This window comes from Triturus cristatus, chromosome 2_2, assembly GCF_964204655.1.
Source record: "Triturus cristatus chromosome 2_2, aTriCri1.1, whole genome shotgun sequence".
Classification (NCBI taxonomy): Eukaryota; Metazoa; Chordata; class Amphibia; order Caudata; family Salamandridae; genus Triturus; species Triturus cristatus.
The window spans coordinates 1,138,742,411-1,138,814,324 of record NC_140582.1 but is presented as its reverse complement, the minus strand read 5'-3'; the positions used below and the strand labels follow the sequence as shown (position 1 = coordinate 1,138,814,324).

The 71,914-nt window shown below is 46.5% G+C and overlaps 1 protein-coding gene across 1 annotated transcript; it reads left to right on the top strand.

Annotated features, from left to right (window-relative positions):
• The first annotated feature begins 11,800 nt into the window (after positions 1-11,800).
• Positions 11,801-70,454, top strand: LOC146863249 (pantothenate kinase 3-like). The gene is made up of 7 exons (XM_085642673.1): positions 11,801-12,052; positions 52,382-52,734; positions 53,840-54,093; positions 54,222-54,398; positions 65,309-65,432; positions 67,872-67,997; positions 69,594-70,454. The coding sequence occupies exons 1-7, from the start codon at positions 11,908-11,910 to the stop codon at positions 69,639-69,641; spliced, it is 1,227 nt and encodes a 408-aa protein (XP_085498799.1). The 5' UTR covers positions 11,801-11,907; the 3' UTR covers positions 69,642-70,454.
• The last annotated feature ends 1,460 nt before the right edge of the window (positions 70,455-71,914 follow it).

Sequence of the window (71,914 nt, the reverse complement as noted above, 5' to 3'; positions counted from 1 at the left end):
TCTAGTCTTAAAGGTAATAATGGTGTGCTAGACGGTAGGGCTGTAAGCTGCCTCAAGAAATTATTCTCAGTGATCTGTAATTTCTGATTGGATGTGTGTCCCCAGATTTCACCCCCATATAGCCCAGCCGCCCTAGCCTGTGTTTTATAAATGTGGAGACGAGGGCCTAGTGGTTTGTAATTCAGCCCAATCATCATCCTAGAGATGGCGCCCGTCACCTGCGTTGGCTTCAAATTTACTTTTGTCTGGTGTGAGTCCCACTTCATTGATTGGTTAAAAATGACCCCCAAGTATTCGAAGGTTTATACCCTCTCAAGGCTGAAAGCCCCTATCCGAGGGCTCGGTCAGGTTAAAGCGGGCGGGTTGAAGATCATATATTTAGTTTTTGTAGTATTGATCTCCAAGCCGTGCGACTTACAGAAGTCGACAAATCCATCGAGAACCCTTTGTATGACCATAGGAGATTTGGAGAGCAGCAGGGTGTCATCTGCAAACATAATTGCTGGTACCCTGCTGCCCGCCAACCTAGGGGCATCAATATTATTTAGCTCGTTTAGATGGCCAAAAACCCCGTTGACAAAGAGGCAGAAAAGGGTCGGTGCAAGCACACAACCCTGTCTGACCCCCCTGTCAACGGGAAAGCCCTCCGAGAGGGTTCCTCCTCTGCCACACCTTACCCTAGCAAAGTTGCCCTGGTGCAATTTTTTCAAGATTATGAGAAGATCAGCGGGGGCCCCTAAGGCCGCCAAGACGGCCCATAATTTGTCCCTAGGGACTAAATCAAATGCCGCTCGGAGGTCTACGAATATCGTGTATAGGCTACCCCCCTCGATTGTTACTGACTTCCAATATAGAAGGTTCAGGCGAAAAATTTGATCCACCGTTGAGACACCCCTCCTGAAGCCCGCTTGAAAGGGGCTCAGTATGTTGTAGTCATCAATCCAGACCTGGAGTCGGTTCAGAATCAGTCTACCAAAGATTTTTTGTGGGACGTCTATAAGACTGATAGGTCTGTAGTTGGCTGGGAGCAGAGGTGAGCCCTTTTTATAGATAGGGACGATCTCTGCGCCCAGCCAAGTATCAGGGACCTCCATACCGCCCAAGATGGAATTAAATAATAGGGCTAGGTAAGGTGTCCAGACGTCCGGCTCCTGCTTGAAAAGATCACCCGGGAGACCATCCAGGCCAGGGGCCTTACCTGATGCCAATCCAACGATAGCCGCTCTAACCTCCTTAATTGTAAACAAGGGCATTTCTATGGTGTCATCAACCAGTGGTAAGGGAGGAGCGGCCAATTCCCCATCCGGTAGTTGGTATAACGATTGGAAATGGTCTAACCATGCCCTAGCTGAAATGTTCGGCTCCAATGCTGTGGCCAATTCCATCGAGCCGGTATTCACAGTTCGCCAGAATTTACGTGAGTCGCCCCTGGCAAGTGATGCAGAGAGTGTTTCCCATTTTAGGTGTTCCCATTCTTTTTTTGCATTGCTGGTTAGAATTTTGTAGGCAGATCTCTTGGCCCTAATTACCTCGCTTCCCAAACCCGCCTTGATGGAGATCAATAGGCTTGTTTTAGCGTTGCGGCAGGTCTTATTATACCAAATTGGTCCAGCAGCGCGATCATTGGCCATCTTTGGTACGCGGGTGAGGATTACGGATACTGACTTAGAGAGAACTCTATGAAGCTGCCCTAATTGTTCTTGTTCACTCTGGGTTGTGTCACGGGCTGTGAGTGCCTGAACCTTTTCAAATATGGGAACTACCCTCGCGTAAAGCATGGGTATCTTCTCTGGGTTAGAGATTAATCTCTCCCACCTTACTCTGCGTCTATTTTGTGTGAGGCCAAGCCCATCCTCCAAGGGCGCCCACTGTCTCAACTTAGGGTCTAGGCCAGGATGGTCGTATTCCAATTCCAGCGCATTGTGGTCACTGTCTTCCCTAGGTGACACCCGGAAGTCAATGACGCGCGGCCACAATGCTAAGGGAACAAGTATGTAATCCAATCTTGACTCCCTGCCCTTACTATTAAAGGTATGGCTAGCTGGTTTATCCGAGATTGCCCTGCCATTGCATGCCCGCAGACCATATTTCATGGTTAAAGCGGTGATTTGTGTGGCAAGAGGGGTCCAAGCTCTAGGAGCCGATGCATGCAAGGGAGGTATAGACCACTCCGTGTCCTCCTCCTTGGCCAGGTCCACCAATAGGCCCGGGAGGGGCTCATAGTGGGAATTGAGGTCTCCCCCGATCAAGGTGGGAATACCCTGAGGGATGTCATCTAGAACAACTGCCAACTCCTCTATTGTGTGCGATATCTGCGAGATCTTAGTTGGTCTGGAATATACATTGATCAGCAGGAAATTGTTTGCGTTCGGCCATTCGAGCCGAACCACAAGAATGTCCCCCGACTTTTGTGGGTGGACAACAGCCCTGCATCCCAGGTCGCTAGATACCCAAGTAGCCAAGCCTCCCGAGGGGCGTCCTTTGCCAGCCCATTTTGCTTGGACATCAAATGTGGCAAACCCCGCGTGAGGAAGATGTTCTCTCGCCCAGGTTTCTTGAAAAAGGCAGATGTCTTGGGCCTGAATGTATGCGCACCAGTCCGGACAATTTACTTTATTAGCCAGACCCGCCACGTTCCAGGATAAGATCTTAAGACGGGGGCAGTTGGGTCTCTCTCTAGCTAAAGTTGCAGGTACAGCCTCCCCCAAATCCTGCCCTGTGGATACGACATCCCGCATACTAGCCACTTGGGGTGCAAATTCCTCGCATGAACTAAGCATTGGGAGGGGGTCCGGGATCTATCTCCGAGACTTGTTGTTCCCCGCTGATTTTAATCTTTTCGAGTGGAGCAACTAGCCTAGCTTGTGTGTTATTAGGCCGTTTAGGCTCTAGAGTTTCCTCCCCCACTATCTTTGTTGGTCAATCCACCATGTCAAGACTACTGTATCTATTATAAGTAGAAAAATAGTCGAGGCATGGTTGCCTGGAGTGGGGGATTGCACCTAGGACTCCGGGAACCTGGTTTCTTACCCTTCTGGGCACTAGTTCCCATCGATCCTCTCCAGATTCATAATTAGCAGTTGGATAAAAAAAAGACAGAGGAAGAGGGTGTATTGATGACCCTTGTACCTGATGTGGCCAGCTACATATGTGAGAGACGGTGAGGGGATCTCTGAAGTTGATCAAGGCACAGTCACCTTGGATTGACTTCCTAGTATTTCCTATCCAAGGGATTCGCCTCACCATCAACACCTCACTGTGGATTCCTTCTGGTAGTGGCCTATTTGTAGAGAGCCAGTGAATTACCTTGTTCTTCAAGGCCCCCGATGATTCTCTGGTGGAAGGATTTAATTCTGGGATACCAGCTAAGATTACAGTGTATGGTATTGCTTCTGGCGGCAAGTCAATGGTTCTATAGTTTAAATCTTTGCCATTGATGGCCATAGGGGGTGCTACTATCTTCTCTTGGTGGCTTGAGCCATTAGCCTTTTTTGTAAAATTGGTATTTAAAAAATTAGTATTTGAAGGCTCTGGGAGGGTGGTGGATGGCTGTTGTGATTGTGTAGCTTGTAAGATCGGGCGGCCAGCCTCAACTAAGATCTCAGGTATGAGGGTGTTGATAGTACCAAGTGATTTATTACATGGTATCTGATTGGCTGTGTTGTGGCCCTCAGCTATTTGTGTAATATCCTTCTGGCGATACACTAAAGCTTTTTCTATCTTTACTAAACAACTTATAATGGGGTTAAGTAAATCCCTCAGCAGTGCACCAATATTTAGTAGTGTGAGGCCCTCCTCTCTAGGTGCGACATTTGAGCTCGGGTATTCTTGAGACGGGATGTTAGAGGGTAAGAACCCTTGCTTTTGGGGTCTACTCTTGGCTTTTTTAGCCGTGCCAGCTGGCTTGATCTCCCGGATGGGAGTACGTTTAGTAATCTTAGCTTTAGACCCTCCTGTAGATTGTGCCCCTCTTTTTGTTTTTGGAATTGCTCAATCCCTAGCATGTACAGATGTTGAATCATACTGAGCGGTAAGAGTAGTAATTGACTCTCTATTAGGTATACTAGGTTCAGCATTAGTGGCTTGTATAGATGCAGTGGGTGCAGTGGATGGAGGGAGGGGTAATAAGCTAAAATCAGTGCGAGCAGAGAAATCACATTCGGTTGATAAAACACTAGAATTACCAAGTACCAAATGCTCAGAAGTTCTACGCAATGTTGCCTCTGCCCCCTCCCCTTCCATCGATATACCATTAGATGGAGGGGTAGGGGATGTGACATATTGAATGGGGCCCAAGGATGATCTTCTAACCCATTCCAGCTCTTGGGGAATGCGCCTTTCTAGTATGGAAATTTCGTCTATAAGAAGGGACCCTGCTTTGACAAAGTATGTGTCCAATGTGCCTTTAGGGGCCCCCAGGGCCGACGTTGTTTTACTCCTAGTTGTCCTTGCAGACATCTTGCCTGGTCAGACTCACGGTTAATGCTGGTGGTCCTGAATGGGTGGTAATCCTCCTCCTTCCTCGTCCGCCCTCGAACGGCCTCAAACGGCCCGCTCTTTGCCCCGGGCTACGACCCGCGCGCGTCCCGCTGGCGCGTAAGGGCGGGGCCTTGTTATGAGGGGGAGGGGGCAAGAGTAGGGGAGGAGTCGGGAAGAGGTCCAGGTGCAGCTGGTAAGTGATGCACACAGCACCCTGGTCCTCGCAGTCCCGAATGCGGAGCAATCCGGCTTCCAACAGCTGCCTTCCCCCAAAGCAGAGCGTGGCGTCCTTCACAGCGAGGAGGCAGATCCAAGAGGAAACCCCAACCAATTTACAGCAAAGTCTGAGCCTACGAGCGGCACCGGAAGAATCAACAAACAGTACAGTACAGTACAGAACAAAGCGCTAACTTCTCATAATGGCGCTTTTCCAGAAGGGGTGCAAAGAAAACAAAGAGAGAAGCCAAACTCGTGCTTGCGTTGGAGGCGGTGCTGCCGGCACTTGCCTACGATAGAAGAGAGGTCAGGCGACTGCCATCGCAGTCAGCGTTGGTTATTGGTCCCTCGCGGCTCCTGCCGCCGTAGAAAAAACTTCACGGCCCTTGCTCTTCAAAGCTCTGGTCCTAGCTTTCAAAGCTCTGCATGGCATGGGGGCGCGTTACATCAATCAATCAATCAATCATAGGCATTTGTATAGCGCACTGCTCACCCGGAGGGTCTCAAGGCGCGGGGGGGGGGGGGAACGCTACTGCTCGAACAGCCAGGTCTTGAGTTGCTTCCTGAAGGCGAGATGGTCTTGCGTTGTCCGGAGGTGGATGGGGAGGGGGTTCCATGTCTTGGCTGCCAGGTAGGAGAAGGAACTTCCTCCGGCGGTGGCTCTGTGGATGCGGGGGACGGTGGCGAGAGCAAGGCTGGCGGAGCAGAGCTGGCGGGTGGGCTTGTGGAAGGTCAGGCGGCTGTTGAGGAACTTGGGGCCCAGGTCGTGGAGGGCCTTGTGTGCGTGGGTGAGGAGTCGGAACGTGATTCTTTTGTTGACCGGGAGCCAGTGCAGGTCTCTCAGGTGTCCGGAGATGTGGCTGTGTCGGGGGATGTCCAGGATGAGTCGTGCTGAGGCGTTCTGGATCCGTTGGAGTTTCTTCTGGAGTTTGGCGGCGGTGCCGGCGTAGAGGGCGTTCCCGTAGTCCAGCCGACTGGTGACGAGGGCCTGGGTGACCGTCTTCCTGGTCTCGGTGGGGATCCACCGGAAGATCTTTCGAAGCATGCGCAGGGTGTTGAAGCATGAAGACGAGACGGCGTTGACTTGTCTGGTCATCGAGAGGGAGGAGTCCAGGATGAAGCCTAGGTTGCGTGCGTGGTCCGTTGGCTTGGGGGTGGCTCCCAGGGCGGGGGGCCACCAGGAGTCATCCCAGGCGGAGGGTGATGATCCCAGGATGAGGACCTCCGTCTTGTCTGAGTTCAGTTTCAGGCGGCTGTTCTTCATCCATTCGGCGACGTCTTTCGTCCCTTCGTGTAGGCTGGCTCTGGCGGCGTCCGGGTCACTGGTGAGGGAGAGGATCAACTGGGTGTCGTCGGCGTAGGTGATGATCTTGAGGTTGTGTTGACGTGCGATGGTTGCGAGGGAGCTCATGTAGACGTTGAAGAGGGTGGGGCTGAGCGATGACCCTTGTGGAACGCCGCAGATGACTTCGGTGGCCGCTGACCGGAACGGGGGGAGGCGGACTCTCTGGGTTCTTCCGGCGAGGAATGAGGTGATCCACTCCAGGGCCTTCTCCTGGATGCCGGTGTTGTTCAGGCGCTGTACCAGGGTGCGTTGGCAGACAGTGTTGAACGCTGCGGAGAGGTCCAGGAGGATGAGGGCCGCAGTTTCCCCGTTGTCCTTTAGGGATCTGATGTCGTCTGTGGCTGCGATGAGGGCGGTCTCCGTGCTGTGGTTGGCTCGGAAGCCGTATTGCGAGTGGTCGAGGGATCCGTTGGTCTCGAGGAAGGCGGCTAGCTGTCTGTTGACGGTCTTCTCGATGACTTTGGCAGGAAACGGGAGGAGCGAGATGGGGCGGTAGTTCTTGAGGTCGGAGGGGTCTGCAGTTGGTTTCTTCAGCAGGGCACTGATCTCGGCGTGTTTCCAGCACTCCGGGAAGGTGGCGGTGTTGAAGGAGGCGTTGATGATGTCGCGGAGGTGGGGTGGGATGTATGACGTTACAACGCACACTTTTACAACGCATGCACTTACAACGCATTTTTTACAACGCATAATCCATTACAACGCACTACACTTACAACGCATGACACTACAACGCATTTTTAAAAACTACCTTTACAACGCATACCATTACAACGCATAATATTACATTGCATTTAAGGTAAGTATTAGATAGTATAGGGGTAAAAATTACTTTTCTAACTCCAGGGGGTGCAACAGTAGGGTAAATGTTGGATAGTATAGGGGTAAAAGTTACTATTCTAACTCCAGGGGGTGCAACAGCAGGGTAAGTGTTGGATAGTATAGGGGTAAAAATTACTAATCTAACTCCAGGGGGTGCAACAGTAGGGTAAGTGTTGGATAGTATAGGGGTAAAAATTGCTATTCTAACTCCAGGGGGTGCAACAGTAGGGTAAGTGTTGGATAGTATAGGGGTAAAAATTACTATTCTAACTCCAGGGGGTGCAACAGTAGGGTAAGTGTTGGATAGTATAGGGGTAAAAATTACTATTCTAACTCCAGGGGGTGCAACAGTAGGGTAAGTGTTGGATAGTATAGGGGTAAAAATTACTATTCTAACTCCAGGGGGTGCAACAGTAGGGTAAGTGTTGGATAGTATAGGGGTAAAAATTACGAATCTAACTCCAGGGGGTGCAACAGTAGGGTAAGTGTTGGATAGTATAGGGGTAAAAATTGCTATTCTAACTCCAGGGGGTGCAACAGTAGGGTAAGTGTTGGATAGGATAGGGGTAAAAATTGCTATTCTAACTCCAGGGGGTGCAACAGTAGGGTAAGTGTTGGATAGTATAGGGGTAAAAATTACTATTCTAACTCCAGGGGGTGCAACAGTAGAGTAAGTGTTGGAAAGTGTAGTGTAATATTATGCGTTGTAATGGTAGGCGTTGGAATGGAATGCGTTGTAAAGGTAGTTTTTAAAAATGCGTTGTAGTGTCATGCGTTGTAAGTGTAGTGCGTTGTAATGGATTATGCGTTGTAAAAAATGCGTTGTAAGTGTAGTGCGTTGTAACAGTTGCGTTGTAAAGGTTGTTCCCCGGTGGGGTGCGATGATGTGGTCGGCCGTGTTGAAGATGTGGTTTGGGCAGGGTTCCGTAGGGGATCCGGAGTGGATGGTGTTCATTGTGCTTGTTGTGTCTTCGGTGCTGACTGGGGTCCAGGTGCGGAGGGTGGCGGTGGGGGGCATCGGTTCGGTGGTGGGGTTCGTGGTTGGTGGGCCGAAGCTGTTGTGAATGTTGGCGATCTTGTCGTGGAAGAAGGCTGCGAGGGAGTCGCAGAGGTCTTTCGAGGGAGTGATGTCATTGTTTCCGGTGTCGGGGTTGGAGAGCTCTTTGACGATGCTGAAGAGTTCCTTGCTGTTGTGGGTGTTGTTGTCCAGTCGTTCCTTGAAGGCTGTCTTCTTTGTGGCGCGGATCAGTTGGTGGTGTTTGCGGGTGGCGTGTTTGAGGGCCGTCATGTTGTCTGTGGTCTGGTTGGTGCGCCAGGTGTTCTCCAGGGAGCGGCAGTTCTTCTTGGAGGTGATGAGCTCGTCGGTGAACCAGGAGGCTTTCTTGCTGCCGCGTCTGCTGGGGGGGTTCTTCTTCAGTGGTGCGAGGGTGTCTGCGCAGTTGGGGATCCACTGTGTGAGGTTGTTGGCGGCTTCGTTGGGGTCCGTTGAGCTGGTGGGGGGGTTCTGGCTGAGGAAGGTGGTGAGCTGGTCGCCGGTGATCTTGTTCCAGCTCCTGCGGGGGGCTTGTTGAGGGTGGTGGTGGAAAGGAAAAATTGGTTCTGTTGGGAGTGAACTTGATTTAAGGGACACTGAGTGTCCCTTAAATCAAGTTCACTCCCAACAGAACCAATTTTTCCTTTTCATATACGTACCCAGGTTCTGAGGGTTACTGGGTTACCCCATTAAATCTGAGGGTGGTGGTGGGTCGTCGTTTTACTGAAGCTGAAGTGGACGCAGCTGTGGTCAGTCCACTGGAGATTGGTGGAGTGGCTGAAGGTGACGTATTTGCTGGATGAGAAGACTGGGTCAAGCGTGTGGCCAGCGTAGTGGGTGGGGGTGGTTACCAGTTGCTTGAGTCCGAGGTTGGCCAGGTTGTCCAGCAGAGCAGTGGTGTTGCGGTCCTTGTTGTTCTCCAGGTGGAAGTTGAGGTCCCCCAGGAGGATGTAGTCGGTGGAATTGATGGCGTGCGGGCTGCCGAAGTCTGTGATGTCTTCGCTGAACTGTGTGCGTGGTCCCGGTGGTCTGTAGACGAGGGTGCCTCTGAGCGTGGTCTTGGGGTCGGTGTGTATCTGGAAGTGGAGGTGTTCGGCGGAGGTGAAGGTGTCATCGGAGTTGGTCGTGATGCGGATGGTGTTCTTGTGGATGATGGCGATGCCTCCTCCTGTCTGGTTGACGCGGTCCTTCCTGGTGATTTTGTAGCCTTCCGGGACGGCATATATAAGAGTCTCATACTATGTACCTGGTAGATCCCTTAGGTCGGCACACCAACATCTAATGATTATTCCTAGATGTTTTAAAGCCCGCTGTGGCAGTCGTTCATTTCAGATGTTAGTGGCTAGTTTCTGGAACAAGCTCCCACTCCCGCTTAGGCAGGCCACAAATATACTGGTTTTCAGGAAACAACTAAAAACCTGGTTGTTCCAACAAGCGGGATAATGACCCCGCACCCTGGGTTTGATGTCCCCCCTTTCTTCCTTTTGGCCTCTGTATCTTTTTTGTCTCAGTGCCGGGATACTCTGCAGAGTAGCTGTGCGCTTTACAAGCCCTTGCTAACATAACCTAACATGCTGGTAGAGGTCTGTGAGGTGGGGGACTAGTAAATCCCGGCAAGCAGCATAGTATTCCTGCGGGAAGCCATCGGGCCCTGGCGTTTTCCTGGCCTTCAGCAAAGAGATTGCGTTGTGTATCTCTTCTGGGGTAAAGTGGAGGTCTAAGCCTGCCACCTCATCCCTGGTGAGGTGAGGAAGTTGGATCGTCGATTGGCTCAGCTTATCCGGGAGGGTAGCTTCCGGCTCAGAAGCGGAGTACAACTGGGTGTAGTAGTCAGCAAACACCTGTGCAATTGCGGGTGATGTGTGTTGGGAGGTCCCTGAGGAGTCTTGGACTTCAGGAATAATTCTGTTGGCCAGGGGATAAGAGACCAGACTGTGAAGCAGCCTCCCGTTCTTATTGCCCCATCCGTACACTCGGGCCACGGAGGAGCGCCACAGCATCTTGGCCGCCTCCAGGGAGATCTGTGTGATCTCCTAACGAATGGCCGCAGGTTGCCTGTCTCGCTGAACGTCTGGGGTCCCAGTCGGGGCTGTTTCCAGCCGTGTTGGTTGTGCCTCAAGAAGGGTCAGGCGGCCGTTCTGCGCCAGTCTCCTCGCATAAACCCAGCCTCTGTATTTCTTTATTAACTGTCGCTTTTGCTAAATTTCTGTTGGTTATGAGCATGAACCATGTACTAATGAATGAAGCTTTTGGCTAAAGCCTTATACAAGTATGAGATTTCTCTATGTTGGAAGAAGACCCTTCCCCACTCTTTCAAGGCAATCTATGCTGGATATTGACTAGAACTCTATGTTTTGCTGTATTTTTTTTATTGAATCTAAGACTTAATAATTTAACCTGATGGCCCAGCTTGCGTATTTCTGTATTTTAATTTAAGTAAATCTTAAAGGAAGATTCTTGTCCGTCATTCTTTATCAAAAATACTTTGTTCTTGCCTCTTGTACTTTTGCCATCTAACTAATCTAAGAGGGACAGGTTAAGCGGGGAACACTAAAGTCCGGTAAGTACTACAACGCTCCCAGTCCAGTGCCAGTGCACAAGAAAGGAAATTTATGAATAGGTTTACGCGCTGACGCGCTCTGTGGCAAAGAGGTGTCACACAAATAAGAAATATAACTGGTGGTTTGAATATTTCAAATGGTAGATCCAACTGATTAAAGCAATCCCTTCTATGGGGTTATATTGTCTCATCTCGTTGGCAGAAGGGAAACCAGACTGCTTCTACCTCTGGGTCTAAGCCAAGTGTGCTGTCCTTCCAAATGGAATCTTCACTTGGCAGATGAGGTGGATCTGTCATCCAATTGGTTGTAAAACAGGAGTGAGGTCGGATGTTTTAGAGGCTGAAGAGAAAAAAACATTTTGGAGGTAGGTGCAGATTTGAATAGAGGGTGACGTAATGGGCATCTATGAAGAGGTATATTTTATTGAAAAGAAGGCAACACCCGCAACAGGTACGTTATTGAAAGATGTTAAATGTCCGTAATGTTCGTAAAAAATGGGTGATGTCCTTGCTGTTTGTGGGGCTCTGGGTTCTGTTTATTGCGCAGTGGTGTATAAAGATTAGACTATTCGTGAAACAACGTGTTCAGCGCTGTGCTACTGGTCTTGGTCATTATTTTTTTTCCTCTTGTAACTCCGTGACTGCCTCATCACTGGAACCAAAATAGAACCCCCTCCTTCCTCCTTCCAACCACAAAAGGGCCTTTCTCTTCCATTCTTTATCCGCCCCTCCGCTGTTGCCTAGGAGACTAGCAGGTCCAGCACAGTTAGATTTCACCATGGACATAGAAAACGGACAGATAGATAATCTAGCCCGTCCACAAATGATATTTGTCAAACGAACGGCAGTTTACAAAAAAGGAATTTTTAGGTGAGAAATGTTAATCTGGAACACAACTCTAAAAAAAATGTCAAAATATCTTATTATTTCTAAAACTACATACACAGACTGCGTAAAAAACAAAACGTGTGGGAAACGTTCATGTCATAGAAAACGTCTTAAAATTTTAACATGTGAAAGTGTGAGCTTAAAAAAGCAAACGAATAATTTATTTTGAAAATGGTTTGTTATATTTAGCAAATAACTCCCTTTTCTTCTCGCTTACAACTATTATCAAGACTGGGTATGCTCTTTTCACAATGGGCAGCATATATCCTTGTAGTGTAAAGATTGGCGCCTGAGCTTCCGCTAACTGTCCTTCTTTCATCTTTAGTCCCCATACGTAAATCACACAGGAATACTTGTATTGGCCTACATCTGAGATCAATCTTCGGTATCCCGCACAGGGATTGGATGAAAGGCGCAGAGGAGATTAGTTATGGTCCCGCCCCTCGCCTGCGCCTGCGCAGAGCGCTGTGGTAGGACGGGGGCGGAGGCAGGCATCTGCAGAGGGATCCAGACAGCGGATGGGCGGTAGCGCGCCTCAGGGAAGGAGGGAGGGGGTGGTAGAGCTCCATGGCGCCTGAGGAGGATGAGCAACGGCCGAAGCTGCCACGGTGCCCCGACAGCCCCCCCATGGAGCATGGGGGGCGAATTTCTCCTTCAGCTACTATGCGGGCCCGCCAGCAGCGGCTGGACTCGCTCAAGAAGAACCGTCCGCGTGAGTAGCGATCACTGTGGCCAATATTCATCGCAGTTCCACACCACTGCCCTGTCATCCGCCTCTCTTTACACCATCACCCCACCCCCCTTTTTACCCCTTTTAAAACCCACCATTATCTCCACAACAGATCGTATTAACAACCTCCACGCCAGTACCCCACAAAATACCTGTTTTCTAACATACAAGGACGCCCCTAACGCATATTACCACGCGCTTATCTACTCATCTTGGTAAAATATCAGTGTATTATATTTATAGTGTATGCAGTGTCACAAGATTGCACGTTTAACGAATTAAGCGCCATCAGAGTTCAGTTAGACGCTAATGTCACGGGCGAGGGTGGACGGAATGGGCAGCACTGACAGGTGACAGGGATGGAATGGGTGTGGCTAGTGCCTTTTCTGTAGCGCTTCCTGCCCCCTCGCTTGCTGCGGACATTGACAGTCGTGCATTTGCACACTTGATGTATAATACTGTGTTATCTTGTTGCTGTAAGAGGACAAACGCTCCTTCATGGTCAAGAGGCCTATACATGTACTGGTGGAGTCCTAATGTATAGGCTGCATGCGAGCTTCAGGTAACTGTTTACCGCCCCGCCCCCCCCCCGCTAGAGCGGTTTTAACTCGTTCTAAATTCCAATGTAACATTACAGTACTGATGTACCTTCAAGTGCACGGTCTGTACCCTCTTATCAGGTCTGTACCCTTTTATCTAGCTTCTGTGCAACGCCGCCTTTTTAGGCTTGGGTGTAGCGCAATCTGTTGGAAGAACTCATGTTATCAGCATTTTTAAACAGGCTATAATATAAGATGTAGTATAGAGAGAGTGGAATGTATTGCCCTTGCCTCCAACGTCCCGTTTGTTTCTTCCTTTCCCTCTTCATGCTTCAGCATTGTATTTGATGTTACTTCAATTTAGTGCCTTATGCGAGCGCGCGCGAAACACCGTGTCTGCTCCCATGTTCGAATTAAAACCCATAAGGCTGGCACACCGCTTTTTCGCAGCAGCGAGGGTTAAGCAGGCCAAGCCGTTTAGCTGTCTTATGATTGACTATTGTTATAAATAGAAAAGAAAAAAATGTTGCTTCAGACAGTGACTACATGACAGCATGTCTGTGCTTCACTGCCCAAGATAACATTTTGCATTTTTTTAAACCATGTCGCCCCATAGTATATGGTGGTAGAAGGGTAGTTTACTTTCGCATTCTATTTTTTTTTTTTTTTTTTGCATTCAAGTTGCCAATTTATTAATCGAACACAGCAACGAGGTTATATGAACCCCCGGGTCGGAGTGGTTTGTTATTGACCGAGGAGCACGGGTGCCAGGCCTCTTCTACTTTTATGGATTATACACAGTGTTTGTGAGCTCTGTATGCCCAGATAGGACGACACTGCCTTGGCAGGTATGTAACTTAAGGGTTTAAAAAAAGAATGCAACTTATATTTCGTCCACATGGAACCTGTAATCCTGATTCACACTGTCTGGACATTACTTCTAGCCAGGGCAAAACTTTTTAATAAAATGCATAAGCAGTTTGCCATGTCACCACACAAAGTGACGTCAGCAGTAGTGGTGTAACAGCCTTAAGAATCCTTACCTTTAAAGAAAATGGCCTTTCCTTGCGTTCCACATCTTCCTCACGTGACAGCTACCCAAGTGTCATAAAGGTGAAACCCGCAATATTAATTGTCACTCAACTGTTTGTACAGGTGCAACACCAAAGCTGGGAACATATGGTGCCTGTGTATTCAACCTCTTTACAGAGAAGTTGACGGGTGTGTTCCTCCCAGAATCCCAACAGTTTCTAAATGCCCCAATCCCGTGTTTTTCTTTTACAATTAAACAGCTAGGTTTAATCTTGATTTCATCATACCATTAATTTAAATGGAAATACCTGGATAGGATTAGCTCCACTGGCATTCAGCAAGCCCTCTAGGTCATTACTGACTGGTTGTGAAGCACAGATTTGTTTTCACCAGTGCATGTAAATATATATTTTTTTTAAATCAACACGTGCCCTAGTGATATGCTGCGTAAGAGAAACAGCCGTCCTTGAAATGTGATACAGTGGAGGGGCGTGGTTTGGACGCCGAAGGAGATGGCGGCTCGGTGATTCTCTCTGCTAGTGATATGCTGCGTAAGAGAAACAGCAGTCCTTGAAATGTGATACAGTGGAGGGGCGTGGTTTGGACGCCGAAGGAGATGGCGGCTCGGTGATTCTCTCTGCCCGTGCGATACACGAATGAGGGCAGAGGAACGGGCCTCACCGCTCTTCTCCAGCAACGGAGGGCGGAAGATGTGAGCGGAAGGTGAGGAGGCCTGAGAGGAGAAATTTGGAGCCGTTTTGCTGCTGGGAAGCGGCCCGGCCACGACCTTAAGCGATCCGATCGATGCCTGTGAGGACTTCGGCAGACTACGGGACCGCGTGGCCGGAGAGGTGTCGGCGGCTGGGCGGTCGCCGAAGTGGAGCGAGATCAAGTGTGAAGGCTATTGGATCTCAGCCGTTGTAGGTGCTGGAGCGCACTTATGGTGATATGGAGGAGCTGCGCAGCGCGATAAACAGTCGTTGATGTATGTCGCATTGACAAAATGGCGGATACCGCGACATGAAAGGAGAACCCTCGTGCTTCTGTTGTAGAGTCTATGGGGCGCTTGAGTATTTCGAGTTATCTGCGTTCTGCGAGGGATGTGTGCCTACCCTGAGGATGTGGGCTGTGGAGTTGTGAGACCGATTCTACTACCTTCAGTACGGCCTGTGTACAAATGATTACGGCGTGTATGTCATTGTGGCGGAGCGCATGGAATAAACGGCTCCCTCCAGGGTGGAGCTAGGCCTACTGGGTGAATCCGGAGCTCTACTTCTTGTCCGCGACTGGGTTGCTCTGAGCCTGCATGACTTCCTGGCCACTGGGTGATCTCGCCTGCGATCTTTTGCCTGGCACCATGGTTTCGATACGTGGTGGTGCGGCCATTTCCTGTCCATCTACACTGGTCTCCATGTCGTGATCAGCGCCATGTTCTGAGTTCCTCCAATCACATTGCTAGAAGAAGGGAAGACGCCATTTCGGACGGCAGAGTGAACGCCTATCAAGAGTCACTCCACTGGAGCAGGTTGATGTAATTTGAAACTTTCTATCTGGCAGAGGTGTCTTTTCGGTGGTCTACCATGGCGGATAGCAAAGAATCGATGAAGAGCACGAAGAGGCTCAAATCTGACCAATCAAATCCTAGTTCACCCAGCAAAGGGGCGAAAGGTAATCCCGATTCGACGGATCTGATTCTCAATAAGCTGGAGGAAGTTAGGGAACTGGCTAAGGCTACTAAAGATGAGGTGGCGGCTATCAGGCAGGATAATCGTGAAACCAATGCAAAATTGGTGGAGGCAGAGTCGAGGATCAGCAGGCTTGAGGATCTCGAAGTAAAGTCGTGTGCAGCCATCACCCGCTTGTGCATTTCATCGGATCTCACTATGCGGAAACTGGCGGAGTTGGAGGACAGGAACAGACGGGGGAACCTACGCATTTTTGGCCTTCCGGAGGGGTCGGAGGATCAGCATGCTAGTTGCGGAGCTTTCCTGGAGTCTTGGTTCTCCCAGGCTACTAATCTGTCCTTCCACCATCCATTGGAGTTCGATAGGGCTCATAGAGTACCAGGCCAGATAAATAAAAACCAGAAAGGGCCCAGAGCAATTGTGTGCAAGCCATTACGTTATCAACACGTGGAACAGATTCTTGATTTCATGAGGAAAAACAATCATATCTTATGGAAATCAGCCAAGGTGTACATTTCGCAGGACTACAGTAAAGAGACGGTGGAGCTTAGGAAGGCGTTCTTGGCGCTGCGACCAATGCTAAAGAAAAGGGGCTTTCAATATGGGTTCGCTGGCCCTGCAAAGTACCGTGTTTTGATCCAAGGGTCCCCTCATTTCTTCTCTGATCCTTTGAAACTGAAACGCATGCTGGAGGGCCCGGATGATCAGGACATGGACACAAGTGCCTCATTGGGGACGGCGGCACAGGCCTCAGCCTCAGGTTATGGGTGAACATAGCTTTGTACGTTCTAATGCTGTCTGGGGGGCAGGCTGCCTAGGGCATATTTTCTGTCTCCGGGCTTTCTCCAAAACAGTGTTTTTGGCAGTACGCAGTGGTTGATGCACAGGGTATCTAGCCATGTGTGATGTCTTAGATTTATAACCTTCTGTATAGAGGAGTTTCAGTTTACTGGGCCAACATAGTTAACGGTCATGCGTAGTGTTTTACAGGTTTATTACGGGGGTTGGTAGGGATTGTTGGGGACTTTAAACTATTGGTCCGGATTGATTGATGAGGTACAAGTGGGTTATGCTGGTGGGGGGGTGTTGTTGCCTAATGGGTTGTATCAGGCCTTAATCTAAGAGGGATAGTTCCTCAAGTCCATGGTGCTTTCTCTCAGTTTACAGGTATGCACGGGGGAGTTCCGACGCATTCTCCTTCCAGTCACCATGTCTATCTTGTTCAGTTTGGGTGGGAAGGGTGGGGGGCAGGGGGTTTGTTGGGTAGGGGTATGTGTTCTTTGTTTTTTGCTTTTATTGTTGTTTACTCCGGCTTGCATGGTCCTCATCTTTTTGCTTCTTGTGGGTGTGAGGGGTACTGGGCTTTACTGCGGATTTAAATACGATTTCACCGTGAAATAGGTGTTTGTTGTGATGTTGTTGCAACCTCCTGATGATAAATAGCTCATTTGTCTCGCCGGTGGGAGCATGTAATTTAGACAGACTAAAGGTACTGTCGCTTAACGTTAAGGGGCTGAACCAGCCTGTGAAGAGACAGAAGATATTAGATTATGTTAAAAGACTGAAGGGTGATATCGTCTTGCTCCAGGAGACGAAGCTTGAGGCAAAGCAGTTTTACCACATGAGAAATAAATTCTATAATGAGGTGGTGGGTGCAGAGGCTGTAAATAAAAAGAATGGTGTCCTGATACTTGTTGCAAAGAAATCGAAGGTGGAGGTTTTATCGTCCGAAGTTAGTGCAGATGGTAGATGGGTCACGGCCAAGATGAGTAAGGATAATACAGAGTTCTATGTCACCAGCGTGTACGCACCCAACACTAGCGATCTGGTCTTTTGGGACAAACTAAATAAACACCTTGAAACTATTCCGGATACTGCGTTGCACATAGTAGCTGGGGATTTCAATCTCCCTATAGATGCAATTTTGGATAGGGATTCACGCTGTGTCTTTAAATCTACGAAAGCCCATAAAGCTTTTCTTAGTATGTGTAAGCGTTTCCACTTGATAGACACATGGAGACTCCAGAACCCCACGGAGAGAGATTATACTTTCTATTCTCCACCACACGACTCATACTCACGGATTGACTTCCTCTTTATCACACAAAATGGCGTCCCTAGATTGGATTCCACAACCATTGAGCCCAGGGTTTTATCGGATCATTCATGCATTTCCTTAACACTCACTAATGTTAAACCATCCTCTCGTCAGACAGCTTGGAGGCTGAATGATGAAATCCTGGCTAGTGACAAACACCGGGCCACAGTACAGGAGGCTATAACATCATATCTTCAGATTAACAAGCAAGGGGACACGTCCGATCTCATTAGGTGGGAGGCTCTAAAAAGTACTATAAGGGGAGTGTGTATCAAACTTAGGTCAGAAATGAATAAATCTTACAATGAGAAGTTGGAGGCTTTGGAGATGGACATTAGGAACTTAGAGATCAAACATTTAAAAGATAGGGATGAGATGTCTCTTGCTGCATTGGCGAATAAAAAATATGAGTATAATAAAATAGTTAGTGAGAGGGCGGGAGTCTGGCTCGACAAGGGCAGGAGATTTAAGCTTTGTGAGTCTAATAAGGCGGGTAAGTCCCTCGCCTCATACTTGAAGTTCAAGGTCCAGAAGAACTCGATTAGTGTCATTAAGGATGCTTCTGGGCACTCGTACTCGGATCCTGATAAAATAACGGAGGTGTTTAGAGTTTTTTATGAGGACCTCTACGCCAAAAATGAGGCGGTAGAGGAACCTAAAATTAAGGAATACTTAGATGCGTGTGATCTCCCACAGCTTTCGGAGGAAGATCGGATCAATCTGAATGGTCCAATCAGCTCTGTAGAAATAGAGGCTGCGATTAAACGTTTAAAGGTTGGGAAAGCCCCTGGCCCTGACGGATTTACGGCAACATTTTATAAAACTTTCCCCTCCCTTTTGGTTGGCCCCCTCCTCCAACTATTCAAAGGTATTAATGACTCTGGTGAAGTGAGAGGTACTTTGGCTGAGGCCATAATAGCGGTACTTCCTAAAGATGGGAAAGACCCCTCGCTACCGAAAAATTATAGACCGATCTCACTGATTAATATTGATTGCAAACTCCTGGCCATGATACTTTCTGCTCGCCTGCAGGGGGTTCTTCCGAAGCTGATCCACCCATCTCAAGCCGGATTCCTTAAGAACCGTTTGTCCAGTGACAACACAAGAATTCTGGCGCATGTATTAGAAAAGGCGAAACTCTTAGACACGCCGACTGCAGCGATAACACTGGATGCTGAAAAAGCGTTCGATAAGGTGGATTGGTCCTTTCTGCGAGCTGTTCTCTGTAAGTTCAATCTAGGAGAGTCATTCACTAAACTGGTAATGTCCCTCTACTGTTGCCCGACTGCACGTGTTAGGGCTGGTGGATCCTTTTCCTCTCCCTTCCACTTAAAACAAGGTACGAGACAGGGTTGCCCCCTGTCTCCTTCACTCTTTCTGTTGGCGATTGAACCGTTCTTATACCATATACGGCATGATCCGAATATAGCCGGTATACCATTTGGTGATTGCACTATAAAACTAACGGCCTATGCGGATGATGTCCTGATAATGTCGGAAAGAGCGGACGAAGCAATTCCGGCTCTCATGGCTGACATTGAAGATTTCTCCAGAGTATCTGGATACAAACTTAACAAAGATAAAACGGAGGTCAAACTTTTGAACAGTGTTGGGGATAAGGGGATTATTGGAGATTCCGGGCTTACGTGGCAACCTCGGTGCTTTAAGTATCTTGGGCTGGATTTTGACAAGGACCTGATTTCCACGCTGAAAGTAAATGAAGACTTGACCTTGAAAAAGATTTCTACACTGCTTGATGGTTGGTCACCAAAGTTTCTCTCTTGGTGGGGTAGAGCAGAGACGCTTAAAATGATGTCGACTCCGTTGGTCAATTATTTGGCAAGCATGCTCCCTATGACGTTCTCTAATGCTTTTCTTACTAAGGTAGATCAGGTGTTTGGGAATTTTCTGTGGCAGGGTAAGAAGGCCAGAGTCTCTCTGAAGAAGTTACAATTAGCAAAGGATAAAGGCGGACTCGGTCTCCCCTCCTTCAGGAGCTATCAGACGGCGTTTCTGTGCAAACAGGGCGCACAGTGGCTGTTGAAATCCCCTACTTACACACCATTATGGATAAATATAGAGGAGTCTTTGGTAGATCACGCGCCTTTGGAGGCCCTCCTTACGATGAACCTGTCACACCTTCCTCACTCCAAGTACATCATGCTTAATACTAGAAGGGCCTTACTTAGATTCGATCAAACACATAAAACAAACCTGACAGTCGCCAGGTCCTCGTATATGTCCTTGTGGAGGAATGCACATCTTAAGATTAAGGGTAAGACTATATTTTGGGAGTCATGGTCCAAGAAGGGCATTAACTTAGTGAAGGACTTGTATGAGGATGGGGCACCTCTGCCATTCTCGACCTTACAGAGCAGGCATGATCTTAGTCCGATGGACTTTTATGATTTTCTTAAACTTAAATCGATTCTGACAGCAAACAGCTTCTCTCCGTATGTCCCTTGGCTTATACAGCAGATCCCACGACTAATGCACGAGGGTCACTTTGTATCGAAAGTATATAAATTGTTGTTGCCCCTACCCATGAAAAAACACAAAAGAGTGGAAAGCGTATGGGAAGCGGAGCCAAATCTATCAGGCATATCCTTTGACTGGGAGGTGATTCATAAGTTAGCCCTTACACATAAAGTCTCACCCATTCTATTTCAGACGAAGTATATGCTTCTCAACAGGGCCTATTGGACTCCCGACAGGCTGTTCAGATGTAAATTAAGAGATTCGCCTGTGTGCTGGAACTGTCAGCTAAGCACCGGGGATCTTGCGCATATGCTTTTCTCCTGTTCTTCATTAAAGGATTATTGGGGGAGAGTATTTGATTGCATTTCCCATGTCTTTAAGATAAAACCTGTACAGGAATTTATTTACGTCATTCTGGGGGCACTGGACCCACAAATAACAACTGACCAAGATCGCCAATTGATGGACTTAATGTTAACAATGGCATGTAAAGTGATTCTTTGCAAATGGAAAAATGCGTCTGAAGTGAGCTTTAAAATCTGGCAGGAGTGGTTGTCTTTCCTGAGGGGGTCAAGTAATCCGGCGCTTCAAGCTTCTACCTGGAGCCCCTCAAACAAAAAGCTCTGGAGGGCATTGGATGCATCCTCCTTTCATTATGACCCACCCTGAGAGGTATATTTTGCTTGTTTCCTCGGAGTGGGGTTGTGGTTGGGTGCAGCGTGTTTGATCCAACGAGTCCCGGGGCGCTGCGCGCCACACATGAAGCAATGTAATAGACTGTATTGGTATTTGATGATGCGAGCTGGATTGGGGTTTTATTCTTTATTTATCGTTTTGTCATTCATTTTCATTTTTTGTATTTGTATATATGACATGACTGTACTGATCTTGGTGCACGGAAGAGTTATTGTATTGTTTTTGGTTCTTCAATAAAAAATATTTGAAATTAAAAAAAAAGATGTGATACAGTGAAAAGAATAAAAGTGAATGTGAGAAACAGCAAATAAGACAAAGGGGCATAAAAGAAGGAAGGCAGTTTGACTGAGGTGAAGGCCTATTAGGGAGGACGAGTGCATATGATAAGGAGTTTACAAGGAAGGAGTGGATTTTAGAAAAAGTATGGTGTGGATGTTTAAGGGGGAGTGGAAAAGAAAGCTTTGAGAAATGTATGAGGGCAGTGAATAGAGTGAGGAAGCAGAAGGGAGGTGTGTGTGAGGTGATCTGGATGAAAAAGTGAAAAGCTAGCAGGGTATCAGAAAATGGACAGAGTGGGTATATGGAAAAAACATTCGCAGAGTGGGCTGAGAGTAAGTGGGGTAGAGAAAGGGGGTGAAAATGTTGAGAAAGGGTAGGATATGGGCAGTCTGTAACGAGTAGTAGGAGGAGCTGTGGGAAAGAGGATTATGTGTAAGACCGAGGAGATGGAAAATGTTGATTTTTAAAGAAGGTTAAAATAAGCAAATGCTCTGAGGCCATCTAGCAGGGAATGGCATATCGCCAGCAAAACTGGGATGCCGTGGTCGGAAAGAGAACGATGGATTTGACCCAGATTTCTTGACTGGGGGTGAGTGAAAAGTTTCAGCACCCTGTTCTTCATCTTATGTTTGCTATAGTTGCCCCGAGTGGACAAGGGTATGCTCAGACATGGGTACCATGCTCGCTGTGCCATAGGATTCAACTAGCCTGGCTGAGGAGGGCTTGTACCTCAAAACCGATCTTAGGATGCTTGTTTCTGGTCCAGGGAGGACGTGGCCGGGCAGTTCAGGCTGGACTGTTCCCATGGAGAGCTGGGTCAAGACTGATTTGCATATGGCTGGGTCCAAACTGGGATGGAATGGTGAGCAAGAAAAATGGGTTTAACCCAGATCTCTTGACTGGGGGTGAGTGTTTGAAAAGTTTCACGCTCCGTCCATTATCTTGTATTTACTATATCACCAACAACAGCAGCGTATATTGCTCCATTACTAGGTTGTAGTACAGAATAATATACCTTCACCTAGGCTGGCAAAAATACTTGCATTTGTCATAAGACGTTGAGAGGGAGATAGAAGTAAGGAATATAAGGAAGTAAGTGGAGGTAGTTGAGAAATACCAGAAGGTGGGAAAGGAGAGGGAAATAAAAGGAGTAAGGTGGGAAAATGAGGATGGGTGTAGTGTCGTCATAGGACTGGGTTGAGGAAAAATGAAAAAACTAAAATTTGGTACTTGAGTCACAGAATAATGGCACACTTTAGTCATCGTAACTATATTCTATTTTTACAATGTGCTCCTATCTCAGTATTTAGACATTTACATGCTTAATCTGCACTCTGAATTAGTATCCTAGAACAAAGGCTTGTATTGCTTTTGAGGTTCTATAATACGCAGACTAACACCTGAAGGCATCTTAGCACTATCGAAATATATATCCCAAAACAACCCTGCAGGTCAGTTACTAGCTTTTGCTACTCGCAGTGGCGTCTGGAATTTAGAAAAGATAAAGATAGGCTTTGAGGGTGTTCCTAAATTTTAACAGCTTGGGCTTCAGACTTAGTGACACTGAGAAGTTTCCATTGCTTTGCTACAGCTGTAGAGAACGTACTGCCTCCAGTTTTCCCTTGCAGTGCCCTCACCTCTTTGCTGTACTGCTCAGGTGGTGTGGAACTCATTCATCCCAATCCTGCGTGCATTACTTCTTCGCACAGCCGGAGAGACTCAAGGCTGTTTTCGAGATGGAATAAACAACCATCAGTCTAGACGTACCAAGCCTGTCACTGCTGGGGGCACCCAGAGTGAAGATTTGCTGCCAGGCCCATGTTCTAATGAATGTGCCACATGAGTAATCAGATGTGTTACAGGAAATGCCTGTTAACGTAGCCTTGAACTTGTGCTGTCCTCATGAATTCTTGGTAAACTACCCTCAGTATCAATCAGTCACAGCATTTGTAAAGCGCACTACTTACCTGTGAGGGTCTCAAGGTGCTAGGTAGTGGGGAGTGCTGCTACTGTTTGAAAAGCCAGGTTTTGAGGAGTCTTCTGAAGGTCAGTAGGTCTTCGGTCTGCCGTAGGCGGATGGGGAGGGTGTTCCATGTCTTGGCGGCGAGGTGGGAGAATGATCTGCCGCCGGCGGTCACTCTTCGAATGCGGTGGACAGAGGCCGGGCGCGGTCAGCAGAGCAGAGCAGAGCAGAGCTGGCGGGTGGGGGTGTAGAAGCTGAGTCGGCTGTTGAGGTAAGCTGGTCCAGTGTTGTGGAGTGCCTTGTGTGCATGGGTGAGGAGCTTGAAGGTTATCCTCTTGTTGACGGGGAGCCAGTGCAGGTCTCTCAGGTGGGGTGTGATGTGGCTGCGGCGAGGGATGTCGAGGATCAGGCGTGCGGATGCGTTCTAGATGCGTTAGAGCAGTTTCAGGAGTTTGGCCGATGCTCCTGCGTAGAGGGTGTTTCCATAGTCCATTGCTGCTGACGAGAGCCTGGGTGACCGTCCTTATCGTTTCAGTGGTGATCCACTTGTAGATCCTGCTGAGCATGCGGAGGGTGTTGAAGCAAGAGGAAGAGACGGCGTTGACCTGCTTCATCATGGGGAGGGTGGGGTCGAGGATGACCCCTAGGTTGCGTGCGTGGTCGGTGGGTGTTGGAGCTGTTCCCAGTGCGGTCGGCCACCAGGAGTCGTCCCAGGCCGAGCGGGTGGATCCGAGGAGGAGGACCTCCGTCTTGTCCGAGTTCAGCTTCAGTCGGCTATTCCTCATCCATTCGGCGACGGCCTTCATTCCTCCGTGGAGATTGCTTTTGGCGGTGTGGGGGTCCTTGGTGAGGGAGAGGATCAGCTGGGTGTCGTCGGCGTAAGAGATGATGTTGAGGTCATGCAGTCGGGTGACGTGGGCAAGCGGTGCAATGTAGATGCTGAACAGCGTAGGGATGAACCACAGATGATCTCAGTGGCTTCGGAGCGGAAGGGAGGGAGGCGGACGCTCAGTGTTCTGCCGGAGAGGAAGGAGGTGGTCCAGTCCATGGCCTTCTCTTGGATCCTGGCGTCTTGGAGGCGTGTTCGTAGTGTGCGGTGGGAGACCGTGTCGACGGCAGCTGACAGGTCCAGAAGGATGAGGGCCATGGTTTCTCCGTTGTCTAGCAGGGTCCTGATGTCATCGGTGGCAGCGATGAGGGCAGTTTTGGTGCTGTGGTTGCTTCGGAACCCAGACTGGGACTGGTCCAGGATGCTGTTCTCCTCGAGGTAGCTGGTCAGTTGTTCGTTGACTGCCTTCTCGATGACCTTCGCCGGGAACGGGAGCAGGAAGATGGGCCGGAAGTTCTTGGGGTCCGCCTTGGGTTTCTTGAGTAAGGCGTTGATCTCGACATGCTTCCAGCCCTCCGGTAAGGTTGCTGTCTCGAAGGAGATGTTGATGGTTTTCCGGAGATGGTGGTGCTGGCTTTGTTGAAGATGTGGTGTGGGCATGGGTCTGTCGGGGATCCGGAGTGGATGGTGTTCATGATCTTGATGGTGTCGTTGTTGTTAATGTTGGTCCAGGATAGCAGGCGGTTGGTGCGGGTGGTGGTCGTGGGGGCAGGGGTCTCAGTGGTTGCTTGGGTGATCATGGCGTTGAAGCTGTCGTGGATGTCTGCGATCTTGCGGTGGAAGAAGGTGGCAGTGAGTCACACAGGTCTTGCGAAGGTGGGATGTCGTTGGTGTTGGAGCTGGGGTTGGAGAGTTCCTTCACAATGTTGAAGAGCTCTTTGCTGTTGTGTGCGTTGTCTAGGCGGTTTTTGAAGGAGGCCCTTTTGGTGGCTCTGATGAGATGGTGGTGTTCTTGTGGGCTGTGTAGCTTTCCTGTGTTCGTTCACGGAGCCAGTTGTTCTCTAGCTTTCGGCAGGTTTGCTTGGAGGCCTGGAGGTCTTCAGTGAACCAGCTGGCTTTCTTGCTGGTGTGGCTGTTGGAGGGTTTCTTGAGCGGGGTGAGGGTGTTGGCGCTGTCGATCCACTGTCTGAGGTAGCGGCCGGCGTGCGGGTCGGTGGGGTCTGCGGGTGGGCTCTGGGCGAGGGTGGTGGATAGCTGGTCTTCTGTGACTTTGCTCCTGCGGCGGCAGGGCATCTGTTGGGTCATCTGTTGGGTGTGGTGGTGCGCGGCGGGTTTCCGGAAGGTGAAGTGGATGCACCGGTGGTCGGTCCAGTGGAGTTCGGTGGTGTGGTTTGAAGGAGAAGTGGGGGCTTGCGGAGAAGATGGGGTCAAGTGTGTGGCCGTCGGAGTGGGTGGGTGCTGTGACGAGTTGTCTGAGGTTGGCTAGGTAGTCGATCAGGGTGGTGGAGTTGGTGTCGTTGTTCTTGAAGTGGAAGTTCAGGTCTCTGAGGAGGATGTAGTCCGTGGAGGCGAGGGCGTGTGTGCTGACTAAGTCGGCGATGGAGTCGCTGAATTCTGGTCAGGGTCCGGGGGGGGTCTGTAGACGAGGGTTCCTCTGAAGATGGTGTTGGGGTCGGTGTGGATCTGGAAGTGCGAGTGTTCGGTGGTGCTGAGGGAGTCGTCGGTGTTTGTCGAGACTTTGAGTGTGTTCCTGTGGACGATGGCGATTCCTCCTCCCACTCCGTTGATGCGGTCCCTGCGGGTGATCTTGTAGCATTCCGGGATGGCTATGGTGATGTCGGGTGCCGAGGAGGGGTTCAGCCAGGTCTCTGTCAGGAAGGTGACATCTGGGGTGTTGGAGTCGAGGAGGTCCCAGAGTTCAACGGCTTGTTTGCGGGCAGAGCGGGTGTTGAGAAGAATGCATCTGGGGTAGTTGGGTTCTTTGGTAGGTGGGTTGGCGGGCTGGATGCTGGTGGTGATGCAGTTCCGGCAGGAGAAGGGTCCTTGGGTGCATTTCGGGGCGGCCTGGAAGCAGGAGTGTGCTCGTCCGGTGTTTAGTGCGCAGAGGGTGCTGGCATCGTAGCGGAGGCGGGTGCCGTGGCGTTCGCGGGGGCCAGTGGTTCTGGTGCTGGGCACGGTCCATCCAGAGGAGAGGTCTCCAGAGACCCGATAATATCTGATATAACTGTTTTGTTGTTATATTGTCCTGGAGACTATGTCAAACAACCAAATGATTAGTGTTATATTTTAATATGAGTATGACTGATGTATGAGTGAGAGTATGATTTGTATTTTTATATGACTAGCCACGGGATCATGTGTTAGGGTGTTTTTTGGATATCGTTCAATGAGAATATATATGAGAATAAGCAATGATAATAATAGTGAATTTTTTTTAATGAATATTCATAAAATTCAAAAAAATACAAATAAAAACTGTTAATAAATACATGTTTCTTTTTGTTTAAATTTTATCTTTTTGATGATGGCAGGTGAGAACTCTTTGTAGTCTCAAATAAAATTATATAGGTCCTGAAAGAGCTTTTCCCCTACTGTCTAGTTCTTCCCCCTTTCTCTTGGACCTCAAAGTACGTGTTTAAGGGGGGCCTTGTGCTTAGATTTATCACGGTCCAGGTGCAGACAGGCTTGCCTTAGGCGAGGTGGGAGGGAGGAGGCAGCTCGGAGCGGGGACGCAGCGGCGGGAAAGCGGGACCGGCGAAGGACACAGAAGGCAAAAACGGGCACAACTTTGGCATTTTCCAATTCCACTAAAGCCTGAAGGGGTGACAGAATTAGGAGCGACAGCTGGAATAACAGAAAATGACCCTTTTTTGCAATACAGGCATAGTCAGCAGCTGTAGTAACATGGTGTCACTTTAAACGTAAGAGTTAAAGCAGATCTGATAACAGCAAAAGTTGCATGCAGAGACAGTTGCCGGAGCAGCAGGGCATGATAGCTCACTCACTAAATCAATCAAATACTCGTTCTGTAAAGTTTGGAGGTGCTTAAGGAATTGTGAGGTGGTTCTGGCGTAGAGTGCTCTTCTGTAGTCGAGTCGTATGGAGATGAGGGCTTAGGTTACCGTTCTTCTGGTATTGACGAGAATCCATCTGAAAATCGTTTGTAGCATGTGGATTATGTGGAAACAGAAAGAGGACACTACGTTGATTTGTCGCTTGAGTGAGTTGGCTGTCGATGATCCAGAGTTTGTGGGCCTGGTCTGTCAGGGTAGGAGTTGGTCAGTGTGCCACCAGGTGTTTCATGGTAGGTGTTTCCAAAGATTAGCACTCCTTGTCTGTGTTCAGCTTCAGGCAGTTGGACCTCATCCAGTTGACGATGCTAGTCATGGTGTTCCTGAAATTGGATCTGGTGGTGGTGTGGTCATCGGTGAGGGAGAGGATGAGTTGAGTGTCGTCAGCATAGGAGATGTTTAGACCGTGGGTGCGGACTATGTCAGCCAGCAGCATCAAGTAGGTGTTGAAGAGGGTGTGGCTGAGGGAGGACACCGCAAATGATGATCTTCGGTTCGGAGGTAAAAGATGGTACGCAGCTTCGCTGGGTTCGTCCTGTGCGGATGAAGTTGACCCACTTGAGGGCGTTGCTCCGGATGCAAATGTGGTAGATTCTGCTGATGAGGGTGTAGTGGGAAACAGCGTCAAACCCCACTTAGAGGTCGAGCACACCCAGGGCTGCCTTCTCTCCATGGTCAAAGAGGAATCTGATGTCTGTTGCAGCAATCAAGGTTGTCTTGTGGCTGTGGGTGGTTTGGAAACCGTATCTGGTGGCGTCCAGCAGGTTATGTTTTTCCAGGTGTTCGGAGAGCTGTTGGTTGATAGTTTTTTCCAGAACTTTGGTGAGGAATGGTAGCAGTAAGATGGGGCAGTAATTTTTGAGTCAGCGGATGGTTTCCTGAGGAGCGGTGTGACCTCTGCATGCTCCTATGCTTCAAAGAGGGCCTCATGTTTTGCCTTTATATTGCTGTATCTGTTCTGTGTGTACCTATGCTGGAGTGAAGCTTGCACTGCTGCTGCCAAGCTATATATGTTCTTGCCTCTCTCAAGAGCTCACAGAAGCGGCCAGTGCATGCTTGTGCCCTTGGCTACTGCAGGCCCTTTCCCCCTTTGCTGCTGTACTTTGCTCTGTCTGCCTGCCACCTTGATCAGAGCTGCTGTAGTCTCAGAGTCCATTGCTGAGACCCCTGAGACCGTTACAGCCATTAAACGGTAAGTCAGTCATCCTGTCCCATGACCTGCCTCCCCTGACTGTGTTACCGACAGTGATTGATCTTTTAGTGACTTGTTATGTTGATGGGCACAGCGGGCAGGCTGTGGACCAAGTGGGCAGCGCTCGGTCGTGCAAATACAGACATGAGCCTTGCTAGTTTCGAGGGAGCCGAACCAATCAGCCGGACGGATGTGTCTGCTGCCGCCTGTGGCTTGGTGGGGTGAGGGGAGAGAAATAGGTGCGCAACTGTGCAGCACTGAACTGTGATGAAGTGTTATTCTACATTGTAGCAGAAAAGAGGAGACTATTCTTCGCTTCCTTCTGGCACTTATTAATTTAAATTAACTATTCAAGCGCTGCCACCGATTAATATGTACTGTGGAAACCAGTCATCAATATAACCGATGTCAGAGATAATTAAAAATGCGAACACACAGATTTTTGCTACTACAAGCTCATCCTCACTTTCATAAAAATGGTGGAAAGCAATGAATCTTTGAATAACTCCCTGAGTGCAATTGTGAGTGCAGTCTAGATTCACACATACAAGATGGACATTCAATTTAATTACTTGCAAACATTGGCATCCAAGCAATGGTAGTGTATGCCAAACTTCGAAGACAAGCTTAAGCTTTTGGCACAAGTTGAAGTTAAAAGAACAAGTGAGAAGTGCAGTTGTGAGTCACTGTTTGACAAGCTGTCAAACTTGGTAGATATGATGGTGTCGCTTATCCAGGACCTAAAGCTGGAGATTTTAAAAAGGTAGGATAATTTATAATTGAGTGGCACAGGCTAGCCATTATAACAAATATCCTCTAGAGGCATTGAGCAGCTGAAATTAGCTCAGTCAAAAATCGGTATAGGATGTGACACTTGTACACAATATAGAGAGAGAAACATTCCATAAAGACACTATTAGTGCCAGATAAACACGCAGCCAAGTAAAGCAGGTAACCATCAGTACACTGTCAAGTAAATTATCAAAGAAAAACAAAAAACGACAAAAAAACTATATAAAAAAAATTAAGTAAAGCATAATGAGGCAAGATGGAAACTATTCTCCTGATATGAAAAACCGTTCCACCTTATTGAAAAAAGAGCTGGGGGTTTGAAGACTACAAAATTGTAGCAGAAATAAACAGTTGATTCCTCCAGAAAAAGAGAAGGTGATGGCGGTCAGGAACCAATTTACCTGGTGGACTAAGAAATCCACCTCCATTTGCTCAGAGGATGATAACATGATGACCTCCAATAAAGACTTAAGAGATGATACTGAAGGTGAAACAGAAAGGCTCATCCTGATGTACAATAGAGTACTCTAAGAAACCAAGAAGATGATAGGGGTGTCTGTTTTATGGGTAGGCTCTGGAAAGAGCAAAAGCAGCAACACCAAAGGCCCCATGATGGCCTACCAAGACATGCCTCTGTACAGACAAGTAACCGCGATCAGAGTTCCTTCACTCAAGAGAATGATTTGTTACCTGCAAAGCACAACTAATCTAGATTTTCGATGACCGGATTCCCCAGTCTTGTGGATCAGGAAGCACCTCCAACCCTGATGATTCAATGCATGAAAAGAATGTATTCTGGTTTGCACTGTGGGTGCTAACGCTGAACAAATGATGGGAGGCATAAAACGTAAGTTCTATCGAATATCCGTCACAGGGGAATGGTGAATATTGAACAAAGGAAATATTACTCCAGTTTTGTAAAGCTTTCCAAAACTTGCACTATATAGAATCTAAGGAAATTGCTGCCATCAGCTTAAAACACTCAATGTGGGAGAAAGAACGAATCAAAGTAGTTTTTTCAAAGAAAGTCAAAATGTGATTCGGGAGAATTAAAGGCGTTTTCTGAACTAGTGAATTAGTTGTATCTCCGGCATTCTATAAATATCCCTATATCCTGGAATAAACTCTCTACAAAATAAGCAAAGCTCACAAATCTTAAAAAGGCAACAAAAAATATCAAAAGGAGTTAGAACAGATTTAAATGAGCCAGAGAGTAATAAATATCATGACATAAATGATATCTAACGATAAGAACGAATCAAGTAAGTACATAAAGAAAAGTGCAAAAATAAATGCGAAAATGGTGTGGGCTGTTTATGGTTATCTCCAGCCCTAAGCTGACATTTTTGAGGAGAACCCTTTTTCATGTAGCCGTTGCTTAGCAATTTGCTCCTGGAATATCAGGAATCTACTCCGATTCGAACCCTGAAATGATAAACCACATAGACGCATGCAACATAATGTGTCTTCAGGAACATGGTCCTTGACCCCAACACCACTGCTCTACTACTGTGAATTTGTTAGTCCCGCTCTAAAACGTAATATATCTTAATCAAATGGAGGAGGATAATGTAAAAATGTCTCATTGTGAAGAAAAGTTTGCTTTATTAAAGACTCTGAGGCGAGAAATATGATTTTATCTTTCTTTATCTTCAAATCAGCAGCCATTTATTTAACAAGTACTTAAAGAAAAATCAAAGGACTACTGCTCTAATGAGTCAAAGTATAAACCTTTCAGACAGCCAATCACGTCAGTCGGTTGCCATATAATAACATCCTTAAAAAACAACACTTCTTTCTTTGTGTGATGGCCGCAGCCATGATCATTCTATGCCTGGTGTCCTTTTTTCTGATCATCACTTGGAATGAAAAAATACTCCAGTAAGAGCCAGGCACCATGACAAAAAAACACAGCATTTGATAAAATGCAATCACAGATCTTGAGCGATTGAACTGTTCATAAATAACCAATCATAACATAGTACACATTACAACACAATATGTAAGCACCAGATAGGGAAGAAAATAGTAGGCATACTCATCCCAATAGACGAAATAGTATCAGATAAGACTCTGGGGGCAGGGAAAATGTTACACTGTCTCCTAGGGCGGGATAATCCTCTCCTTTGAGTCTTTAATAGAATTGAAATTTTCCTTCCCGATAGCTAAGAAATTTGACATTCTGTGTTTGAACTGGAGGCTCAGATTAGGTTTGTTCAAACCTTACTGATCGCCAATGATGCAGCCCCCACCACTGGTTTGAAATGGAACTTCTTAAAAGTTGAGTCTGAGGACCAGTCGGCTGCCAGTAGGATGTCCTTCAACCGGCCATCAAACGAGAGCCTTGGAGACCATGGCTCTACTTATCAAGTGAGCACAGAACACAGATATATCCGTGCTTTCTTCGGACAATATCCATTGAACCCACCTTGCAATAGTGGGAAAAGACACAGCCTTTAAAAGCTGCTTTAATAAGATCAATCATTCTCGTACTTGCCGGCCTAATATCTTCCGTAAAGTCTTCATATGCTTTAGTGCAATGGACGACACACAGTTTTGGATGATCCGGGATGGCTGGTAATGAGCCACACTAATGTTGGACTTGGTATTGCGCAACGCTGTGAAAGTGACTCCCCCAGGAGTAAAATTCATAGCTGCACAAAGCCCTGACCTCCAATACTCGTTGTTAGACCCACCAGTTTCTGGTGTACTGGGACTCATCAAAGCCAGACAGAATTCACCGTCATCGATAGGATGAGTATGATACATTTGCCGATGACCTGTGCTTACCCTTGGATAGCTTAGCACAGAGCAGTCAAGTTTATCCTCAGGGGCAAAGTGTAAATTATTGACACAACCCCACCCTGGCAACACACTGTGTACACTACAGAAATACTCCACACCATATGTATAAAACACTGGTCTTTGTATTACATGCATATTAAAATCAAAATGACACACATTTGCTTTATAGTTATATGCAATTGTCAAAACTCTCCCATTAGCAGCAGAATGGCATGAACATATATGCGTTACTCATAGGTATTTACTTGCCCCATTATCCCCTCAGCATCGTAAGCAACATAAAGCCATGTGCTTACTTCCCCAAGCTGTTTACGAGCCAAGCAATCCCTCCCACACCGAAAGCAACAGAAATGTATATGCAGGCTGTTCAGAGATATTTTACTTTCCCACTTACATATTAACGTAGAACACAACATTCCAAATATCACATACCGCGTACACTTGTTATGGTGAAGAATTCACAGGTTTTGACTATGCCTCGTGACCCAGCCCCTCAGCCACTCAAACTACACCAGCCACCGATGCACGTTGCACCCACTGGCGACACTGATTAGATTGTTGGGATCTTCCTGATCTAGAGGTCTGAGACAGTTTAGGCTTGCAGCTCGGGTCCCTCGGACTCCGCAAACTTCCCCCAACACCCCTCTGATACCATACTCCGGAGTGTGAGCTAGCACAGGTTTTCAGTTGAGAGCACGGGTCCCTCTAATTCGGCAGACTTCCCCAGCACTCCTCGAACTCCTGGCGTTTCGGCACCCCAGGTGGTCTGCTGATCTTTACAAGCACTCCTCTGCACAGTGTGATTACGGAATACGTCAGGACGGTCCGTGTCCCAAACAGGGATCACCTCCACCCGTTTCCAACTTGCCTTGAGCGGTTCTTATGATCTCATGGAAACAGGAAGATCCTTTCTGTACCAGGGATCTTGTGGGCAGGATGCCAGCCAACCAGCCTTTGGAGTTGGCAATTAGCTTAAGGCCAGCAACATTCAGGCAAAATCCACCAAGTGATATTCTCCTTCCTAGAACAAGACAAACCCCAGGCTATCACAGGTCTGTGGATAATTCAGTTGCAGTCTCTCCTGCCCCAATAGTTCCTCTTGTCGATGTCCCAGAGTTGAACCAGCGCAGTATGGTACCAATCCCAAAAGCGTCTGACTCCTGAGGGCAGGGCCCCAATAGTTATACACACAATGGCCTTTGACGATGATCAGTTCAAAAGGTCACATTTGAAATGCACAGGCCCTCTCTAAATGTTGTCCTGCCCCCCATCCTACCCTGGGAGTATTGATCAATATCTTTCATGGGGCCAAGACCCTGCCCTTGGAATGCAGTTGTCAATTCCATCTCCATCGTAACCGGCCCCTCAGAAGGAAGGCCCCTCGGAGTCAGAGGTCTGCAGTTTTCCCTGAGCCGCTAGTTCATGGCCTTCTATCAGGAATGCACAGATGTAGCTGTCCCCGTGGCACTCAGATGTGGATTGGAGACAGACTAGCGGGCACACCTAACCACGAGCACCGACATGTGGCATTTTCACAGTGGTAATGTTGAATCCACTCGCACGACCAGAGAGGATTTGCCATTACTAACTCTTCAATATCAAACACTATGCTGCTACTCTTCTGCACGTAGGATAGAGTGCTCAATAACCTTTCCACTGGCCACCGCAGACCCCCCCCCCCCCCTGTAAATCAATGCGAGAACCGAACACACCATCCGGTGCCATTCATTACCAGTACACCGTGGCCTGCCTCTTCCTGACACCGTGGCCTGCCTCTTCCTGACACCGTGGCCTGCCCCCAGGGAGCGCTCCGATGTAGCGAGACACATGCAGAACCGTGGCAAGTAGCTTTGCAAATGCTGGGTAACAGTAACCAGCACACACAGGCCCATTAGGGAAAACTAATGGCATGGTTGAAGAGCTACCTCCGTGGGTGGCACAACCAGTGCTGCAGACAGAGGAGCATTTGAGTTATATGCCCATGGTATATGTTTTACCCCTAGCAAAGAGACTTACAGCTAACTCAAATCAGCCAATCGTGTACACCAATCATCAGTATGTATATGACAAGCACAGCACTTTGAGTGCTTTGACCCTGCTATTCAGTGCCAAAGTCCTAAGGCTAGCACATAGATCAGTGGAAAACTAGGAGGGACGAAAGGAAAAAGTAGAGGGAAAGTACCCTATGAAGGGTATTTTCCAACGCTCCTGTTCATGAAACCAAGCACAGAAGCATCACCAGCTTAGCTGTCAGCTCCTCCAGTGACAAAAACCTGTTGTCAGCCCAGGATTCCAAGAGATGCAACACCACATTGACTTCCCACAGTTGATTATACTACTTTGGGGGGAGGGAGGGGCCTCCACAACCTGGCCTCTCTCAGCAGACGGCAGGCCAGGGGGTGTTCCTCTACCAGGACTCCATTGTACTGTTCATGGCCTGCAGAGATCGCAGACCTGACCGTGTTAAAAGTACGATAGGCCAACCTATCTTGGGACAGTTCCGAAAGAAAATTCAAAATGAGTTTTATATACCCACTCCTCCTCCCTGGGATCTAGATTCCATCCCATACACCAAAAGGACCAGCAACGCATAGCAGAGACATACTGCTTATTGGTGGAGTATGCCCAGGTCCTACAGATGCAGTGGGAAACTGGTTCCGATAAGCCTGGGATACCAGAGTTTCTCCTGTAATTTACCATACCATCAGGCTTAACGATCCGCTCACCACCAGTGGGTATAAGTTGCCCTTGGCATCTGTAGGAATTTTCGGATTTCGCTGAAGTAGGATTGGAGAAGCTTGAGATCTCCATACCCGAGTCACAAGGACCAGTGACTCCCTCTGTACCCTGACCTGGACTGTCTACCTCATTATTGCAAAGGAAGGTGGAGGGGGGGCATATCCCTGGAGCTGATCCCATTCTGCATGAAGGCATCCATTGCCAATGCCAGAGGATCTAGTCTCCAGCTGACCTGGGGCAAGTGATCAAGATGCGACACAAAAGTGTCACCTGACAGGGCCCCACTTGCCCATAATCATCTGGAATATGAGCAGATCCTGCTTCCAAGCGCTGTAATCCTTGATGTTGCGAGTTCATCTGCTATGTAATTGAGCTTGTCAGCAAGATATTCCGCCGTGACAGAAACCCTGTGATTCCAGCAGAAGTGTCAAAAATCCTTCGCAAGGTACGCCAATACCTGTGACCTTTTTACCACCGAGGCGGTCGATGTATTGATCCGCAGAGATATTGTCCATCTTTTGCAGGGTGGAGCAGGACACTCTCGCTCTTGTGAGCGAGACACCACAAAGGACCCTGCAGTCGATGTACAACATGCTTTCTTGCTTCAACCACAGACCTTCGGTGGGAATGTCGTCACAGCGGGCTCCCCAGGCCCATCGTCTTATGCCCAATTTGATCACCACGTTTGGGGCAGAGCCGAAAATGGCTGCCATTTCACTGTACCATGTGATCTTTCCATCAGAGGAGTTCTCCTCTGGTGTCATCTGAAAATCGGACCATCGCCATGTAAGAGGCATTTTCGTAAGTAAGTTGCTCTTAAACGTTGAAGGGCCCCAATAGTGTAATGGGCCTAGGAAATTTGCCTGAATATAGGACGGTAGTAGTCAGACTATCCTGGCCAGATGTCAGAGGGGGACATAATCCCTGCTCAAAATGACACAGCTCTTTCCTGATGGGGGCCACCGTGTGAGGAAGTTTGTGTGTCTGTTGTATTGAGACGATGAGGAAATCAAATAAACGTATGGATTGTGAGGTTGTGAACTGAGATTTCTGTTCAACGGTAATGAAACGGAGATCCTGTAACATAGAGCATGTCCTCTTCAAGTTTTCTAGCAGGCGCAAAAGATCCTGGTGCACTAACAGGTGTCAGTCTGACACCCCTGGACCTTAAAAACCCATGACCAGTTTCAGCACCTTGGTAAAACATCAAGGAGCGGCTGAAGGGGAGAGCCAGGAACTCTCACACCTGGCCTGCCCATTGAAACTGTAAGAACCTGCGATGTGGAGGGAAGATTGGTATTGTGAAATAGGCTCTCCATAGATCTGTTCTCGTCAACCAATCACCTGGAAGTAAAATTTCCTCTATCGGGTGGATCCCCTTCATCTGAAATGGTGGTACACCACCCAACTGTTGAACTCCCTCAAATTTATAACTGGAAGTACGCCCATGTCTGTCTTTTCGACATGAAAAGATTGCTAAGGAACCCACAAGGATGTTTGGTTCAGGGTACGAGGTCTCCTTTCTCTAAGAGGGAATCTATTTCCTGAGATAATAGGCCATCCTCCTCTGAGAACATCAAAGATCTTGGTCTATGCTGTTATATCGAGGTTCCTTAGATCTCTATCTGGAAACCTGTGGTAGTCTGTAACACCCATGCATTCCCCCACACCCCGTAACCTCCATTCAGTTGGACAAAAACTGTTTCAGTCACACTCCCACCTTTGAGTGGGAAGAAATGGTACTCCGTACCTGTGATTCCATCTGGGGCGGTGGCAGGACTGCAGAAGGTTCCTCAGCCTGCACATCCGCAACCTCCACCTGTGGCGACGAAGTAGCCTCCAATACACTTTAGGTCTTGGAACTGGTATTGCCAGTTTCCTTGGAACCTTTGGGCGACTGGGGAATAGGGTCGGCCAGAATAGCGCCTCTAGCACCTCTGTCAAAAATATGTTTGCCAAAGACTTTTGATCGATTTCTTACTAATAATAATAATCCACATTTATAAAGCGCGAACAATCACCCGTAAGGGTCTCTAGGCGCTGGGGGCCGTCGGGAAGATTAAGCAAGCTATTGCCCAGAGTCACATGGTGCTGGGCTAATCTGCCACCGGGGATCGAACTGTGATCCCCAGATTCCGAAATCATTTGCCCTGGCCACGGCGCCACACCTCTTCCCTCTTGTCCAACGAAGAAAAGGCAGTAAGGAATTTTCCAAGTTCCATGACAAGGCTCTTTGAGGAGTCTGCCCTCCAAAACTGCCACATCTTCTGAGGGGCCCAGTTAAGTCAACTTGGGATACATTTTTATCACCAAGGAACGGCGCCTCTCCATTGAGAGAGCGTAACTGGTGTTTTTTAAATAAACATAGGTATGTTGTGCTCATCCCGAGAGAATCTTGGGAGAACTGAAGTTGCCACGGTCTTTGGCCTCCTCCGCCTGTCCAAAATCTTAGAGGTCTTAGGTCGTCCAACAGCTTGTGTCAGCAGTTTGTCCAGGAGCGATTTTTGGGGAACTTTGACTGACTTTACAGTGAACGTGGCCATCTAGCCATCAATTTCAGGCATTGCGGCAACTTTACTGTCCAAAGATGGTCTGGGGCATTCCGCCCATAGGAGGCCCCTCACTTCTTTTCCCATTGGTTTACATATGTGACTAGCCATTTACTGAGCCACTCTGTCTGCTAGAACCTGCTCTGCCGACCAGGGATGATAGATGTTCTCCTGGTCTCGCATGCCTTCTGTTTCCGCGGAACCCCTGCCGCGGCTTCTGTATGAGGAGCAGACAAATGCAGCCTGGGACGTTTAGGGCCCGTTCCAGCCTCCAAGTTCTACTGGACCCTGGCTCGTTGGTCCTCGTGATCATCAAGATCAGTGTCCCTGAGGTCTTCCCCGTCATCAGTAGTGCCAGGTGACTTACGGTCATCGACCGGGTAGTTCCAGGCACCATTGGGCCTACCATGCGGCTTCCTCTGCATTTAAGGAATGCTTGGTTAAGCAGCTCCAATGCGTCTGAAGGAGGAGAGGATAACCCTATAGCACAAGTCGGTGGTGAGGTTCTAATGGCTGCCATGGTCTAGGTCTTCCCATGATGGTGGGGGTTCACACTGCGCTGTACAGCAATAATGATCAGTTGTCTTCTATGGGGTTCTAGAACTGCGGACATAGCCCGCTGCAGAGATGCATCTACCGCAGCAACAAATTCCTCATCTTGAGAAAATGGTATGGGGTCTTCTACAGTCCTCCCTCAAAGTTCCTGAAATTATGCTCAGTAACAGAGTTAAATTATGCTGGCAAGCTGCGTAATGGAGGCTTGGGCTCTGCAAAATTGCTGAGCTATCGCTTGTGACACACTCTAAGATACAACAGGCCCCACAGTTCCCAAGGCCGTAGGGCCGGTGAATGCACAAGATGTTGAGGAGTGTGTGTGTGGGGGGGCATTCTCAGCATATTGAGTGCAAGGAAAAACACTCTTTACACATTGTTTCACAGCCAGTGTTACCGAAATAATGCAAAATTTCCTAGCTAACGTGCAGGAAAGTTTCAATTCTACTAAGGAGGCGGAGGCGAGGATTAGGCTTTTTACTTTCTCCATTTTATTACTCCAGCAGCTCTGTTAACACAAAATTCATTTTTTGAACTACGTTTCCCAGGGGCACAGGGAAAAAGTGAAAACTAAAAATGCCCAACAACATCATCCAATCACGTGTCAGGCTGCCTCATATCCTCCCCTGCGGGCGCTCTGTCCTCCTTTCTTCCTGCGACTCTTTCATGGTAGTCTTCCACTTACTCCTGCTTACCAGAATCCGAACCTACGGAAGAAGACACTAAGCGCAGGGAAGTGAACTCCCAAGACAATCGTACATAGTAGTTCATCAGGCCACAGTACTGAACCAATAAAGTTACCATAAACAAAGTCCATCACAAAAAAAATTTCAGAAAGAGTTTACTCGCCATCGGAACGTAGAGTTCTGGGAGGGCTAGATTGAAAACCCGGGTGGGCTAATCCTCGCCTCCGCCTCCTTAACAGAATTGAAACTTTCCTGCACGTTAACTAGGAAATTTTGCATTCTATGGCAGGAGCGGAGGCTTCTGATTAGGCTAGTTTAAAGCTTATCCACCACTAAAGAACCCAGGGATACCACAGGTTTAAAGTAGAACCTTTTGAAGGTGGAATCTGAGGACCAGTCCGCGGCTTTTAAAATATCCTCCAGTTGTGCCCCAAGGGTAAACGCCTTCGATGCCATTGCACCCCTGACGCAATGCGCTCCAAACCGGAAGATATCAATACCAGCTTCCTGCATAACCCAGCGCACCCATCTTGCGATAGTAGGGGACGACACCGCCCGTGTGGTTTTGTAAGGGCAATAAACAGCTGTTTGACACCCTGAGGGCGTACATCTATCGTTGCCACCTCATAGGCTTTGAGAACTCGAACCACACACAGTTTGGGCTCGTCGGGAAATGCAGGATAGGATACAGAGCGCGAATTGCACTTTGTACGTCTGGAGATGTAAAAGGTAACTCCTTCCGGAGTAAAAACCCGACCTGAAACTCTTCGACAAGAAATCAAACACAGCAACATGGCTAGCTTAGCTGACATCTGCTTGCGCAATAAATACCTGTTAGAAGGCCAAGAACGAAACGGGAGTAAAACTTTGTTCACATCCCATAGTACGGAGTAACGCGGCTCCGGGGAAGTGGAAAGTTCTCCACCTGTTGTTGCACACACCAACCACTCCATCGAGACCAGGCTGAACGGTATCTTATTGGTGCTGTCAGCCCAGGATTTTGCGAGCAACATGGCAGCGTGCTGTGAAAGGCCTGGGACTTTCCAACTTTGCCTGTAATCCGCCAGGCCATCAGACGTAGACTGCCCGTGGTCAGGAGGAGGATTCCCTTGAGGATTTCTGAGCAGATGTGGACTGCGGGGTAGAGGGATTGGAAAATCCCAGGAAAGTTCCATCAGAACCGGAAACCAGGCTTGCGATCTCCATATCGGGGAAATCAGAACTAGGTCCGCCTGCTGTCTCCTCACCTGGGTCGATAATAGCATGATCATCGCAAAGGGGCGAAACGCATATCCCCTCTCCTTGCTCCAATCCTGAAGAAACGCATCCACCGCCAATGCGTGCGGATCCGGCCGCCAACTGTAGTACCTCTGTGTGTCCAACCGGGACGTGAAGAGATACACCGAGAACGGACCCCATCGAATCTGGATGGCTCTGAAAACACTGGGATGGAGTTGCCAGAGGCTGGTGTCCTTCCAGTGGTGAGAGTACCAGTCCGCCACCTGATTGGACGATCCCGGAAGATGCTCCGCCGATAGGGAAATCTGATTGGCCAGACAATACTCCCAGAGATCACGGGCGAGGTTGGACAATGCTTTAGATAGAGTCCCCCCGAGATGGTTGATGTAGCGCACCGCTGCCACGTTATCCATCTTGAGTAGGACACAAGTCTGAATCTTGTCCTTCGTCCAGCACTTTACCGCAAACGAACCCGCCATCAATTCCAAACGGTTAATGTGAAGGGCTTTTTCTGACGAGGACCATCTTCCGCCTGTAGAAACCTCGCCGCAGCGAGCGCCCCAACCTGAGCCACTGGCATCTGATTCGATTTCAAGATCTGGTTTGGAACCAAAAATCGCCCTGCCGTTCCAAGCCACCATATGCTCGACCCACCATTGTAACTCCGTCCTCGCTTCCTGCGTGAGAACCACCGTCTGCGAGTAGGTGAGACCTTTGCGCAAGTGGAAGGCTTTGAGATGCTGAAGAGCCTTGTAGTGCAAAGGGCCTGGAAATATCGCCGGAATTGACGATGAAAGAAGACCCACCACTCTGGCCAGATGTCGAAGCAGAATTGTGGGCCTCACCAGAGTGCGCCTCAGTTCGTGTCTGATCTTGGACAACTTCCGGGAGGGCAGGAACATGGTGGCCGCCACTGAGTATCGTGAATCCCAGAAATTGCATCTTCTGGGAAGGAAGAAGATCCAACTTTCCCTCGTTAATAACGAACCCCAGCGACTCCAAGAGGGACACTGCTTGGTTTAAGTGAGAGACTAGTCTTCGTGGACATTGACTCATAATGAGTATGTCGTCGAGATAAATCATCAACCGGATGCCCTCCGAACGGAGACGCTCCACCACCGACGTCATCACTTTGGTGAAGCACCACAGAGCGGAAGGCAGTCCAGAAGGAAGGGAGGTGAATTCGAAGATCTGTGAGCCCCACTGAAACTGTCTGTGAGGGGCAAAAATTGGGATCGTAAGGTACTCATCCTTCAGATCCAGACGGATCATCCAATCCCCTTACTGTAGCAAATCCCGTAGGAGATGGATGCCCTCCATCTTGAAATGGCGGTAAGTGAGCCACCCATTGAATTCCTTGAGATTGATCACTGGGCGATAGCCCCCGTCCCGTTTCTCCACGAAGAAAATGTTGCTGAGAAACGCCCGGGGGTGTAGAGTGGAGGGAACAATCGCACCTTTCGTTATTAGGTCTGATATCTCGTTGTCTATCAACATTCTCTGATCCGGAGTAAAGGCTATAGGTCGGGGTAGGAGGGGCTGGATAGGGGTGTCGGAGTACTCGATTTGAAACCCTTGTACGGTCTGCAAGACCCAGGCGTCGGAGGTAAGTAAAGACCATCTGGAAAGAAAAAACTGGAATCTGCCCCCCCAACCGCACACCAATTGCCGGTTGAATTCTCACCTTTCTGATAGTTGCGACCTCCGTGTCCTCTGCCGCCTCGGCGACTGAGCTTTGTCTAACGAATTAAGTTTTGACAAACTTGCCAAGTTCCTTGACGGGTTCTTCAAAGAGATTACCCTCCGCAACCGGTCCTACCTCAGAAGTGGCCAATTCCCCTAACTTGGGGTCGATTTTAATGAGAATGGACCTGCGGCGCTCCGTAGAGAGAGCCACATCCACATTCCCCAGGAATATGGTCGCTCTCTGCGCCCATCCGAAGAGTGTATCTGGGGAAATTAGGGTACCGGAGGCTTTGGCGTCCTCAGCCATGTCTAAGATTTTTGCCAAAGGCCCCGCCGTGTCCAAGAGCTTATCTTGGCACGCTCTCCACGAGCGAGCGATCTATTTTTTGGGGTCCTTCTGGAATTTCGACAGATAGGTGGTCATCTTAGCGTCTGTTTCAGGGGTAACCGCGACCTTACCCTCCAGGGTAGGACGCGGGCACTCCGCGCGCAGGCATCTCCGCACCTCCTGATCTAGGGGTTTACGTAGCCTGGCCGCCATGTAGGCCCCCACCTTGGGGGCCGGAGCCCACTGTGACGAACGAGGATGTAAGAGTTCATCGGGGTTGAGCATGTCTGCACTGAGCTCTGAAGGTGTGGGCTGATCAGGATGCGAGGGGCGCCACAGGCGATCCGGTTCCCCATCAAGACTGAGGGGAATCAACCGTATCCCGTGGAGACCCATCATCCGTAATCGCAGAAGGGCCAGTCGGACTTTCCTCCGGAGTACTAGGGACTGCAAGGGCCTTGGTCTCCAGAAAGGCTTTCTTAAAGCGCGAAAACTCGTCCAGATCCACTCTGGCAGTCCCCGAACGCTTCCGTTTGGGCAGACTGATATCCGCGGCAGGTTGGCCTGGAGGTAAGGGGGCGGAGGACCCCGAGAGACCTTCTTTGAGAGGGGTTGACACTGAGCCTGAAGCATGTCTATCCTCTTCTCCAGTGGCGCAACCACCTGGGATACCCCTTTAAATATAGATGAATCCATGACATGACAGAAATGGTCATCAACAGCTAAGTACATCACTTCCTCCTCCTCCTCATAGTACTCATCATACTCCATCATGAAGTGATTTATAAGCTGTGAATACGAACAGGGGATATAACAAAGTGCAGTACCTAGAATTCTCAACCCCAGAATGGGAATACTAGGAAATGCAGGACCAATCGCCCTCTATATTCCGAGGGAAGACACTTTGCAGCCTGCCTGGGCCGGTCCTGAAAGATCAACTTACACGCAGCGTGTGTGTTCAAATGTATTCAATAATCATCCTACACGCAGCGCGTGTGTTCAGGCTCCAGGCAGGGGCTCTGATTAACAAAAAAAAACTTAGCCCAAGCGCTCTTGAATAAACAAAGCTTGTCGTCCCCCCGCGGCGCGTGAGTCCATCTAAACCGCCGATGTCCCTGGAGCGGAACTAGACGACTTGCGGCCGCCCGTGGGGTAAGCTCATCAAGGAGCGAGAGCGCTTAGGTGCGCGGTCCCCTAGCGGCGGGAGGCCGCACTGCGAGCAGAGCCTGAGGAAGAACGATACCGCGAAAGGAGCGATGAGATGCTCCCGCGGAGGCACCCCGTGAGAGCGGGTGAATTACCAGCAACCCAGCGTTAGCGCATAGCGAAACAAGCATACAATGTCAAAACGGCATACAATGTCAAAACGGCACAATCACCAAATAGCATTAATATAGGAAAGTAAGAGAAAAACACTCATCTGAATGCTGCTGGAGCAGCGAAGAAAGAAGGACCGAGCGCCCGCAGTGGAGGATATGAGGCAGCCTGACTCATGATTGGATGATGTTGTTGGACATTTTTAGTTTTCACTTTTTCCCTGTGCCCATGGGAAACGTAGTTCAAAAAATGAATGTTGTGTTAACAGATCTGCTGGAGTAATAAAATGGAGAAAGTAAAAAGCCTAATCAGAAGCCTCCGCTCCTGCCATAGAATCTGAAAATAACTGAGCGGGCCATATGCGGGAAACTGTGCCTGCTCGCGCTCCGCTCGGATTAGCAAGATGTTGGCAGCGCAATGCTTTTCCACGGGCACAGCGCTCCTAGCGGTGCTGATCAACAGCCGCACTGACCCGGGATAGTAGAAAACCCACATGGAAACCTTCAAGTGTCTTCGAAAACACAGGTGCTGAGGCACCCTAGGGGACATGAGCAAAGAGTCAGACGTCCCTCCGCGGAAAAGCCTGCTAGCAAAATAATCCCATGCCAAACGTGACTGTCTAGAAAGCATAGAAAAACCTGCCACACAATAACATTTGTTATGCCAAATAACAAACAAGCATTGGCATAGCCAATAGGTCTCGCTTTTGGGGCCTTATAAGTATTTAGTTATGCAGCACAATATCCTTAGTGCAATAACTACTGTTGCATGGCTAAACACTTATAAGGCCCCAAAGGCGAGACCTATTGGCTATGCCAATGCTTGTTTGCTATCTAATTCACTACTGGAGGCCACTTTATTTTGGTGCACTGGTCTATTTTCTATCCTAGACCGGCCCTGAAAGCAAATCTTAGGGTATTATCTAAATATCACTCTTTCTGAGACAAGTAAGCACTTATTCAGTAACTGCTGAAATTATGGTATCATAGGATCATAGACTTTAAGAACCTTTCCCAAAACTATCTCTTGCTAACATGCCCTAAATTCCTTATAACAATGTTCATCCCATATGAATTGTTTTTTATGCAATAAATTTGTTATTACCAGATTTACACAGGACTCCCTTAAAACAGCTTTGAGCAAAGCACTGGCACGCCTGTTTCCGAGCCTTTAAAGGAATAGCTGACATTGCTATTTAAAAGCCTTTTGGAGGTTGAAGCCTTTTATGAGTTATGCAGAGAGTAGAAAGTGCTGCCGCTGTCCTGTTCAGGACTGGCAATTAAGTATTACTGTTACCTTGTACAATGTTTGCAGTGATGTCAATGAAGTGCAGGCACAGCTCTTTAAAGTTCCTGCAAGTTCAGCCTCTGCCCTTTACTTTTCAAGCAATTATGTCACTTAACTGCCCTTCAAAAGTCATATCTGGCCATGCCTTTATAAAATTCCTTCAATGTTGGAACTGCCCTCTAAAGAGTTTACGTTGAAGCGCTGGCACTTTCTAAAGGAGATCTTGGAGAGGATTTCTAGTAATACTCTTTAAAAGCCCCCCAGAACTATACTACATTGGCTCTTCAAGAATGGGGTAGGAGTGGGGAGGGAGGCACGCCTCTCTTCATGATGTCAATTATCTAGCGAAAGAGGCAAATGTGTTTATTTAAACTAATCGTGCAAGACAGATTATTTCAAACCATACAAAGAGGCAAAAAAGTAGAGGGAAAAAATGTAAGTTAGAAACACAGAAAATAAACACAAGAAATTAAAAATTGAATTGGATGTGGTGCAGTATCGAGTATGAAAATAAGAAATCGCATAATTAAAGCACACGTAAACTGGGTGCCAAAGAATATGTTGCATGCTTTGTGTGTGTTTTGGGGGAAACCCATAGTTTTCTTTACTGTGCACTTTCACCGGCGGCTTCAATGGAGAAAACCAACGGCCCTATTTAGAGGCTGAAAATGCGAAAGGGCTTGTAAATTTCTAAAATTAGTTCCTCGCGCAAGTATGAGAAGTGCTGTTTGACGGTGGCGGTGACCTCGGCAATGTCAGAATAATCCCGGGCATCTGAGGTGTGTTGGACTGAACCACTGCAGACAGAGGGAGGGTGGCAACGCGTCATATATGGCTTCAAAGGGTGCGCGAGTGGCAGACAGTGGGAAGGGAAGCAAAGCTTTGACGTCCCTCCGCGAGCGCTTAGAAAGTAGAAAGGGACCTGTGAAGAGAAGCAGGAGAGGGATAATGTGCCTACATAGTAACGACCCACCACCACTGCGACCACTACACCAATATACAACTTTATTTATCAGCTGCTCTACATTATCAGATGCCCCATCCCTCAGCGGTGGAACATTGGTAAGAACCAGCGCATAGGGAGAAGCATGGGGGGAGATCAAAAATAGGCTGACAAAACTTCACGCATTTACCACTCTATATGAGTGACCTATATCCTATCCCCACCCATAGTGGAAGCACAAGGCCTAGCAGGAACTAGGTGAAGAGAAAGGGGGTGATGGCAGAACATAGGGGAGGTGCAAGGGAATGCTCGGTGGACGTAATGTTTGGACCCACAAGACCTCCCTCAGCCGATCTACAACTTCCTTGGCACTCCAAAAACAGGGAGAGAGGAGCTTCAAAACCACCCACCTGGCTTTTTGCCTGTTGTTCACTAAGTTGAGAATTCGGGGAGAACTGCAACGATGGGGAGGTGGGAAGGGGAGTAGCACTTGCTGCTCTGGAAACCAGGCTCAGAGATTCAAGCTCAATGGCAGAGAGTCTGACTGAAAGCACGTCAAGCAACGTTTTGACAAGCTCTTCCATCTTGCAGAACATCTGGAACAGCACCCAATTATGCAATCGCTGAGCACCTCCTGAAGCAATATCACTACTAGGGCAAACACACCAAAAACCCTCCATGGCAGTCCTCAGGTCCCGCAGAACAGCAGGGATGGGGTAGAAAACAATGCCTACATAGACTTTCTACAGCAAGGTCTTTGTATATAGAAACCACCCCGCGCTGCCGAGTACGGGCCTTGTGGTGACAGTGAGGAGGCGTTTAGCCACATCGGCCTCCTCGGATGCCCACCAAATGTGAAGGTGAGGACTGGACTGCTCATGTTCCACTCCACACTCTCGCCGCTACCCCCGAGTGTGCCCAACGCCCAGGCATCCCAGGTCACTGGTGGGCTGGACTGTACGCCTGGGCATGTCTGGGGTAAAGTATGAAACAGAACTGCATTCGCTGAATCCGCTGTCTGTGCTGGTGATGCAATACTTAGAACGAATCCTAGAATGAATGGAGCCGTGAAGAGATGTTTACAGGAACAAGCATTAGCAATGGCAGGGGAGGGGGGGGGGGCGGAAAGGCGGGAGCGAGCAGCAAAGCGCAATAATTGCTGACAGATGGGCGCCAAAGATCGCTCCCGCAAGGGAATCGCCAAACGTGCACGCGTTGCCATTGAAAGCAATGCAACGCTTGCACGTTTTTGCCTGAAAAAGTGAAGCGATTGCTAAAGGTCTTTTTCCTGTGCAGCGCATGCGCGCTGCGTAGGCGAGACCTGAAAATGCCCTACAGTAGTCACTATTAAGAACAGTATATTATGAGCATGTTAACATTCACAAGGAAGACAGCTTATTTGGTTGCTGAGCAGCGAAGAAAGAGGATCTGCTGTTCCTTGGGGATGTTTTTATATGGTGACAGACTGATATGATGGCTGTCTGAAAAGTTTATTCATACCAATGGGCTTTGTTGTCCTTTGTTTTTTTTTTTCTTCAAATACTTGTTAAATAAATGGCTGCATAGCTGAAAGATAAAAGCATAATCTGAGCCTCCGGTCCTTACATAGAATTACTGATTTATCTCCTCCTCCATTGTAGCCTCAGTACAGAGAAAATATACCATTGGATGTTCCCTAATGAAAGCACTACAGGGGCTTGATGTAAAAAAAATAAAAAAATTAAAACAAAAAATATATATTGCTAAATACTCAAGAGAAGACTGATCAGGCTCTTCTTCCTAATAATGGGATATGAAACTGTCCCGATAAAAGGCAGTGATCACACGATGTTACTTACAATTATATGACAAATTAATCACTGATACTTGTAGGAACCCTAGCGAATACGGAGCTGGTCCAAAGGGTAAAATGGGAAGCTGAGAAAACAAGTGCATTATCTAACCATCTGAATTCCAGGATGGGAATGGGAAAGATCAGTGGAAATCTTCATACTATATGCTGTGTACAGTCATGGCTGTCTGTAATCTTGAACCTTATGAATCCTCTTAAGGATTGGGGTTGGAGTAAGACTGAAAAAGATCGTGGAAGAACGCTAGCAAAGAACTCTAATTTGGAAATGTAAGTAACTTTAGTAACAAAAAAGAGGAACAAAGCTGGGTTAATGGTTGAAGCAACTAAATCCAGAGTCAAAGAAACGCTTTGGAAGTTAGTAAATAAAAAATAGGTGAAGGTAACAGTGGTGGGATTAATTGTATGCATCCTACAGAAATGCCACCTTACATAAAAATAAAAAAAAACATGTGTCTAACTGACACAAACCCTCAGGATGTGAGCTGGTAGAATGAGTAAACGTCTTAAGTGAATCACAATAGCTGTCTTAAATCGAGGTGCAAACAATACTAAAATCAGTGATGGAGCACAGGTGTAAATGGAATACCAACAGAAGTTTTCAAAGAAAATATTTCTCCAGGGTAGCTGATCCTTCTTCTTTTGTACACAAATGGTATAGACACTGATTTGGTGCCTGATAGCAGGAGAGGCTCACTGTTGGTTCCAGTGCTCAGAAAGGGTCAGCTTTTGCTCCGACAAAATGTTTTATAGCTTTATTGGACACAGAAGGCAAATAATATGCTAAACTAGTACCTTTCCCCCAAAAAACTATTCCAAAAGGGATGCAGTGTATGGGCAACTTATTAGCACTTTCATGCCTCGCACTCAGCAGTCATACAATAGACATTCTGTTTTATACCACATTTTTTGGGCTACAGCTTTTGAATGTATTTGATAGAGGTAGACTATATGAAAAGTTGAAATGTAGCAGAATGCCACGACCTTAACTGACAGCAGCTATAAGCCTATGATCTGACACCTCTGTAAAAGTAAGGCTATCTCCAACTTTGGCCTCTTCTGTAAACATATTTTCAAATAAAGGGATGACTCAAGGATCTGACCCAGCGTTGCCTTTATTCAACTTATATTTGAGTTCTGTCCTTGTAACTCCAAAGCGGCAGAAACGAGAGGTATGGGAGGACAGGGTGCCAGGTGTCCACAGGGGATGAGATGGTAGTGGAGTAGCTCCTTCTAGGAGCAAGGGCCCTCACACACCCCGGGAGGTGTCATGACTAATCATAGGACAGCTCCTCGTTGGGCTGGCGCTGCAATGCGCAATGGGCCCCGTTAGGGGGCTCTTTCCCGGAGCTCTTTTCTTTTTGGCGATGTGAAGTCTAAGCGGTAGTGTGGCATAAGTGTAAAGAGTAGAAATTGGAAAGGGTGAGTAGGAGTTAAAAATAGCTATAGGGATCCCACAGGATATCTTTATTGACTGGGTTCCTATGCTATAATAACAAAAGACTGTAGTCGTTGCTAGAGAGGGGGGGATTACACCCTCTCGAGATCTAGATTGTGTGTGTGTACGGTGAGCGGGGTCAACATGTTTCATGCCTCTTATCGTCCAGCGGGTCATGGCATTTAATCCGTGACGGGCGGACTCTGGGTAGGTCCAGCACCGCAAAGCACTCAATACGATTTCCTATCTCCTCCACTTTGCAAGCACCCTGGACGTCTCTGCTGGGGCAAGTAACTTCCCATTCTAGGTATATATATTTAGTTACTTACATGTAGGACTACCACACAAGTCCAAACCATAGGAGACGTCCCCTTATAGACATATACCTATAGCGTCCCTACTAGAGTAGACGAGGATCCCCTTGTCCTGATGAAATGCTAGGGATACTTCTAGAGAGCAGCTGGCCTAGTTATGAATTTCCTTCCCATATGATCAGTCAAAAAATCAACCTTATGATCTTTTGAAAAAACATTGTAGATCTGTAATGTGAGCGCTCACGAAGTTTCTACACTCTATAAAATAAGTCTCATATGGGCCTCCTACCAGAGAGGAGGAAGGTAAGGAATCCTGCTAAAGCGCACCAAAGAGACTAGTGCAGAAATTAAATTTCATCAAAACCAGGAAACATATTGGGAATTTAGTTGCCCGTAAGATTGTGTGTATTCATCAGGTATTCTGTACCTGGAAACTTGCTGAGGTGGCAGTAATTGGGGAATTGTGCTCAGCAATTGCACAGGCCACCGTTCCTGGCACAGAAAGGTGCAGAGAAGAGATAAAGCAATAAAGAATCTTGATCTGATGAATACTCATTGGTAGCGGAGTAGACTGGATGACCGTTTACGGTTGCTTGCATAGTCCCGCGTACGTGTCTCGCAGACGGGATTGGACCGCGTCTGTTACCATCAGTCTCTTGGCGTGCGGTCGCGTCTCCTACGACGTGTGTCTGGCTTGTACCAAGATGGAAATCTGTCTTGTCAGGGACGCGGCACTATCCTGCTCGTGAGACGGGTACACAGTACTACGCAAGCAACCGCAAACGGAGCAAGTTTTGCATCAGTGCAGACCACGCACAATAATAGGCAGTCAACACTAGCTAACCCAATACAGCGTAGACTAACATTGTTTCCTCTTCAACATTAAATAATTGACACTTACAGGTCATTGACCCATATCCAACTGGTGTCGACTTTTACTTTTCTGTCCTGATGATGACCCCATTTTAAATCATTATATTGTGGGATCAAACATTCGACAAGAGTATGTAGACTGATTTTTTTTAATTGTGATTGTGTCATGTGACGGTCATTTCAAGATCACCGGTTAGAACAATATATTGCCACAATCAGTCACATGTATATATTCTGTATATTCCACAAGCGCACCACGTAGTCAGTATATTCACTTTCACTGCACCGACAAATTATAGGAGCACCTTTTTTCTGTCTGTTGAAAATATTTTTGAAAATATTCTGAATGAAAAAGATTGAAAAGTAAAGTATGAATAATATTCCGTCGCTGTCCAAATTGTATGAATACATGAATATACTTATCGCAGAATCCTAGGCAGAACTGTTTAAATTCTTGAGTGCATCACTATTGCCACCAGGATTACACCCCCTGCCCCTTGGAGAACACTTGTTTTGATAAATATTGTTCAGCCCAGGTCTATGGGTTATTAGGTTGCCCAATTTTGTTAAAAGCCTACTATTGTAGTTGCCTCTCTGAGTCAACTTCCAGAAACTCCTTCTACATGTGCAGTCCCAGATGATGTGGCAGAACGGGCCCTCGGAATCTTCACAGCACGGGGCACGCACGTAGGTGCTCTAGTCATATTCCATAGTTGGTGAGGATGGTAGTATATTCTATGTTGGTATTTGTATTGTATAAGTCTCTGTTGTGTGCAGATGACCAAAGCACGGGGCCATCTTTTCCCCAGCCCACTCCTTGTCCTCTCTGGGGCCCAAGTCCCGCTCGCAGAGTGTCCGAAGGTCTGGTGTGTTGAGCAGGAGAGTATATTCTGGAGATTCCCCCTGCCCTATATGTTCCATTTGGACTTTGATCTCGAGTAGGGTCAAGTAGGCAACACCTTTAGCTGGTCCTTGTAGGGGTCTAGTTTGTGTCTTGAGTTGTTAGTATTTGTAGAATTATGTTTTATGGAGCCCAAAGTCGTTGGTTTGTGACGGCCAGTTGATCAAACAACTTAATTTGTTGGCCAGCCCAGACATCTCTTAGCATGGCAATGCCAATCGGGTCCAATGTGTGGAAACCCTGAAGGGCGGTAGCTTGCGGAAGCTGTGCACCATACCCCAAATGCATCTCCCCAGTATGTTTTTTTGTGCCACTGAATGCTTTTATAGGCGGTATTCCAACACAGCAGTGGAGCCCTTGTATGGGTCTTTGACACTGGCACTCCATAGAGCATACTATGCAGTCCATTTTGACCCCAGGTCTAATTTCAGTCGCACCTTGGATTTCACTCCAACACAAAAGATCTAGTAACTAATATAGATCAGTTGCGTGGCCCAGTGATCTATCCTGATGTCAGGTATGCCAAGCCCGCTGCCAAATGTGGGTTATGTGCATTTATCGGATGCAACCCCTGTCCTAAGAAATTGAGTTAACGTTTTTTGCACTGTATTGAAAAAAGTTTACGGCATTAAATAAGGCTAATGTAAAGTGCACAGAAAGTGGGTGATTGTAATCATTTTAAAGGTAGTCCTATTTTTTTGCCCTGAGCTGCGCTCTCAAGGCAGCACACTCTGCAATTCAAAATTACCTCTTTTCAAACCTTTCTAAAAATATTTGGGAATTTATAACTTTTCCCAAAATATTCCAATACGTGAATAAGCCTCCGGGAATATTTTGGAGTATTCTAGGGTTGGAGTTAGAATAGTAACTTTGTCCTTCCAGTGTCTGCCATGCCCACTGCTGCCCTGAGGGCGTAGTTCAGGGCTGGAAACACAAGCCATTTTAAACAATGCTCCGCGACTCATAATGGACAGAGGCAAGGAGATCCAGCCAAGCATCAAGTTCCCAGCTCTCCTTTCCATATGTAAAACATCACACACAGGTAGTCCAAGTGGCCAGTAGTCACTTGGAGGCCAGTGATAGCCACCGTCTCAGGAATCACTGGGTAAAAGATAGATTTGGTCCAGTTCACGTGAAGTTTGCAGGCGTCTGCGTACACCCCCCAGCATGTTCATCAAACTGGTTGTGAGTGGGCCGGGTGCTGCACATATATCTAGAGATCATCAGATCCCAGACAATTGCGGAATATGTTTGCAGGGAGTTCCATCACTAAAGCAAATGGGTTCGGTGAAGTTGCACTCCTCCCTCCTTCCTCGTGACACCAGGAAGGGATTGGACAACGCCCCATTAACCGATACCTCAGCCCATGGATCAGTGTAGAGTAGGGTGGAATAGTTTAAAAAGCGAGGGACAAATTCTTGCCTATGCAATATTTGGTGCATGAAGGCACAATGGACTGTTTCAAAAGCCTTTTCCAAATTAATTGATATACTGACAACTGATGTGCCATATTTTCATGACTACTTCATGCCCAGTTCACAAAGGATTTGCCACTATTTAGCTAGTACTGTGGAATGTTGGCATTTAGAAATGTTCAGTGTTCCGGGATGGGCACTAATGTATAAGGTGAATTGTCCAGCTTTACGTTTGTTGGTGTTTATCTGCAAATTGATGGGAATGTCCACGCAGGAATTGCTAGCATATGTATTCATGTCAAAAGCAGGAGTTCATAGCCCTGCGGAGGGAACATTGCATATTTAATTGATGTTTCTGGAGAAAAAAAAATGTCGTCTTCGCAGAAGTCGAACTAACCTGCTCATCTGTTGAGTTGTCAAACGTCTGTTGGGTTTCATTTGCAAATTTAAGTGTAGTGTCATATTTTATTTAAAATAAAAAAATTATCCAACTAAGGAGAATCCCAAAAAGTAAAATGTGCGAATGCAGAGTTTCATTAAAGTTTTGGATGTGGAAATTTCCACCTGTGCAAGTAAACTGCTTCCTGTTCTCGCCACATTTTCCATCTTTTACAGACTGTCTTAAGATAGGGTTACTGAGCAGCATCTTGTGGCATCTGCCAACCTTAATTGAAATGTAGGCTACTCAAATGATTGCTTTTGTCATCTAAGGGAAATAATCTCCTTTTGTTTACAGCCTTTCCCTGGTTCGGCTTGGATATTGGAGGAACACTGGTCAAGCTGGTCTATTTTGAACCGAAAGATATCACCGCAGAGGAGGAGCAAGAAGAAGTGGAAAACCTGAAGAGCATCCGGAAGTATCTGACCTCCAATGTGGCCTATGGAATTACAGGTATTCGGGACGTGCACCATGAACTGAAGGATCTAACCCTGTGCGGACGGAACGGCAACCTCCACTTTATCCGCTTCCCGACCTATGACATGCCGACGTTTCTGCTGATGGCCAGAGACAAACACTTCTCCAGCCTACACACGTCCTTGTGCGCTACTGGAGGTGGAGCATACAAATTTGAAGAGGATTTTCTCACAGTATGAGTTTTCAGCTTGTATACTACCATTACTGCAATACGTTATGGCCATGCAGTTTGAGGCGTTTTTATTTAAAATGCTGTAGCTTCTTTGTTTACTATATTAAATCATTACATTTAACACCTACTTTATAGACACCATCCTTTGTAATATTTAATGAATCCGATTACTTGTGGCATGGTGGATACCTCTCCCATCACACGAGTTTTAAGTTTCGTAGAGAGGCACATCTTTTTAGTGGGTTTTGCTGAAGTATACAGAGTAAGGCAGCATACTGGGTGGAGGTGAATAACCGGGTGGGTTCTGATAAAGGATCGTGATGTTACTTGAAAGTTAACTAGAATTTGTGATTTAACGATTGTAGCGCACTTGTCTTGTCCCACAGATAACTTCATAAAAATTCCTACTTAATAAAGAAAGCTGTGCGTAACTAGTACAGAGTTAATTTCAGTTTCATAAAACAGTATCTTGCCAGAATGGGTACAGCTGATAGTTAAAGTTTTAGTAAGACAGAATATTTTTCATTTACAAATTATTAATTTACAAATTGCCAGCCCAGTCTGGTCATAGTGCAGTTTTTAGTGCTAGAGTTTCAGCTCCACACGAAGATAGATAAAAAATGAAATTGTTACTAAAGATGACTGTAGCACAAACTCTCGTCTCAGACTCCTGGTTCTGTCCTTGTGGAGCCGGAGCCTCTCTTACATCAATAAAACATCCCCACGACTCTTCGAGCTGGCAAAGACCTCCTCTTGAGCTGGTGTTCACTGCGGTGGAGTAATCCTCTGGTTACCAGTGCTCCTGGTTAATTAATCAAAGTTTAATAGGCGCGCCAAAGTGCTATAACAGAAAATGAAAAACTTTACTGGAGCTCAGAAATAAGTAATGGTAATCTCAGTGAAAGATGCTCTGTATTAGAAATGTTTGCGAGTGCTCGGTAGTCCTGTAGTTGAAAATCCATCACATTGAACTTAGTCCCTCAGCAGAAAATAGTTAGTCAAATTTCCTGTAGCTTTCAATGAGCACCTGTCCAAGCCATATTACTGTTGTCACTTTATATGAAGTGTTCCTGCACAGTAACTTGTATCTTTTCTCTTTATAACAGGTCAGTGACCTCCAACTGCACAAACTAGATGAACTAGATTGCTTGATCAAAGGAGTTCTGTACATTGACTCTGTTGGCTTCAATGGACAGTCTCAGTGCTACTACCTCGAAAATCCAAGAGACCCTGTTAAGTGTCAGAAGATAGCTTACAACCTGGAGAACCCATACCCTCTCCTTCTGGTGAATATTGGCTCAGGGGTTAGCATCTTGGCTGTGTATTCCAAAGACAATTATAAGCGGGTAACAGGGACTAGGTAAGGGCACAAGATCTTATAACCGTGTTAACCTCTTGTAGCTCTAGGTCAAATGTAGGTAGTACTGTTGATGCAGAAAGTCATTTTGTTGCTTGGCTGTGCTAATATTCTATTATTCTGTGTTCCAGTCTCGGTGGAGGCACATTCTTCGGTCTGTGCTGTCTGCTGACTGGCTGTTCAACATTTGAAGAAGCTCTTGAAATGGCCTCCAACGGAGACAGCACCAAAGTGGATAAGCTTGTACGGGACATTTACGGAGGTGACTATGAACGGTTTGGATTGCCAGGCTACGCTGTTGCATCAAGGTACACATGTTTTTAACTATAAATATCTTTAAATGTAATTGGAGCTCCGATTTTGCACTACTTATTTTGATTGCACTTTTTTTCTTAATTCTTAATCTGCTAATTTGTGAAGGCTTTTTCGCAAGCCATTTCATCCTTTGGGGAGGAAGGGGCTTTGAAATTTTACACATTGTGCTGTTTTGAATTCTTGCCTGTTCGAAATATATTTTTTTCTTTTAAATAGAATGCATGACCATATACTTAAATTAGCATATGGAAACCCAACAGACTTTTGACAGCTGGAAATTGTGCTTCTCTTACCTGATGAGCATGGTACATCCTGAGTTAAATAATTTTGCTTCTTAGTCACTACAAAATGACTAGATGTAGGGCTGTAAAAGCAGCATGAATAGCTGTCCTTTTCTCTTGCGCTGTTGCTGTATTAAAAAAAGTAGTAGGCTGACCACATCCATGTCGGAAATGGATCATCCCAGCACCAGAACTCCAGTTTCTTGAGAAGATTTCTATCGAATTTAGAGTCACAGGACCTGTGGAGTTGAAGTGCTGGCGAAGTTAAGTTTTGGGCCTGCATCGCGATCTCGTTCTCGACTACCGTGAGCAGGGAGAGAACTTGAACACTAGGAAGAGTGATCTAGAACTGCTGCAGGGCAGCCGCCCTCCCTTTGAGATTTGCCAGCCCAAGGGAGGTGGGAGTGGGAGTGGTGGACACTTTGGAAAACTACAAAACAGACATTGAACAATTGTTGTGGAAGATTGAGTCGAAGTTGGAGGCGGCTCGGATGAAAGCAGTCTTCTAGTTAAAGCCCTACAACGCACAGAAGGGCCAGGCTGGGAATGTTCTGAGATGGACACAATTAAATTTGGCTGGACAGAATACACAGTGGGGGGGTCACATTCGTGGGACACACCCAGGAATCTTGCAACATCTCGGATAAATTTAATTGCTTTTCAGAGAGAGAGTACTTTTTGCAAGCCCCAGTAGCCACGTTTAGCTTTCTTTTCAATATTGGTCTTGCATGATGTTCCAAGATATTCCTCAGATCCCCTTACAGAGGACAATAGCCTTCATTTTCATCAGCGAAAAACTCGAAATGAACACATCAGCTTTAGATAGACATATACTTTTAGTATCGCATGCAAACGCCAACAGCAAGGCCCATGACTTTGTGGTTTCATTCTCTGTATTGGTGTTTTAAACTCTCACCTCCAACCGTCGCCCCATGCGGGTCAGATGTAGAAAAATGAGAGAAAGTGTAACAAGATGAGAGAAAGTGTAACAAGAAAAAAATTGATTTAGACAACAGTTAGTTATTTCCTCCTTTCCACCTTGCCCACCACTAACCTTAACTCTGGAGACGGGTCCTGTAAGTCGGTATTAAGAACTGATAAACCGTATAGGATTTTCCTCCCATAGGTTAACATTGCAGAACTCCCAAATTGCGCCATTGACATTCTGAACCAGAAAATAGCCCTACTTAAAAAATGTACATACCTGAACAGTTTTCTTCTGATGCCTTAACATATATAAAGATATTTGCTATTTTTATAAATTGGTGTGGCTCTCCTACTTGAGTTGTCTAATTTATTTACCATTTGTAAGAAACTGGGTTTCTGTTGCAGTAACCCACACTCACACTTTCTTTTTTTCTCTCTTTCTCTCTTTCTCTCTCTCTCTTTCTCTCTCTCTCTCTCTCTCTCTCTCTCTCTCTCTCTCTCTCTCTTTCTCTCTCTTTCTCTCTCTTTCTCTCTCTTTCTCTCTCTTTCTCTCTCTTTCTCTCTCTTTCTCTCTCTTTCTCTCTCTCTCTCTCTCTTTCTCTCTCTCTCTTTCTCTCTCTCTCTTTCTCTCTCTCTCTTTCTCTCTCTCTCTTTCTCTCTCTCTCTTTCTCTCTCTCTCTTTCTCTCTCTCTCTTTCTCTCTCTCTCTTTCTCTCTCTCTCTTTCTCTCTCTCTCTTTCTCTCTCTCTCTTTCTCTCTCTCCGCTCCCTGAGCCCAAAAACAAAGCCTTTCCTGGGCGGAGGTGTTCACACCTACGCCAGGCCCGGATAAGCAATCTTTGGCAGGGGAGCTTCAAAGGCCTTGCCGCCTTTGTAATGCGACCCCCAGCCTCTCCAGCTATCAGGAGCAGGCCCCCTTCCTGTCTCTCCTCCTTTTCGGTGGGAAGACAAGCAGGAAAAATGAGCCAGTCCAGAAGGTGTGTCCACCTCTGCCAACCCCACCCCTCAGTGGGGGAGGTGAGGTGAAGCCCACTCTTCAGTGCCTGCCATATTGCAGATGGCAGGCACTCCCCAATCAGGATTAGGGATTGTGCCCACTCGCCCACGTGGGGAGCACACCAAGGGTGTAGTCACACTAAGGCCAGTAGTAGCCTATTGGTTACTGACATCGAGACCGCTAAAACGCCCCCTAAATACAGTATTTAGAGGTCAGCCCTGAACCAAGAAGACGGATTCCCGCAACCTACGAAGGACGAAAGCAGACGCCCAGCAGAGGAGACTGCAGAGAACTGACTTGGCCCCAGCCCTACTGTCCCGTCTGCAGTTTCCAGAGATCCTGCGCCAAGTGTCACCTTGTCCTGCAGCCAGTGACCTCCAGAATTCCTGGGAGGACTGACTACCTTTATCAAAGACTGGATCTGCTGTGAACAGCAGCTCTGTTAAAAAGAAACAGCCAAAAAAGACTCCGAGCCTGCTGAGGACAAAGAAACCTGATGCCTGGAACCACCACTGCACCTGACGCTTGCGGCCCGAATCTGTGTGGCCCACCTGTCCCAGCGAGGTCCCTCAGTGCTCCAGAGTCCTAGTCCACCATGGGTTGACCCCTCCCTCCAGGACTCCCCTATGTCGCCTGCAGCCTCTGCACGGAGACGACCCTCCAACCCCCCCCCCCCCCAACTGCAAGTGACCTAGTAAGGTGAAATCCGACCTCAAGACACCCCTGCATCCTGCCGCCCTGCACCCGGGAGAGAACCCAAGATGCACCAATGTCCCAGAGCCCTCAAACTTACCTGCCCAGCTGTTGGTTCCTCCCGGAGGTTTTCCTGGACCGTGCCTTCAACCAAAATCCAAAACCTGCAACTCTAATTGTAAACAGGGGACCCGACGCAAAAATTGCACCCTGCACCCATCCGCCGCTGCAGGTGCACCTTGTATTTTAACTCTGAATCTCCCTTTGCCCTGAGCCTAACACCAGGAGCTTTGCTCCCACAACCTTGTGGCCTGCTTGTGAGCAGCCCCCTATCCCCCACTGGATAACATTGAGCCTCCACACTCTGCACCCAGCCGCCCTAGAGAGGCTGAGGGTGTTTCAAGAGTTCATCCTTGACCCTGGGGGAACCCTGGTTCTAACCTCAGAATACCAACTCCTACAAACCAGTACTTGCCTGCAAACCGTCAACTTCATTTTTCTCTATTGGAATACATTGACTGTTATTCCTTGAAACTTTAACCTCTTTCCCCCAGTTACAGATCTGAGTTTAATCCATCCGTCTTTTGCTCACTATGCCACCCCAGTTTGGACCCAGACATATGCAAATCAGTCTCTAGGACCTGGGTGGCGAAGTGAGCTAAAGAACGATTATAGATTCAACCCAGATCTCTAACTGGGGTTGAGTGTCTGAAAAGCTTCAGCACTCCATCTATCGTCTTTGTGTTTGCTTTCTCAAGAAGGTAGACCGGGCACATAGACTGAGAACTCTATCACTTTTTAGTCTACTGTTTATCTTTGCAACAAGAAAGTACTTTAATGTCACATCAAAACCTAATACTGAGCAGTTCAGTGTTGGTTTATCTAGTCGCCACCGTAACCTTTGCCATATTACGGTGCTTCCACAATATCTAAGGTGACTTAGCTGAACTACGATCATTGGTGAAGATAAGTTACAGGTGTGGGTTCACTAAGCTTTTCCCACATTGGATAATTTTTAGGACAATTGAATTCGTTCTTGAAACAGAGTTCACACTAGCCAATGTTATCTCCTAAGAGGTTTCTCTTTGCAGTCCAGTCTGTCTTTTGATCTGAGGACCTTATCTGCTCAGCAGAGATGTGGTTTGGTGTGGTGCTGGATAGTGAGCTTGTTCGGATTGCAGCAACATCATCTTTGGCATCAATAGTACTGTGTGCATCCGCATCGCATTGGCTGCTGGGAAGAGCATTGCAGCAGGCGTGGTCGATGAATGAGTGTTTGTCAATCAAGGTTTCTGAGCTGTGGGTCAGGTCCACCTCTACAGCAGCAAAGATTACTCTTGCAGGATAAGCTACACATCAGGAAGTGGCAACACCAGTTTCTCAGGCATGCAGCAAGGGTGCCGGATGGCACTCTTGTTGTGGCTCACACAACTTGGGTCAGCATTGGGATTGCGCCCAATGAGTTAGCTTTTTCTGGGTGCTCCACACCCTGATAATGTGGCTGGGTTTGTCCTCTGGATAGTCTGTTTTCCTATAGGTCTATGCTCTTTTTTTTTTCTCTTTTCGGTCAGGCAGTTTGGCTTTAAGCACTAAGTAGACCCCCAGCATTATTTCCTGGCTAAAAACATCTTTATCTTTAACAGATCCTGCTTATTGTTCCTCCTCCATGAATGGTAGTGCTCAGGAAGACTTATTAAGCAATACCCTGATAAAATGTCCTAGTAGAATTTCAAAGGGTAGCTCTTGTTCAATTTTCCCTCACTTTATTGTCATGGTGTCAGGATTGCAAGCAATACAGTTCCACTGTATGGTGAAAATGTATCCACCCTCCATCGTTTCATGCTAAACCATGGGAGTTTCAAAATGTATCCCACTGGTCCCAGCACTCCTACTCACATCTCACTTAGACTCTAGTGGGACCAGTAGTCCATACTCCTCTTCACCATCACCCCCTCCCGCCCCCCGATACAGGAAGTAAAAAAAACTCTGTTTTCCGTTAGCCAAAAAAACTGGTCCCTAGCCCTGTGCTGCTGAAAGTGAATGCTTGCTGTTCCCCCTCAGGTGTCCTCAACCGGTTCTGGAGGTCGGCTTTACCATGGACAAGCCAATGCCTCCCTGCACACAAGCGTGTTAGTTGGGCCTCAAAGTCTGTGTAATAGTTTCTCTTGGGGCAGGAGTACACATCTGTTTACTATGCAGGGGACATTCTTGTCAACAATGTTACCAGATATGGTCCAATTAAGCCTTTGAAGAGAAGGAAACGTGTCAAAGCTGAGCGTGTACTAGTTATCGTGGGTATCAAACCATAGGAGTACATCATGATGCGGGTGATGTTTTGAAAGATGAGGGGCGTGTTAAGAGCTACAGGACGTTTGACATGAGGATTTTACATCCATGAATGTGTTGAGTACGATTGATCAAGGTGTTACTACTTGGCGTTGACATACAGCCAGTACACGCTTCTGGTAGAGTAAATAATGTTACTTTGGAACCGAAGAAAGGTGGCCTGGAAGTTTGTGTGATGCAAGCCAATGCTGGTGTGTGAGTGGTGAGGTTATTTGTCAGCGTCTTGTCAAGCAAGTGATAAGAGCCAGGTACGAGGACGAATGTTTGGAATGTTGGAGAAAAAAAGTGTCCGCTTGGCTAGAGATGCGATTGCTTCACATAAAGAAGCAGAGGTCTGTGGAATTGTGTGTAGGAAAGAATGAAAAAAAGAGCAGTGCTGTCTGTGAGCTGGGCGAAGTTTGAAGCATGTGTTATGGTATGAGTTGGTTTGGTGTGCTAGTGTGGAATTCATGGTGGGAGTCCTTATTGAGAGAGGATACTTTTTAGGTCGAGGACCGTCCGGTCTGCCGAAGGCAGAACCGGAAGTCAGAGATTTAATGTTTCTGAGAGTGGCTCCTTAGCCCGCCTCTCTTTTTGCCTCTCCTCCATTGGCTGGCTTCCTAAACGGAGGCCAGCCATTGGAGGAGAGAGCCGTCCCTCCCAATAGGCTCCGTCTTTTTCAGTTTCAGGGGCGTGTTCCTTGCTGTTCTTTCCACTTTTTAGCCACGCCCCCGAATCTGAAACCGCCGCTGCGTTTCTCCGAGGCATTTCTGCTTCGCCTCGGAGAAAGGCGGTGGTGTGCTTGTTACAATCTGCCTGCTGTGGCTCTTACGTCCTTACAGAACCACGTTACACAAAAATATTCAATTCTTGACAATGAGTTATAGATTTCGCATGAAAACTCAGGTTTGAATGGATTGTGCAGGATACGGATGTCGTTAAGTTTATACACTGACAACTGTGGGTTTTCTATATTCCTATCTGACTTTTTCCAGAAAAGAAAACACGTCTTGCACAGGGTAAGAATATGCTCTGAGATACGCACCAGTTTTGCTCTGGGTTTCGTCTTCCATGTCTTCCTGGCTGGCTCTGGTTTTTGATTCTGCGAGACTCTCTCCTTCCGAGGCACTTGGTTCCTCGTGGTCATCGCTGGCATATTCTTCCTGGTCTTCGTGATGCTTTTTGGTCACACGCTCTTTCTCTTCCTCGAGCTCCTGGCTTTCATGGGTGTCCTCCTCCCGATGCTTCTCCTCGGAGACGTCATCCGCGTTGATGTCGTCAGTGATGTGGTTGTCTATGCCCTAATCTCGCGGCGCTTCCTCCTGGTCACCAATTTCATTGCTTTCCATTGCCTCTCTGTTCTCGTCTTCTTCCTCTTCGGGGGTGACGTCATGCTCAGGGGGCTCTCTCTCCTCAGCGCTGTTTTTTTCTTCCTCTGAAGTATTCTTTTCTCTGTCCCGTTCGTTGTTTTCTTCTTGCACCTCAGTAGATGAAGCGGTAGAGTCCTCGGTCGTAATTTCCCTGAGTTTCTCTGAAGAATGCAAATGAAAAATTCTTAAATATTTCTGAAATTGGTTGGTTCTCTGCTTTTTGTAATGGATTTTTAGGGTGATTAATGAAAGTATACATGAAAGTATATAGTTGGACATATGAACTACACTGTTTAAATCACGCTAGCCCGTTTGTATCTATTCACACCTATTCCCTTGTGACTCGTATGCAATGTACACATAATATACACCTAATAACAAATTCAAGCACATGCATGGTATTCACATTTGAAGGCTACTTGCACCCAATTTCCTGCCCCTTCGTGCTCACACCATAGCCACTGCACACACTGCAGTGCTGGAGAGTTTGGACAATTGTGGGACTATGTTAATATATATTCTTTAGTTTTATTTTCTCTAGTAAAAAAACGCTTCATGTATATGACATCCCTCAGTAAGCATCATCCTGTAAAAACGAACTGATTTATAGAGCACTTCCTTCACTACTTACACCGATCCATTTGGGTGTAACTTACTTGCTCAGACAAATATGGGAAGCCACCACTATGTTTGTGGGATAATGCACTGAAGGGCACTACTAGGTGGGTGGGAGCCAAATTTACATTACATTTCTGTGATCACTTCCTATTCCGTCCTTTGGGTAAAACCATTCTCATTTTCCCAGCCCTAATGCTTCATTCACTCATAGCTCATGGATAATGAGCAGGCCTTCTCACGAAGAGCTGCTTGCTCCGGAAACAGCCAAGCGCCTGTTTGCGTCTGTGGTGTGACATGTAGAGAGCGCAAGCCGGAAACAGTGAGCAGGGACTGTCTCCTACCCATGGATGTCAATTCACCAAAATGTCAAGAATAGTGAATGTGAAATCACACGCCCTTTGACCTTCACTTACACTTACATACACTCTTTTTTTACCCCAAAATGGGTATGAGTAAGTGCATAAATGGATTGAAGAAGTTCCTAAACATGCCCATTTTTCCGGTAGTATGTGTGCCTGAGAGTTCGACCCATTAAAATCTTTTACTGATGGGGGAGCAAAAGAAATTTGCGTGATTACACATTTCTGCCACACTAACTTGTATGGATAGTCCATTTAGTGGACAAATCCGCACGGCTGATTGGTGGCTCTGTCTATGTGTGGGTAACTGTGTGTGTAGCTGGCTCTGTGGGTGGCTCTATTTGTGTGTGGGTTGCTCTATGTGTGGGTGCAAATGCAATAGGTCTCGCATTGGATAGTGATTAAGCTGTTGACATTGTAAATAACAATGCCGTTTCTTTAAATGTTTTAAAAACAAAAACATAAACAAGAATAATGTCATGAGCAATGCCAACAGCTCTAACTTTAACAATGCCGAGACCATTGCATTGTAAATGCTTGTTTACTTTGGGTTTTGTGGGTTGTGTAGATCCTTGTATGTTGATGACTGTGTGCGCGCGCTTGCACGTGTGATGGCATAGGTCAGAGACCTGGCATCTGCTCTGGAAAATGTTGAAGGAGAAGTGGTGACTTCATGCAGACAAGTAAAGTATTTTATTACAGAAGGCTACTGGCATGTACAAGCTAAGCTGTCAGGGAATCGGCAGTCATCAGTATTTACGCTGACTCCTCCTTTACCCAGATCCCTCCCTAGTTCGCTTTGAGGACTTCAGTGGCCTATGCTGACATGTATAAGCACATAACACTGCTGCACAGAATTAATTCGATCTCCGCTTTTACTGGGCTGTAAATACACTTTGCCTTTGCTCCAGCAAACTGTTTAATTTTCCAATGTAATGCTGCATTGTACTAGGAACTAATGTAATGCTTTCCTATAAATTTCTGTCATAAGTTTTTGTCCACTTGCATTCTGGCCAGATCATGTACGCGCTGTAGCTATGTCACTTTAAAAAATATATATTTTGGAATTGTCATTTAGACCTTTCTATTTTCTCTAATACCGTTTTGTTTTCATTTGGATTGTTGAAGAGTGAGTTAGTACACTTAGAGTGCTCTCGGACAAGGTCTTTCTGTCCCGTTGACACGTAGTTCTGCAACTTCCATGAGCTTGCGAGCTGGTGGCAGAATGGTGTGTAAACTTTCAGTACTTCCCAGCCTTAACATATCAGTGCTGTGAAGGCATTCGAAAGTGTGATGCTGGGTTACAGTCTGAAAGTCCAGTGTTTAATAGGGCCAGAGATGCATGAGCTACATGTACATCTGTCTTGTCTGAAGTAAGCCCTTCTGTTTGTTTTACTTTGTAGTTCTCAGCCTGATCCCTGATATTTTTGATTGTAGTTTAACATTTATGTTAGACCCCTGGCAACGATCGTCGAAGAAGCTGGGTTGTCGTTATTTTCTTACGCTGAAGAAACTCAGATTATCTTCTCACTTTCTGCGGGGAAAAAATTCAGAGCATTCTGCTCTTCGGGCTGGGCTGAGCAAAGTGGCAGCTTGGATGCATGCCAATTTTCTCAAGCTGAATGGTGAAAAAACGGAGGTTCTGGTATTGGGGAAAGACCAAGAGCTCTGGGGTCCACAACATTGGCCCACAGAAATGGGTGCAGTACCGCAGCCTTCCCATCATGTTCGCAACCTTGGCTTTATTATGGACGACTCACTATCTATGCGTCAACAAGCCATGAAGGTTGCTGCAACATGCTTCACCATTCTGAAGTGGCTGAGAAGATCGTGTGGATGCTTCCTAGCCCTACTCAGAGAACCGTAGTCCAGGCTCTTGTTACAGCTAGACTGGTCTACGGTAACATCCTCTACCTTGGAGCTAATAAAGATGTGATACAAAAGCTACAGACCGTACACAACTCCGCGGCCAGAATGCTCTGCCGAACTCCTAGAACAGCTTCTATCTCTGCCTCCTTGAGAGACCTTCACTGGTTAAGAGTTGAAAATCGGATTAGGTTTAAAGTTCTGAACTATATGTTCAGAATTAAACACGGCATGGCTCCCTTGTATGTGCAAAATCTAGTCCATCTTTACTTGCCTTCATGTACTCAGATCTACTCCTCAGGCTAAATTTCAGGTGCCAAAGATCAGACTATCCCGAATGGGTGGCCGTTCTTTTTCCTATTTGGGCCCTGTTCTGTGGAATGCTCTTCTGTTGTCTCTTCGCACACAGATGAATGTTACACTTTTTCGTAAGTCGCTTAAAACCTGGCTTTTTAATCAGCAAGTTTTACTTCCTTATCTTTGTCGTTTCCGCCGGGCGCTGGGAAACCCTTTTGGGTAGCTGTTGCGCCTAGATATAAATTTAAATAACATAGTTGGAAAACTCTTCTTGCTTCTCTCCTAGTGATTCTTGTAGTAAGTTTGAAATGCCCCCTTAACTAGCTTTTTGTCTAGCTGGTTATTTCTGCTGCCACTATTTGTGGTTTGATCGGGTTGTCAGAATGGTGAGACAGTCTGCATCACAGCATCCCTATGCTTGTTTCGGCTGGCCCCAGTGTTAATAGAATAGATGGAATATTTTGGGCCTCTACTCTTTGAATTTAGATTTTACCACGGTCTCGGAACGGTGTGGTCAAATGTATTTAGGTCTAAGTACCAATGGCACAATTCCATTGTATTGTTCAGGATCTTTCTTGGGACAAACCTACTCCTTTTGTGGCTGACTGCTCCAAAGACTACCATTCTGTCTTGTTTACACCTAGTCTGCCTTAAAATCTTCATCTCTTACGGAGCAGTCGATAACCTCCAATGGTCTCTAGAATGGAAACCTTTTGCAAGCTTCTTGACTCCTTAATTGAAGACTGCTATAAAATAACAATCCCAAGTCACTGTTGAGGAGTGGTTTAGTCTTGACAACATCAGTTCCTCTCCGAGAGATCGCAAACTTCCTTGGCTGCCAGATAGAACACTGGTGTGTTACAGGGCAGGGAACAACTGGTGGTAGAACTAATGGGATGAAAAAAGGTGGAAGGAGCCAAGTTAATTCGAAGCTAAATGAGACCTGTAAGAAAAAACCTAGGGATATTATTATGATTACAACACAGACTGGCTTCTTTCTTATGACCACTCATGCCTGCCAATGTTTCCAAACTAAGTTTGGGTGAACAGTGGGTACTTCGGGTTTCCCAAGGCAGCATTCTGCTGACCTGTTTAATAACATGTTTACTTCTAACATTCAGAGACGTTTTACGAAAACAAACCTTTCTAATCTGATAATTTCTTTTCTTCAGCTTTGGGAACATGATGAGCAAGGAGAAAAGAGATTCTGTGAGTAAGGAGGACCTCGCCAGAGCCACTCTGATCACCATCACGAACAACATTGGCTCCATCGCCAGGATGTGTGCGCTCAACGAGGTGGGGGATCACCCTTGTGAGCCTTACAACTTTAAAGAGGTTCTAACTGCAGTACTAGTCCCTAGATGTTTTTTCGCTGATCTTGCAAGATGTGCATTTAATTTTGTGCTGCGGTGAGTTAGTTAGAAAAAGCAGTGTGTAGTAGAGACTTGAATAGGTGAAATGGCATTGAATTTACCAAACCTTTTGGACTCCATCAGAGCCTTTTTTTAAATCTTGTGTAATAAATGCGGAAATTGTTGGTTGCTGTACGTTTTTCAACCCCATAGCTTCCTGGGAGGGTTGGAAAGTGAGGTGGCGTTTAGTTCACATTAAATCTTTCCAGCCTGGTTGTATTTCTGTATGTTTTGGGTTTATTACAATAATCACACAAGTCTCTAAAAGCCCCACAGTTAGGGTGTTGACGGTGTACATTGCTGGTCTGCCTAACAGTATCTTTTTCCAAACTCATTACTGCTCTGGTGCACCCCATGCTTGTGGCTGGGATGGTCTAACCACGCTCCTTGCTTTCAGCTTCTTTACAGTGCTGCCTTGTAGGTTTCATGTCAAGCAGCATTGTACAGGGCTATGAAAGAAGGGTAGCTCGCTCGTCTGCACCTTTCGTATGCAATGTAAGAGCATAGAACATTGCATACCGAACTGTTGAGCATTGCATACCAGACTGTCCAACATTAGGGTTCCTTACTAGACTGGGATCAGAAATCCCCCAAATCTTAAGCAATTTGCTTGTCCCAGTAACCACTATAGCTTACAAATTGAATAAAAATAGACCCATGTTTTGCTTATAGAGGTGTAACAACTGCTGTTGGGTAGAGGTGTGGGGGGGGGGGGGGGAGTCTGGGGACATTTTCAAGATAAAAAAAGAGCACTTTCTGAGACCTGCACGTCACAGCCTTCTTATATGTTTCACTCTTAGGTCTGTGTAGACCTGGCTGAGAGTTGGAGCTGACCATCATTAACAAAAGCAGGCAGCATGCTGGATCTCATCAGAACCTTAATTTACTGAGAGCCCTTACTGCTGCGGCCATGGTCTTTTTATTTTTTTTATTTAGAAGGTTGTCTACTTTAATTGATTTTAGCGTTTTCTGATAAAATGGCACCCCTTAGGATGCTGGGTGGCTTTGTCTAGGATTATGCAACATGCTGCTGTTCTACCACAGTTACTTATACTTATTTTTTATTTCACTGTAAGAAAATGCCGCTCTGTAGTGGGTTACGTCTCCTTTTATCTGGATGAAAGACTCCCACAGCACTTGTTGGGGATATTGGTGACAACATTTCGGTTGCTAACTAGTACAAAGTATTATGCTACGAAAAAGGCACCATGTCAACTTGTCCCTCTGTTAGACAGTTAAAGATTGCTCGTTTGTGCATCTCTTCACATGACTCGGGCACCCTTTCGAGTCAATATTAAGTGACAACGATAGTGGCTAAGAGCTTTACTAAAGTAAATAATTTCAGTCTTTGTTAATCTATAGAGTTAGGCACTCGTGTTTTTTTTTTTTTTTTTTTTAACTTTGAATGCGCACAGTACCTAGATAGACCAGTTAATATTGCAACATAATTTATAAATGTTAGTATTATTTTTGTCTTATGGTGGTCCACTCTTTTTTAGTCGGTGCCTGACTGGCTGAAAATCAAGTATTCAGATGCATGACAATGTTTGACAGTGATGTCCGAGTTAGTATTATGCTCAGGTTATCTAGGATTTTGAGAACAAGAGGTCATTAGATGGAAGCATTACATTAATGCTTAGCCTTACATCTGTCTTTCTCTAAACTTCATTTTCCTGTAGTATAAGCAATGCTATGTTAATGGCTGGAACAAGAGCACAGGTCATTGGCTGTGAAAAGGGATGGGCTTAAATCTGCAGTCCTTGAATGTTTGGATGAGGTTTCTGATTTAGCCTTGTTCACTTGCTCTCGTAATCTGATCCAGGCTGGATGATGGTTTTGCGCTTCACCAGACACCTACAATTCTCGCAGAAGTTTGCCCAAAGGTGGGGCAGTTCATACTCCTTTGAAGTAACACGAGTTATGGCCTCTGTTTAACAGCTGTGTGCATGCAGACCCATGAGATGAGCAAATTAAAACTCTGGTACACAGAAAGGTGCAAGCCCTTCGGTGTGCGCTGTACGAGCATTAGAATAGTGCATGCCACTCTTAAGTGTTATCTGGCGTACGTCCTACGCAGTCAGCCAACAGTTAAGAAGTGATGTCGGATCTTTTTTTTCTTTTATAAAGGTCATTGTAGCAAAACTCCCCCTTAATGGTTTTTCTATGAATAGTTCATACGTTTATCATAATTTTAGTTGTTGCGGCAGGTGTTGTAAAGCTTGATCCATGATTATAACCCTAATGAAACATCAGACGTACTACTTTATCATTATTGAAAGAGTTTGGTAAAATACTGTGACTTACGTTTTCTTCTACTATTTAGAACATAAACCGGGTGGTGTTTGTTGGTAACTTCTTGCGTATCAATACCATCTCGATGAAGCTTCTGGCGTACGCTTTGGACTATTGGTCGAAGGGACAGTTAAAAGCCCTTTTTCTGGAACATGAGGTAAGTTTGTGTGTAGTATGTGTGCACTCGTGGAGCAAGGCTTTTTTATTAGATGTTGAACTGCTTAAGTCCGATGTACTCCACAATGAACCTTCATTGATGATTTAATGTAACCAAAGTTTTCCAGTATATCGCGCTCTTAGGACTTACTTTGAACAGTTTATGCGTCCGAGTGTACTGTGAATCTTTGAAGGACTGTGACACCTTTGTAAACACTTGTGAATATTTTTGTTGATGTCTAAATCTACAACGTGGAACTGCTTTGGTTTGTACGACTTATTGACCCAACAAATTTAGTGCTTCTGGTTCTACAAGCCCCTTTTTCAGCCTTATCACATACCTCCACATAGTGGAATAGGGTAGAAGACTGCTATTGCACAATAATAAAACATAAAAAAATGTCCATCATAGAATACTATCTGATATTTATATTGAGGAATCTAGTCTGGGATTCCTAAATACTTTAAATATGTTCTAATTTGCAAATCATTTCAACAAAACATTCCCATACGAAGCAATCAGTTTTTTTTCCTTTCAGTTTAAACCATTTGACTAAAAAAACAATCAAAATAGAGGGCAAATCTACTCCTATAATAAGGTTCTAGTTATAGTGAAAGTGAAGTGTTGCTTACACTTGATAATTCCAGCTCCTGCCCTGTCCCATTCGCCCCCGGGGAGCTGGGTTGTTTGTTTCCACAGTGAGCTGCGACCCCCAAATGAGCAGCTTCTCCAGAGGCAACGCTGGACTGGACTGTCCACTTTTCATGGATTGTTTTTCAATTCACTCGTGGATTTTTCCCAACCTTTTTTCTCTTTTCCACACTAGAATAGCTGTGTTTGACAGATGTTCTTTCTTTTGTGGTAAGGGAGAATTGTCACTGGATGAGAATGATTGTTGTGTTTACCAAGTGTAGGCCTGAGATACCTAGCGGTAGACTGATGGACAGCTAACGTGTGGAGCAAACGCCATTTGTGTCCTCCATTTACAGCAATATGTATGCTCCTGATTCTGTGCTTTGGCCCTTGCTGTCCCCATATCTGACCACCTGATTGGTGGCTGATTGATACATGAAAGTCTGCCACTTGGGTATTTGTCCACATTTTTAACTCTTCCCGCCCTTAAGAAGCCGCAGTGGCCGCTGATGTAGACAGGAGTACGCGGTAAACCCTTGTGTGAAGTTCAGTGCCATTTACACGATGCGGCTCACACAGTCCAGACATGGCTGTAGTCTTTGTCAGGATAACAATAACCTGTTCACCCTCTGGCGCACCTGCAGTGCTTCCTCCGGAGAGCATTGCTGCCTCCGTGTTAGAATACAATACCCACAGAATTGTGCTGTGTAAACTCTTTTGGTTCAAAGTATCCCGTTTTGTTCTGTCTGGGAGCTCTAGTCCGCATTAGATTGCATGTGCTCGCTGTTCAGAGCCAGAGTTCTAGTTGTGGTGGATAGGCACCAGGTTAAGTACCAGATCATGCCTTATTTAGGTTCTCCTCAAGGGCCCTTGACAATAACTTACCCGTGTTCCATGTTTAACACGTTAGTGCTCTTTCAGCAGTGTACTTGGTGTGCCTAATGCAATGCTTCTTTGTCTTAGGGCTACTTTGGAGCTGTAGGGGCTCTCCTGGAGCTGTTGAATACATGATGGCTAGTGACAAGAATCGTTTCGACGCCAAAGAAGTACATAAAATGAGAGCACAATCTGGGATTTTCAAGAAATATCAAAACCGCTTTAGAAAGATTGCAACAAAATATTCAGGAATTCTTGGAAGTCAACGAGGCCTTTATTTCTATATAGCATCATGTACCTAAATGTATCTTTCTATATCTTCCAAAGTGATGATGTACACTTAGCAGCAATTGTTATTATCCAGTTTATATTGCGAAAGTCATGCTGTAATTGGTGGTCCTGTTAAAGTATGTTGTTCCTTTCAGTTACCTAGCATTGCATCACTGTTTATTTTCTTATGTTTCCATGCCATTTAAGCGAACCTCTATCCACAACTCAAAAAAGCTTGGAAAATAACGATTTTCACCCATCAATGAGCTGTGTAATTCCAGCTTTAAGATTTTAATTTTAGTGTGAATGTGTTGCAAGGTGATTTGGTGCATCAGAACATGTTGAAAAGGGGCATGCATACAATTTTAACCATATTTTCATTGTCACAATAGCTACTTTTCAGTGTGTTGCTTTTGCGTGTTTTCATACTCAACATGATAAAACTGCACTTGTCAAAAAAAACACTGCAATTTCAACAGTACATACCATGCTTGGCTTTCGATAACTTTAAGGTGTATTTTTTTAAAATTCATTCAGTATTCTAATCTGTTACTTAGTTTGTCAGTTTTGTAAATTGATATTTACGTTGCCCTAATTCGATTTTAAATATTTTATATAATGGATGAAATAGTTTTTCATATTTGCCATTCCAAAGAAGAAATAAAGAATTGGAAGAAAGATCTAAGCAACCGCCCATTTCTTCTGGTCTTGACTAACATTGTACACTGTGGATATGAATGCTTGTTCAACACATTGTTTTTAATTGTACAGAGCAGTATTATGTAAAATATCAGTTGTGACTGAAATTAATGCAGAATTTGTAACAAAATGAAAATATGAATGTGTGTATTTGCACAGCTACCTTTAAAAGCATCACGTATAAAGTTAGGAAGACATGGCTGCATCAAAGTCTTACGCAACTGTTAGATTTTTGATTGAATATGGTACAGTATTATCAGACCAGTTCTTTAAAAGCGAAGGCGTTGTGGAGCATCTGGGCAGTCTTTGTAATGCGCACAGCCTTTTGTCACTGGAACGTTAACCAGATATTACTGGGGACTCCGTCTATCAAAATCTCATTCTTAGGCTTTGACTTTCTTTGGTGATAGGTGAGGAAAGTTTACACTTGATGCGTGTAAATATTTTTCTCAGGCAGTTACTTTATAAAAATACGTTATTCAAAGGTAATAAAGATATAGTTGCAGTCAAACAAGCCTAGACAAAGCCAAGAGCTCTGGCATGTTAATATGTGAATTTGAGTTTTAGTTTACAGTAAAACATTGAAAAAATAAACGGATATTAACATTTAAAACCTGACCTTTTTAAATAAATCACATTGAGAGATACTGGTTCTGTTGAAGGTTTTAAGCTTTGACCTGAAGTTCTCAAAGGGATTTCAGCATTTATTTTCCTGCTTGGATGTCAGGCATAGGAGTGTCCTGATCAGCAGACTATGGTGATGAGGTGGCACCAGGGCCATCAGAGTAACGACCAGACAACGGTGTAGAGATGCTGCTGGGCATGGAGGGGAAGTGTAGACTAAGGCATTGGAGATGAGCAGCTGAAAATTCTTTCCATATGAGCAGCATCCCTCTGTTGCCATGGGGAGGCGCTGCTGGGTGCACCCTCCTTTTGAGCAGTGCCCCAGCGGCAGTGTGCAGTAATCTGTGGATGCACTTGCCAGAGTTGTTAATAAAGATCCAAAATAAACCTGTTTCTGGGCCAGCCTCCTTAATAAAAAAAATATTTATGTAGTTAATGGGATGTAATAAAGAATTGAATGTGGACAAAAGTTTGATGCACTTTATAAATGTAATTTAACCCTCATGTATTCGAATGGCAGTGGAAAGAAGCCAGAAGTATGATGGTAAGACTGGATATTTCTCTGGCCTGATGTCACTGACAATGTCTCAGATCAATTGCTGAATTGATTTTTGTCCTACTAAAGTTCCTTCTTAACCACAAGCTATACATATATTGACAATCTGACGCTTCAGGTAGAAATAGAAAAATGTACGATTAATAATTTCTGTTTAGGTGGTGAACGCGGCAGTGCACTAAAGTGTTTACGTCAGCCACCTGTGCTTCAGATGTGCACCCTAGAAGCACATTGTGTGCTCATGACGCTTGTGGTCAGT

Coding starts and splice junctions, on each gene's coding strand:
- LOC146863249 (XM_085642673.1), top strand. CDS start 11,908: ATGGCGCCTGAGGAGGATGAGCAACGGCCGAAGCTGCCACGGTGCCCC. Junction 52,735..53,839: donor TTGAAGAGGATTTTCTCACA/GTATGAGTTTTC, acceptor TCTTTATAACAG/GTCAGTGACCTCCAACTGCA. Junction 54,399..65,308: donor GGCTACGCTGTTGCATCAAG/GTACACATGTTT, acceptor TCTTTTCTTCAG/CTTTGGGAACATGATGAGCA.